This window comes from Meles meles, chromosome 14 (genome assembly GCF_922984935.1).
Source record: "Meles meles chromosome 14, mMelMel3.1 paternal haplotype, whole genome shotgun sequence".
NCBI classification, from domain to species: domain Eukaryota; kingdom Metazoa; phylum Chordata; class Mammalia; order Carnivora; family Mustelidae; genus Meles; species Meles meles.
In genome coordinates this window covers 49188535-49260623 of record NC_060079.1, presented here as the reverse complement: position 1 = coordinate 49260623, position 72089 = coordinate 49188535, and the positions used below count along the sequence as shown (strand labels likewise).

The window sequence follows — 72089 nt, the reverse complement described above, 5'->3', positions numbered from 1 at the left end:
CTGGGATAGATTAGATAGGATTTGATAATGGGCAGTAGAAAGTAGCAGTGAGAAATAGAAAATCTAAGATGCTCTTAGTTTCCAGCACAAGCAAGAGTGGGATAATCACTCTCTTAGTGTAGCCAAAATTAGAAACTGAAGAAAAAGCCTAAGTGAGAGAAAAGTAAGTTTGGTTTTGAATTTGAGTTTGAGGTCCCTATCTAGAAAATTTAAGTAAATAGGAACAGTTAATCCTATATGGCAATGAAATTTGGGATACACATGGGGATTAAAACCACCACTGTGGGAATAGATAATGCCATCCAGGGAGAACTAAGAGTGAAAACAGAACAGGGGAAATTTCCTCTTAAAAGGGAGGGCAGAGGTAGAGAAATAGATCAAGAGATGATAGTCAAGGGAGAAAACAAAACAAAACAAAACCTGCTTTGAAGACAACAAAGAGTAGAAAAGAGATTTCAGAAATAGGGTGAATTAAAAAAAAAAAGAAAGAATAAAAAAGAAACTCAAGCAGCCTCCCCCACAAGCAGCTGTTTACTCCACATGTACTGAAGCCAATAATTTGGAAAATTGAAAAAAAAAAAAGAAAGAAAAAAATAGGGTGAATCAATATTGCTGGATTGTTAAGCCCTTGAGGATAATTAAATAAAATATAATTCTAGCCCTTGGCTGTAGAAATTAGCAAGCAATAAGTAGCATTAGTTAGTAGCACAGTGATGACAGTCACTCAATCTTTATCTGACTCATGGCTTTTAACTACTTTTGTAGTTAAAAAAAATAATTTCTTTTTCAAATAGCCACTTTCTTTTCAAAGCAGACACATGGCTCAAACTGAAACTGTACTTATATTTGCTGGGATTTTTAATTTTTTTTTACATTTTTTAGTATTTATTTAAATTTATTTAAATTATTTAAATGTTGTGGTTTGAGAAAATGCATGGTATGACTTTGGTGTTTTTGAATTTGTTGGGTCTTGTTTTGTGGCCTAATACATTATCTATGTTGGAGAATGTTCCATGTTCACTTGAGAATAATGCATATTCTACTGTTTTAGGGTTGACTATCTTGAATATATCTGTTAGATTCATCTAAACAAATTTGTCATTTAAAGCCGCTCTTTCCTTGTTGATTTTCTGTTTGGATGATCTATCCATTGGTGTAAATGGGGTTTAAAGTGTCCTACTATTAACATATTACTATCAATTACTTCCTTTTTGTTTGTTATTAGCTGCCTTATTTGGGTGCTTTCATGGTGGGTACATAAATATTTACAATTGTTATATATCCTTGTTGGATTGTTTCCTTTATGATTATATAGTATCTTTCCTATATTTTGTTTCAATCTTTGTTTTGAAGTCTATTTTGTTCAATGTAAGTATTGCTACCTTTGCTTTCTTTTCACTTCCCTTTGCATGGTAAATGCTTTTGCATCCCTCACTTTCAATCTGCATGTGCCTTCAGGTCTGAAATGTGCCTCTTATGGGTAGCATATAGATGAGTCTTTCTTTTTAATCCATCTGCCATTCTGTCTTTTGACTGAATCATTTAGTCCACTTACATTCAAAGTAGTTATAGATAGGTGTGTATTTATTGCCAATTTGTTACTTGTTTTACTGTTTATTTCCTAGTTCTTTTTCTTATGCTCTTTTCTGTCATAACATGTTGCCTTTCTTTAGTGACATATTTGCATTCCTTTCACTCTATTTTTTGCTATGTATTACTGTTTTTGATTTGTGGTTACCATTAATATTAAGTTGATGGCAACTTAAGTTTGATTCCATTCTTTATTCCTCTCCCCCAATCCTCAAAGTTCTAGGTATATGGTGTCATACTTTACATCCTTTTATTGTGTGAATCCCTTGGCTGATTTTTATAGATATGCTTATTTTTACTGCTTTTGTGTTTTTGACTTTTCTTATTCCTATTTATGGTTCTTTCTTTCACTCAAAGGGTCACCTTTAACAGTTCTCAAAGAGCTGGTTTAGTGGTCACGAATTCCTTTAACCTTTGTTTGTCTGGGAAACTCTTTACCTCTCCTTCTATTCTGAATGACAGCCTTGCTGGATAGAGCATTCTTGATTGCAGGTTTTTCTTTCAACCCTTTGAATATATCTTGTCACTCCATTCTGGCCTACAGAGTTGCTGCTGAAAAATCAGCTCATAGCCTGGTGGGGTTTCCCTTTGTATGTAAGTGTTTTCTTTTCTTTTGCTGCTTTTAAAATTCTCTCTTTATCACTACTTTGGCCATTTTAATTACTGTGTATCTTGGTGTGGAACTCCTTTGAGTTGTGGGGCTTGTCTCTGCCTTCTGGATCTGGATTTCTGTTTTCTTCCCCTATTGGAGAAGTTTTTGGCTTTTATTTTTTCAAATAAAAATTTTCTTAAATATATTTCACTTTTCCAAGATCCATTGTTTATGCACCACACCCAGTTCTCCATGCAATACATGCCCTCCTTAATACCCACCACCAGGCTCACCCATCCCCCCAAGCCCTTCCCTTCCAAATCCCTCAGTTTGTTTCTCAGAGTCCACAGTCTCTCATGGTTTGTCTTCTCTTCTGATTTCCCCCAATTCACCTTTCCTTTCCTTCTCCTAATGTCCTCCATGTTATTCCTTATGCTATAACTGGTGTAAGGTGGTATCTCAGTGTGGTTTTGATTTAAACTTCCCTGATGGCTAATGGTGAAGAACATTTATTCATGTGTCTGTTAGCCATTTGTATGTCTACTTTGGAGAAGTGTCTGCCTTCTTGTTCATCTCCTCTCCTTCTGAGATCCTATAATGTGATTTCTTATCTATCTATCTATCTATCTATCTATCTATCTATCTATCATCTATCTATCTATTTTTAGAGATACAGTATGGAGGGCAGGGAGGGGCAGAAGGAAAGGGAGAGAGAAAATCTAAAGCAAGCTCTACACCTAGCACAGAGCCCAATGCAGCATGGCTTGATCTCACAACCCTGGGATCATGACTGGAACTGAAATCAAGAGTTTGACACTTAACCAACTGAACAACCCAAGCGCCTGCATAATGTGATTTTTATTATGCTTGATGGTATCATTGAGTTCCCTAAGTCCATTTTCATTTATTACTATTCTTATCTCTCCTGTTCAGCTTGGTTGTTTTCCATTGCTCTGTCTTCCGGTTCACTGATCTATTCTTCTGTTTCCTTTAGTCTATCATTCATTCCATTTTGCCTATTTTTAATTTCATTTATTGAGTTCTTCATCTCTAATTGGTTCTTTTTCATGTTTTCTATGTTTCACTGTGGTCCTCCACTCTTTTCTCAATTCCAGTGAGTATCTTTATGACAATTACTTTAATTTCTCTATTAGGCATATAACTTATTTCTGTTTTGCTTAGGCCTCTTGCTATGATTTTGTCCTATTTTTCATCTGGGACACATCTTTGTGTCTCCTCTTTTTTTTTTTTTTCCTAACTCTCTATGTCTGTTTCTATGTGTTAGGGAAGTCAGCTATGTCTTCTGCTATTGAAAATAGTGGCTTTATGAAGAAGAGATCCTGTAGTGCCATGTCCCTTGTTCATCAGAACCTGGCTATTGAGGAGTGTCTCCTAAGTGTGTTGCATGCACCCTGCTCTTGTAGCTAAGTTGTTTTTCTTTCAGTCTAGTCATTTGACATTGATCTCTTTGCCTCTTGTGGGTAGGGTTTTGTCCCTGGATTATTGTTGGGCCAGTCTGGAGCTGACTTGGGTTTATGTTGAGTCAGACCAGGTATTTGTCAGAAATGTTGTATCACCAAACTGTAGGCAAACACAGAGGTAGAGGGTACAGTACCAGCAAGTACCACATCTGTGAGAGGCGTCTTGTATCTCCTGGAGACTGAGGCAGGCCAGTTTTTGGTGGGGAGGGGGTGAACCACTGAAGCACATGGTGGGGGTGACCTGTGGTCACCAGCAAGCTTTTAACTGACCTTCTATAGTTGCCTTCTGTAGCTGAGGCCTGGTGAGAGGCAGTGTGTCCCCAGGAGAATAGAAGGGTGGAGCATGTACTAACAAGTTAGGTAGCCAGCGTTGTTCCTGTGCTGGTTCCTGTTGGTGTCCATGTGTCTAGGCCTTAGGCTGGTGGAAGGAAATGTTGTCTGCCAGCTCCTTTGTTCTTAGAGAAATCTTTGAATGATCCCTGCATCTTTAGTGCATGCTCTGAGGTCAGTAAACAAATCTCCAATCCATATACCGCCTGGGTTTTTCAAACTGCTGCTTTGGTGCTTTTCATCTACAGGGCTGTTTGTTGTGCTATGTCTTTAAGGGCAGGGTGAGTTTCCTCTCACCTTCCCTGGTGTGATGCTCTCTTTCTCTCCCCTCTCTATGCCAATATGGTTTTTCCCTCCCACAGACAGTCCAGCAGGTTCCCTTAGCTCCTCCTTGTTTCTGCCTTCCTACCCTTTTTGATGTCTCCTCTTCTCTACATTTAGCTATGGAAAGTTTGTTCTTCCAGTCTTAAGGTCATTTTCTGAGTTATTTACACTGATGTGGGGGCTGTTATCTAGGTGTGTCCATGAAGGGAGGTAAGCTTAGGGTCCTTGTACTCCACCATCTTCTTTGGAATTCTGTAACACAACATGTTTTGATGAACTTCAACCTCTGTTAAAGTCTTAGACCAAAACCTAACCAACATTAAGAAAAAAAAATGATAAAGAAGCCTATACCAACATATAATAAACATTTAAAAATAAAATTTTAAGAAAAATATACAAATAACATCATTAAAACATTTATTCTGGTCTACCAGGGAGGTTGGCAGACATCTTTTCAATATCAGTTGGGAGACCTATTTCCCTGCTTTTAGCTGCCAAATTATAGACATTAATAAATGTTTCATGAGGAGGGGAAAAACTCAGTTTCAGATATTTGAAGAGTTCGTTTTTTTTTGGTTTTTTTTTTTTTGTGCCACTAAAATAAGTGACATCAGGTGTCAGTTTATATTTATACCTGAGAATATAGCATCTATGACATAATGATGACTGGCCTTAAAATTATACCATAAGGAAAGTAGCATAGGTTTAGGATTTCATGCACAGGAGTTAATCTCTGTGGATCAGTTAATCTTGTTGGTTCATTTGGTTAGTCTCTTTGGTAGGGTAAATAATTGTTTCAATATTGCCTGTGTTTATAGTATTTAAAGACTTTATGATTTTCACCAGCTTTATATATGAGTTTAACAAATATAAATGTGTTATATCTCAATATTCAATTCAATTGTTAGGTAGTCTTTTATTATTTTCTAAAAATAGAGATCATAATTTTGCCTTCTCTCTTACTGTGAAAAGGTGGTGTCCCCCTTCCTCCTATTTACATGGATATCTTTTCTGGGTATAAGTCACTTGATTCAGAGATCTATGAACCAAAAAGACAATCTGTCCCACTTCCACATAATGTATCATAGTAGAACAGAGAGAAGAATATTCTAATCAGCATTTGTCTCTTTAGTGCCCTTTAATTGAGATGAGTGGCAAACCATTTATATTTTCTTCCATGATACTGAATTTTAATGAGTTCAAGCCAGTTGTTTTTCAGAATGTCCTCTATATCAGCATGCTTGATTCTTTTCTCACACTAAGATTCGAGTTAAACACTTTTGGGAGGGATAAAATATGGGTGATGATTAGCTATAGTTATATTGCCAGATGATAGATGAAAAGTCTTAGGTTGCTGACCACTCTGTAGATTTGCTGCTTTTTGTGTCAGGTGCTGATGCTAATGATACTGCTGATGCTGGAACAATGATCTCTGATGCTGGAATGTGATCATTGGAAATATTTAGTAGGAAGATTTATGACTCTTCTCCCCCCAGCTCCCACCCCCACCCAGGTTCACATCCACTGGCTATTCCATCAAATGCTAATCTAGGCACTTCTATGAAGATACGTTGCAGATGGAGTTGAAATTATTAATTGGCCGTAAAAATAAGTTTACCCTAAACTATTATCCTGATTGTCCTGAATTATTTGAAAGGGCCCCGTTACACAAGCTCATAAAAGGAGAGTAGTGTGAAAGATGTGTTGGAAGAGTGAGGAAGAGGAGAGATGAGGCCGAGGAAAAGTTGGATGTAAAACTTGAGAATAACTAGACTTGCCAGTGCTAATTTTGATGATGGAAAGGCAGGTTGGGGAAGGGCATAGACCAAGGAGTTGAGCCAGCATCTGGAAGCTGAGAATGACCCCTGCTGACAGTCAGTAGGGAAATGGACCACAGCACAACAACTTCTAGGAAATGAGTTCTGCCAATTACGTGAATGAATTTAGAATGGGATTTATCACCAGAGTCTCCAGAAAAGTGGAAGCTTTTCCAGCCCCTGATTTCAGCCTTGTAAAACTCTAAGTAAAAGGTTCAGTTGTGCCACATTATATCTGGATTTTTTATCTATAGAACTCTGACATAATGATTTTTTTTTTCTAAGCCACTGAGTTTGTGCTAAATTTTTAAAGAAGTAATTAAGAACTAATAGAATATAGGAAGTGGCTGTGGCTTCCTCAACAGAACATTTTAGTAACAATTTTATTAGAAGGTAGTCAGGATGGGACATGTATCATGTGACTCTGGGTCACTTCCAATAAGGAATGGTTTAATTACTTGATTGTGGGTGTACCGTCTCTTCCCTTGGCTGTCAGCTGACTTGAAGCCAGGCACACCAAGAGATATTCAACATAACAAATTACCTTACAATTAAAATAATGTACATCAAGTTCTAAACGTATATAGAATTAAGCATCCCTAGCATAGTTGTTTTCTGAATTGTATTGATCAAACACTGTTGCCCATTCTTTTGAGTCTTGTCATATTTTTTTCATATTTTCTTTTTCTAATGAAAATTTTTTTTAATATTTTATTTATTTGACAGAGAGAAATCACAACTAGGCAGAGAAGCAGGCAGAGAGAGAGGAGGAAGCAGGCTCCCCATGGAGCAGAGAGCCCGATGTGGGGCTCGATCCCAGGACCCTGGGATCATGACCTGAGCCGAAGGCAGAGGCTTTAACCCACTGAGCCACCCAGGCGCCCCTTTTTCTAATGAAATTTTTATTGTTTTTGTTTCACATTTATGGGAAGGCAATTATAAAACACTGTCTTAAAAAAGAAAATAGAAAAAAAAGTGAAATAGAGAAAAGAAAGACTATCTTAGACTTCAGGAATACTTCTTTAATGGATCTTGTTGTCAGTGTTTCCTATTTTAATGAACTCCTGTAATACAATAAAAACTGGTCATTCACTTATTCATTCATTTATCAAAGAAATATGCATCGAGTGTCTGCTCTTGCCAGGCATTGTTCCCATTAATACTTTTGTGAAAATATGCAGGTGTTAAATTGATTTCACATGGTGAATATGAAAAATAAGAGTTCACTGTATTAAGGGTTAGCAATGGTATGCTTCTTATGTTTTGAGCAATATTCCCAAGTTAGCATAATCTGTCAGTTTTCTTAAGGTGAGTATTTGTTAAAAGGGTATATACCAGATTGTTATGGGCTTCTTCCCACTTAGACACCACTCTTTGCATTCAGATATGAGAAATCTATTTAATATCCCTGGGTTTCCCAGGACTATTATAAATAAACATCAACCTTGCCTGTGCCTATATCCTCTTGCTGCTATAAACTCACTAATTTCTCTGTCATTCTCTAGGATTCAAGTGTACCCATGTGGAAACATGGGTTATTATATATACATATACTTTCTAGCCCTGTCTGTTAAGAGAGCGTAGCAGCAATGACAGCGCCGTGGCAATGAACAAAATCTGCATTCCAATTTTGCTTTCTAATAAAAAGAACTAGCACTCCTTGCAGAAATGGCTGATTCAAGGGTTGGGATAGGAAATACACAAAAGGATCCATCCACCTGGAAAGTTTGTCTCATGCTTCTAGTGAAATGGATAGCAATTGAAGGAATTTGAACATATCAACAAAATCTGATTTATGTTTGAAAAAAAAATATCACTCTGGCTACTGTAATGGAAATAGGCTTCCAATAGTTAAGAGCAGGAATAAGGACACCAGGCAGGAGACTCGTGTATTAACCTAGATGACAGAAAACGGGGAAACTGTGAGAAGTGGTCAGGTCCTTCATACATACTGAAGATGAAGGCTATCTATACTATCCTGATTAATTAGAAGCAGAAATAAGAGGTACATGTAAGGGTGGTGTGTGTATATGTGTTGAAACAAAGGGGGGGGAGAAAATTAAATCCAACCTTTCATTTCCAAGGAGTTTTGGTCTGAGCTACTGAGTTTAAGTTTTCAAAAGGTGAGATGGAAAGACAGTAGGAGAGAAGAAAATTGGTGGTTAGAGGGGGGGAAAGTCAGGAAATCAGTTATGTACGCATTTATTTAGAGCTATCTATAGGCTTCTAAGTATAGAATTAGGCATTGACAACAAGTCTGTAGCTAAGGGTAGAAATCTGAGCTAACAATACCAATCTGGGGACCATCAGCACATTGTTCATATTTCACCAGAAGACTGGGTCAGATCATCAAGTAAGTGAGTGGATGTCGGAAAAATGTCCCCAGGCTTACTCTTGGGGTGCTGTTACAGTCACCGTATTTTGGGTCTGCCGTTCTAAATACAATTTGACCTTAAGTACTGTTTTTTTTTTTTTTTTTGAAGGCAGAGGCTTTTTATTTTTTATTTATTTTTTCAGCGTAACAGTATTCATTCTTTTTGCACAACACCCAGTGCTCCATGCAAAACGTGCCCTCCCCATCACCCACCACCTGTTCCCCCAACCTCCCACCCCTGACCCTTCAAAACCCTCAGGTTGTTTTTCAGAGTCCATAGTCTCTTATGGTTCGCCTCCCCTCCCCAATGTCCATAGCCCGCTCCCCCTCTCCCAATCCCACCTCCCCCCAGCAACCCCCAGTTTGTTTTGTGAGATTAAGAGTCATTTATGGTTTGTCTCCCTCCCAATCCCATCTTGTTTCATTTATTCTTCTCCTATCCCCCTAACCCCCCATGTTGCTTCTCCATGTCCTCATATCAGGGAGATCATATGATAGTTGTCTTTCTCCGATTGACTTATTTCACTAAGCATGATACGCTCTAGTTCCATCCACGTCGTCGCAAATGGCAAGATTTCATTTCTTTTGATGGCTGCATAGTATTCCATTGTGTATATATACCACATCTTCTTGATCCATTCATCTGTTGATGGACATCTAGGTTCTTTCCATAGTCTGGCTATTGTAGACATTGCTGCTATAAACATTCGGGTACACGTGCCCCTTCGGATCACTATGTTTGTATCTTTAGGGTAAATACCCAGTAGTGCAATTGCTGGGTCATAGGGTAGTTCTATTTTCAACATTTTGAGGAACCTCCATGCTGTTTTCCAGAGTGGTTGGACCAGCTTGCATTCCCACCAACAGTGGAGGAGGGTTCCCCTTTCTCCACATCCTCTCCAGCATCTGTCATTTCCTGACTTGTTAATTTTAGCCATTCTGACTGGTGTGAGGTGATATCTCATTGTGGTTTTGATTTGTATTTCCCTGATGCCGAGTGACGTGGAGCATTCACAATTGTACCCAAAACTATAAGATACCTAGGAATAAACCTAACCAAAGAGACTAAGAATCTATACACAGAAAATTATAAAGTACTCATGAAAGAAATTGAGGAAGACACAAAAAAAATGGAAAAATGTTCCATGCTCCTGGATTGGAAGAATAAATATTGTGAAAATGTCTATGCTACCTAAAGCAATCTACACATTTAATGCAATCCCTATCAAAATACCATCCATTTTTTTCAAAGAAATGGAACAAATAATCCTAAAATTTATATGGAACCAGAAAAGACCTCGAATAGCCAAAGGAATATTGAAGAACAAAGTCAAAGTTGGTGGCATCACAATTCCGGACTTCAAGCTCTATTACAAAGCTGTCATCATCAAGACAGCATGGTACTGGCACAAAAACAGACACATAGACCAGTGGAACAGAATAGAGAGCCCAGAAATCGACCCTCAACTCTATGGTCAACTAATCTTCGACAAAGCAGGAAAGAATGTCCAATGGAAAAAAGACAGCCTCTTCAATAAATGGTGCTGGGAAAGTTAAGTACTGTTTTTGCTAAGTTGAAGCTTAGAAAATGATTATCACTTCCCTAAAAAAAAGTGACTTAGCAGGGAGATTTCAGGCCCTACGAAGATGCCAGTGGGGTTAGATGGTTTTGGGCAAAGGCCTTTAATCACCGTTCCCTGTATATTCTGCAAGCTACTAAAAATAGTCTGGTTATTGCAGAATGTTAATTTGTTACCACAGTGTGTGTAGGGGTTACAGCACACATTTTGTTGTCTTAAAGGTTCCGCTTTGGCCCATGAACCCATAAAATTCTGCATTTTATTTCCTGACAACTCTTCATTTGTCTCAATATGAAAAGCTCCCAACATAGTCCAGCAAAATTGACTTTTCATGAATATGTATTAGGTTTAGACTGCTTTAAGTTCATCTCTCACCTAGTTCTCAAACCCTAGAATTTGAGTAGTTCATTTCCAAATTAAATGATATAAGTAGCCGTATGACTTATTAGAGTAAAACATAGGCTTTGGAACCAAAAGGCTTTGAATCACACTCTACTCATTGCAGTTGATAGTATTGATAGTAATGTTGGTAAGGATATTATCAGAGTTACTAGAGAAAATCTGTTTATGATGCTTAGAAGAATAAGTAGTAGCTAGATTTTGTTATACGTAATTCGCATCATCTCTGTTATTACTGAACTAATGTCATAAATTTAAGAAATTCATCATCTCCTTTTAAAAAATACCTGGCACATGGGAAACACATAACGTGTAGTTCTAATTCTGATTATTATTGGCTTTTCATTTCAAACTCAGGAGAAGCTGCTTATTTCTAAATTTCCTAGGTAAAACAAGTTTCAGAAACTCTTATACTATTATTTATTGCATATTTTTTTATTTCCAGGGATTATAAACAATTTCTAAAAATTCCCCTTCTTTGATGAAATGTTTGGATAGCAAATATCTAACTTTTTAAAAATAATGTTTTTTTTTCTATTAGGGTATTTGTTCTTTTAATTTTCTTATGCTTAGTAATTTACAGATAATTAAGACAGTAATAAGAATATTTTACATATGTATTAATAACTTAGTACTCCTTGTGTAGTTACAATTTCTTTACTCATTCCATTCTTCAAAATTTGACATAAGTTTCTCTGAAAACAAAAGTTGAGACATGGTTATGAAATGGGACAGCTGATTTGAATTTCTGGCAGACACATTCACAAATCCATGTTTAAAAGGTTGCTTTGCAAAACTTACCATTCTACCTTTAGCTGAGATCATCTTTTCTGTAAGTGTGTTTTTTTTTTCTTTTTTTCCCCCCTGTCTCTGGTGTGTGTCTCAAACTTGGAGTATAAGACTAGTACCCAGGGACTATTTCAAATTCATAAAATTTATATAGAAAACAATTTAACATTTTTTAAGCATATTTTGCTGCACTGACAGATACCCATAAATTAAGACATGCTTCCTTTTTCTGCTTAGCACTGTAACCATCTGCTTAAAAAGTGTTGATTAAATATGATATTGCAGGTCCTTCATTAAATGAGATGCCTGAGTTTCATTTTGGGTGAACAATTCTGAATGCCATTCAAAGTGACAGTTCAGGTCTGCTCTTTTTTTTTTCCTCACACCCATTTGTAAAACTTTCATGTTTTTGAGATGCTCTTCAGAGAGAAAAATTCTAAATGGGGTGAAGTTGACTGCTTGCTAGCCCTTACACTGCAGCAGCTGAATAGACAGCCTTCTACAGTCCTCTAACACATGGTCTGTCTGCTTTATAAACCACCAGATTGATTAACGGATCCCATGAAGTCCTAGTAGAATAAGAAACTGCAACTCCTGTGTGTAAATCAGGGCTTGACAAGCCGTAAATGTGAGACATATGGTGTCTGCTTTATAGCACGGGCTTTGGAGTTCAGCAGAACTGGGATCATATCTTGGCCTCATTGCTTCCAGTTTGACCTTGGGAATATTTATGTTCTGGGTCTCATTTTCTCCAATTGAAGAATCAAGTTAATAAAAGCTACCTCACAAATTGTTTGATAGATTAAATAAGCTCATATGTGTGTACGGTGTCTGATACTCATTAGCACCAATCAAAAATAACCATTTTATAAAATGGGTTTGTGTTGCCACAAGTGATAAAGGCATTTGACTTAGCAGCTCAACCCCGTACAATGCCTTAGAAAATCAAAACCAAGCATGATTTTTTTTTTTTTAAAGGAAAACCATCTTTATTAGTGGGGTAAGCCAGTGGTTTGTAAGTTATCTGCCTTAAAACCCAGTGTCTCTGACTTCACCCCTTTCTGCCAGGTGTGCTGTTACGGTACCTTGTCCCAATCCTCAGTGTGTGCCTAAGAATTTTTCTTAGATTTAATTGTCACTGATTTAGGACATGGGTTCCAGTCCTCCTCAGTAGAGCCCTGGCAGTGGGCCAGGCTTAAATACCCCTCTTTTTCTAGCAGATAGTTTCTTTACCATTGTTTGCCCCAGCTGCTGGCTAAATTCTAATTTCCCCTGGCTCTATCCTAATACCCAATAAGCTTAATCTTGCTGTAAAATTAGGATATTCCTGCCATCCTGGCATCCTGGACAAGCTGGGCCATACCCAGAGTACTGCTACTTAGATCTCTGCTCAGTTCTATGGTCAGGTTAGTTCTCTGACTTAACTCTTTGCTTCTCATTCTTAGCTGCTGTCCTTTGACAATGGAAGATGTGATTTATAGCCTGAAAGTCCTTGTGACAAGCAAACAATGCTTGTCTGTCCCCAGCAAAGACCGCTTCTTCCTCACTGTCATGATCCTGTTTTTGTTTGGAGTGAAGTATGCCTAGCTTTGATTGTGAGTTGTTAACCATGGTCCCTCTGACTAGAGACTGTTTTAGGTGCAGGTGTGTAGCCCAGTTTTTGCCACTAAGACAGAAGAGGTAGGCAAATGAGAGACTTTGGGAGAGATTAGTCTTCCTGATTTAAAAAAAGAAGAAAGAAGAAATGTGTATAAGGAGACAACCCTTTGTTCTCTCTATCACACTTTCAGTTTTGAATATTATCCTGGAAGAGGTTCTGAAACATTTTTCAGACATTAGGTGACTGAAATCCCCAAACCCAGGGATGGGATTCAAGGCAGAGATGAAACAAAGAACCTAGGCCAGAGACTAGGTTCTTAAAGGCATCACTGATACATGGAAGAGCCGGACACTGCCCAACTCTGTGGTTTCAGTTAGTATCGTTTACCAAACTCTTAATATGATTTTCAGTTATATTTAGCTGGAATGTCCTAACTGATTCAAGTGATATACATAGTAGTAACTGAGAGTTCATGTTAAAAATTGTTTTAGCATCTAAGTGATCTAAACCTTCTTTGCCAAAGGATCCACTAAATCAGAAATTTCCTACTCTTTCAATGACAACTAAGTGAAAAAGAAGTCAGCTTGAGATTTTATTTTATCTTATTTCATTTCACTTTTCCTCACTTCCTTTATTTCCATAGGGAAAAACGTTGGTTAATTCAACAATCACTTCTCATGTCCTCAGTGTAACAAATAAATTCCCTTTAGGAGCAGGTAATTGACAGGGAAAGATGAAAATTGCTCATAAATAACTATAACACAGAGCAATATATGATGAATAAGAAATGAAAAATAAGATGTGGGTTTATTGAAAGTAGAAAGATTACTTCCGTTAAACCATTTCTAAACTATGTATCCTAAAGAAGGGAAATGGGCATCTTGAAATAATGGAAATAATGAAAGTTTTGAAGTGAGGAAAAAAAAATCTGAGTTTGGCTTTTCCTTACCAGAGGAATTACTCTACACAAGTTAATTAAACTCTGTTTTGAAGTTTACATATTTGTAAGATGAAGATAATACCACCTTATTTAAGGAGTTGTTGCTAATTTGAATCATGCATATGAAACCCCAGGGGCATGGTTATCATTCCATATATTTTAATTATTGCATTCATCTTGGATGTACAGAACAAATGTTCTAGGATAAAAAGGGTCATTATCTTGTATTTGAAGATCGCATTTTCACAAAGTCATTCCATTTTGAAGCTGTAGAGTTAGCTTCATCTATAAAATGAGAAAAGGGGATGTAGGTGCTTTGTTGCTTTGTGAAAAGTAAACTAAATGAGAACCCATAAAATGTGAATCTGGTCTTACTTCTGTACAAACCTGGCCCATGACCGTGGGCATGTCATGTAATTTCTCATACCACACAAAAAACACTTAACTCTTTATGAACTAGAGAGATTCAACCACGTAAACTCTAATTCCCTCTATAACTCTTTGGTTGCTGAAATGACATAGCTTTCAAGAACATAGGATCTGGGACTTGAACTCACATATTCTGATTTTCAGTCCACTATTTTTGAGGGGGAGGACCTCACACTAATTATAGGTGAAACGATAATTAAATGAGATTTAGACCACTTTCCGTATCTCTAATGCAAATTAATTATCCTTCTGCCACCTACAGTTTCAGATTAAAAGAATAATCTACTATCCTATATAAAAAAAATCAACTAAATTGATTAAATAAATTGATGAGGCTAAGAAAAAGGATTAGGCATCCCATCAGAAATGAGAACAGTCTATGACCAGAACTTGGTTTAAAATTCCATTCTCTAATAAAATGAATCAAAATTTCTTGGATGAATAGTTGGATTTAGGGACTAAAAGGGAAAATATAAGATGAGGTTGGAGTACCATGTGTGACAGAAAATAAGGACATGTTTGAAAGACAAAAATGCAGGGGCATGAGAAAGGAGCACAAGAGTAAAACTGAAAGAGATACCAGTGGGCAGAGCTGAAACAATTTGAGCAACACAATAAGTAACATTTATTTGTAATAACATTTATAATGACCTGGATTACAATACAAAGAATAAAATTAACATCTATAAATCCATACTGTTATAAATACATAAATGAATAAATAAATAGAGAAGAGATAAATCTTCCATATAGAAGTACTCCAAGTAATTTATGTTGGCAATTCTCTTCTAGGTAATTAGACAGTGGAGCTAAATCCTGCCTCCCAAACACACATATACAAACACTCCGCTGGCATGGGATGTATGCAGTGACTTTGTTCCAAAGACTAGAATATGCAAACATCCAGGGAATATGAGGATATAGTAGGAGGTACCAATAACTCCCTAGTAGAGAGACCTGCCAAATGCAACCTGGGCTAGGTGACCAAGGTTTACATCAACAGTGATGTCATGTTGATATTATGTATCCTTGATATGATGTGATCAGAAAGGCTGGTCATCTGTATGATGCCTCCCCAAACACAAAAGCCCAGTGTAACTATAAGAATATCATGCAGACCCAAATCAAAGAACATTCTACAAACTACATGAGTAGTATTCCTCAAAACTGTCAAAGTCATGAAACAGAAGGAAAGCCTATTAAATATTTTTAAAATTTAAATTCAATTAGCCAACATATAGTACATCATTAATTTGAGATGTAGAGTTCAGAATTCATCAGTTGCATATAACACCCAATGCTTATCACATCACATGCCCTCTTTGATGCCCATCATCCAGTTACCCCATCCCATCCCCCACCCACCACCCCTTCAGCAACTTTCAGTTTTGTTTCCTATAGTTAAGAGTCTCTCATGGTCCCCGCCCCCATGACTTCCCATTCAGTTTTCCCACCTTTCTCCTATGATCCATTTTTCTGTTTTTTATATTCCTCATATGAGTGAAACCATATGATAGTTTTCTTTCTCTGATTGACTTATTTCGCTCAGCATAGTACCCTCCAGTTCCAATCAAGACTGTGAAACTTTTACACACCCGAAGAGGCTAAGCCATGATGACTAAATGCAATGTGGCTCCCTCTAAAGGATCCTGGCATAGAGAAAGGACATTAATGGACAAACTAGTAAATAAAGTAAAAACCCTAGAGTTTAGTTAATGTGCCAGTGTTGGTTAGTTATGACATCTGTTCCTTGGTAATATAGGCTGATAACAATAGGATAAACTAGGTGAGGGATATATAGTAAATCTTTCTGTAAATTGATGTGTTTTAAAGTAGATGTTTATTAAAGAGGGAGGAAATTTGTAAGTCATCATATTCATTTATAATATTTTAACTTTAAGGAATATAATACTGAAAAAGAATTATATTGCATAGTATATGAGGAAACATGCCCTCTTTTTGTTGTTGTTTTGTATCTGTCCTTTTATCTATTGTCACTTTGCCAAAATAAGTATATTTGAAGGCCACCAATTTTCACACATGTAAAACAGCTTCTTACTCCACCAGAAAGACAGATGAGCTACTTATTCCTACAACTGTCCTCAACATCCCTCTGCTTTTAATAAGTAACTGGCTTAAGGACAATTTTGCTTTTTTCAGTTCCAAATGTTGTGTATGTATATGCGTGTGTGTGTGTGTGTGTGTGTGTGTGTTATGTATATATGTATGTATGTATGTATGTATTGCAATTATCCAAGCATTTTAATTGTCACCATAATTTCCTGGTCACTAGTGTCATACCTTAACAGTTTTCAGCTATAATATATTAATAATTTAAACTATGGCTGAAAGAATTTATGACATGAATTCTTATTAGTGATGTATTTTTCCCATACCAATATAATTAGTTGAATCATTACAAAAAACTGTCAAAAGTTATCTTCTACAAAATGAAAAATTTTCAAAAGGAAATGTAAACAATGCTTCATAACCATGTGTAGAGCTAGGGAATTTAGATTTAAGCCTTAAGGAAATGCCCTTAGGCTCTTCTTCTTGGTTCTGTAGGAACCCCCACATGTAACTTGTCCTAGTGTAATATCGTTTACTTTTCATTCTATCTGTGCAGGGACATGGATTTTATTGTAGGAGAGGGATGTTGTACCCTTGCCCCTTTCTTCGTTCTTTTTTTTTTTTTTAAGATTTATTTATTTGACAGAGAGAGATCACGAATAAGCAGAGAGGCAGGCAGAGAGAGAGAGGAGGAAGCAGGGTCCCCGCTGAACAGAGAGCCCGATGTGGGGCTCGATCCCAGGACCCTGAGATCAAAACCTGAGCTGAAGGCAGAGGCTTAACCCACTGAGCCACCCAGGTGCCCCCTTTCTTCATTCTTTTAGGGCATGAATGAGAGTGATCTTTCATGTGGAGGAGATGGGCAGTCTACGTTTGGGCATTGCTGCTTGAGTTGGCTGCACACCAGTCCTGGGAATGCGAGCTGCCCAGTGGTGTGCACTCACACACAGCTCATGGGAAATGCAGACTTTGTGTTGCCATCTAGTTGAAGGAGGCGCAGCTGCCTCTAAGAGCTGTTGCTATTAGGCAGTGGACAAGCCTGCTGACTTTTCCTCAGCAACCTTGATTTCTTTTCATTTCACCAAATTAATAAATTATTTCAAGGAGCTGTGCTGCCATAGACTTAACAAAACTTATCGAACATGTTGTTTTAGAGCCGGGGTTGAATCTGGCCTCTCCAAGTTACTATTTGTATAAACCCTTTAGAATCCCTGAGGTTTGGATATAGCATATGCATTAGGAGACAATTCATATGTACCTCATATCACTCTCTTGAACGTAAAGTGAGATTGTGCATGTATGCGTATGTGCACATACATTCATAAACACACATTTACAATTTCAGTTTAAATTGAAGTAAAATAGAATCAAGAGTTTGTTGTTGAATTTGTATAGTTTGTTTAAATGACAACTAAGGAAGTAAGGTAGTTACTCATTTTTTGAATAATGGAGATAAAGTGTTTTTCTAAAAGTCGTATTTTCAAGGAAATGAGTGGCATATATAATCTCCATCCACAAACTCAAATGTGGATGATTTCTTCATTTGTTATGATTAAACATAATTCCCACCTCCATCCTATCTATCTCAAATATAATAGAAATCCTTTCTTATTTGTAGGACTTGCTGTTCTGGATCATGTAAAGTAGGAAAATGGAGTGAAATGGAATTGGGGATCAGTGTGATTGTTTGTCAAATTATATGTTATTGTTATGTGTTGACCTAGTCTTTTGGCACATTCAGATCTGAAATGTGGTGCTGTACAATGATTTTGCAACCCAACCTAGGTTTGTCTTCAGGATCTGCATGTTCCCCAATGCTGCTGGCTAGTCTTATTGCTTAGCCATGACACTAATGTACCTCAAAACATCTCTCTACCTTTGTGTTTCTATCAGAGAAATCTCTTTCTAGCTTCTCACCAATAGAATGAAAATATAGGAATACTTCTATTGCTTCTTCAAAGATATTCTTCTATGTCTATAACTGCTTTTGTCCATTCTTTATTTCTTTAAAACCTTCCTAATGCAGGTGACTGGGTGGCTCAGCTGTTTAAGCCTCTAGCTTTGGCTCAGGTCCTGACCTCAGGGTCCTGGGATTGAGCCCCTCTCAGTGGGAAGTCAGCTTCTCCCTCTGCCTCTGCCCCTCCCCTGCCCATGATCTCCTCTTTCTCTCTCTCTAAAATAAATAAACAAACAAGCAAAATATTCCTAGTGAATGATAAAAACTCAGTGCTTTCAAAGACAACAGTTAGAAACAATTGAGTATAATTCTTCAATGTGCTATAAGTCTTTCAGGTAACACCATGAAACTATTACCTGCTTGAGAGCTTGAGAGCTGACAAAGAATTAGAAAACATGCTTCTAGGGAATTGAAAAAGAAAAACAAACATAAGTTAATATCTTAGATGCACATTTTACTTATTCACACGTGTAAAACCTTGAAGCAGTCGTGGAACCAGGAGCCTTGAGATGGCTTGCTGGTGCTTAGAGTGTTAAAGGATACTTGAAGGTAACTGGATAGCACATTTGAGGACCATAGAGAAATGCTGGAATTTCTCATATATGTGTAGATAGCTCAAATATATTTATTTTATATAATAATGCTTTGATTGTTGGCAGAAATTTCTAGATAAACATGTCATTTTAGGTAAAAGCAAATGCTTCTCACTAGCTATAACTAATGCCAAATATCAAATTGAAACTAAATTTAGAGGAATAACCAACTTTTTATTTTGTAATCTGGCAGAAGTACAATAAAATCGACCAACATAAAAGAAGAAGGTTGAAGTTCCTGACAGGGATTATAATTAAGCAGCAACATATTATTTTGGTGAAGGAAGAAAATAAACATATGAAGCCTCTGTATATCAAGAATAATGCATATCTGAGGAACAAGATAAATCTGCACTATAAATTACTGGCAAAGGAAGAAGCCTGATAATGACAATTAAACTTAGGAAGTTAAAATGTGCATAAAGCAGAATAAAGTGAATAGTGACTAACAATGGGAACCAGAATATGTTGGCAATGAGTGAATGTCCTCTGTGGAAAATATTAGGAGGTTATTTCCTTGAAATGGAAATGTGAAAATTAGAAATTAAATTGCTTGACCCAAATTGTCGGCTTCCCCAGTTAGGATGTGGGCAGTGAAAGAGACATTGCATTTGACATTTCAGAGGTCTTAGTGTCTCTAAAGACAGCGATTGTGGTGCAGGTTTTAAAAAGGAAGGAGTATTAATTAGAGTGTGGTGAAAAGGAAGAACTCATGCACAGAGCCATGGTAGGAGACAGGGAGGCGAGGCAGAGTGCTCAAACTTCTTGGTGAGGCTGGTCGGGAAGGGAAGAAGAACCAGGGCATCTGCTTGAGGACAATGCCCTCAAGGGCTTAAAACTCTTTTTTTTTTTTAAGATTTTATTGATTTATTAGAGAGAGAGAGAGCACGAGCAAGCACTTGCACCAGTGTGGGGAAGGGCCAGCAACGGGAGAAAGCAGACTGTGCTGAGCATGGAGCCTGCATGCTTGGCTTGATTCCATGACCCTGAGATCATGACCCTGGGGGCAAATCAAGAGTCAGACTCTCAAACTACTGAGCTGTCCTGGTGCCCCAAGGATTAAAACTCTTTAAAGGGATAAAGAGTCGTTCATTTAGACACTTTTAAACATGGCTGTCAGATGAGACAATCTCCAATGCCAACTAAAGATGCAAATTAAAAATCAGTCAACAGTGATGTGAGTAAAGCCCTAGCAGAGGTGGAATGAGAGAGGGAAGAGAAGTTGGCTTTGAAAGGGTCAATGTAATGATGACAACTCAAAAGATTTAAAATGACTAGAATATTAACATGGAGAACTTCAGTCTTTGTGACCTCTATTTTCTCTTGGAATTGACTGTGTGGGTGTATGTCATCACTTGCAACAATCTGGCTATGTTCTTTCAGGAAAACAATATGTAAATATTGGCAAATGTTGGAGATTCAGTCTTTGCAAGGCTTCTCAGGGTCCTGATAGTCAGAAATCTTCGTTCCTTTAGACAAATATTGAAATAATTCCAGGATATTTTTTGCATAGCAAGTTAAAATGAAAGTATGCTGAATAAAAATAGAATTTTCTATGATTCATATACCACTGCAGCGTACGAACTTGTATTTCAACAAAATGGCTAATATGTGTAGGAGGAATAGGGGGCAGAGGTGATATGAAATCTGAAAGTTACAATAGTTGGATTCATTTTCCAAACAACACTGAACAAAAATATTGCAAATGGAAAAGAATTATAGTAAGAAACATAACTAGTTAGCTTCAGATGATCAAAAAATTGTAGTTTCACTGTAGAAACAGGCCATCTCCTATAAAATGTCAAAATGGCCAAATATATGGAAAGATAATAGCCAAGCTTATGAAATTTGATTTCTTATTTCAAGATGGAGCACTGGGTGTGATGCCAAAACAATGAACACTGTTATGCTGTAAATAAGCAAATAAAAAAAAAGAGTGATTATACCAAGTTAATATTTAATGTTTACTTTCAAATCAAAGAAACTGCAAAGATATGAATTTCAAACTATTATAATCAAAGTAGGAAGGTTATCCCCAGCCTTTAGCTATGAATTTAGAAAGTCAGATTGAATTTGTGTTAGAATTTAAAATCATATGCATGTTACATGCTATAGTTTTTACTGTATTTCTACAGTAAAATAAATAAAATTAAATAAAATAATTAAGTTAAAAATAAAAAATAAAATAATTAAGTTCAAGCAAGTAAGTTTTAATATGAAAATGGGTAGTAGACATTTTTGCAGCTTACCACTTCCAGGAACATGCAGGGATTGACTTTACCTCATATCATCAAAGTTAGGTGTGGCTATATAATTTACTTGACCTATGAAGGGAGGTTGCATACCTGCCCCTTCTTCCTGGAGGCATGGTTCTCCACTCCTTCCTTCTAGCAGGAGTCCTGGATTGGATCCATGGAGGACAGCTGCCTGGGAGAGTCACCAGACCTCTGGTGGAATTTATTTGAGGAAAAAATAAACATTTGATGTGATATGCTGATGTGATTTAGGAATTTTTTTTTTGTTACTATAGCATATACTAGCATATCTTAACTTATACAAGATATATTAACTATTTCTTTAAACATTTTGATGTCGAATTTATGTAGTTGCATAAATGAGAATATGTGCTTCAACTAGATTAATGGGATCTCTAAGCATGATATTCATGTAGAGTGATGGAGGTTTACTTCTACCAAATTAATATATGACTATATTCAAATTAAAATAGGCTTAAATAAATTACACTATGTCTGTCATTCTAGTATCTACAGTTTGTACAGTAAGAATGTCCATCTCCTAGTAGGCAAATCATTGTAGGTTTCTTGTTTCTTCTTTGAAGGTTAGGAACAGAGTTTATCGTCTGAATCATTTATCAGTTTATTGAATCATACTTCTGTAAACATTTTTAAATGTCTAAACTTTGGCAGGAGTTTACATACATTCCTTTGAATCTCAAATAACAATTACTGATCTCAAGAAAACCTAGTAAACTTAGTTTACTAAATTAACTTTATCCGACAAATAGGAAAGCAAAAGAAAATTCAGATTGCAATGGTTAATTGTATTGCCACCTAATTATTTTGCTATGGAAGGAGGTTCCTACTAACAGCCAGGTAGTACTAAACTAAATATTGAAAAAAGCTGGCTCGAGGACAAAACTAAGACCATGTCCTTTCATACATTATATATCCTTTGACACCTAGATTTTCCCTGCCATCTCCCTCCATCTAAACTTCATTTTAAGCAGTGACACTACATTTCCATGGTCATTGTATCTTTACCGCATACAGGCAACCTTTTTAAACCAATGAGATGGCAAACGTATCATGTATTTCTCCTATTCTGTGTCATTAACTTTGGTGAGTCTTTTGATGCTTGTGTTTCACAGAGCCTAGCAAATATCTACTTACTCCTTAAGAATTTCAAATAGAAAATATGAGTCCCCAAAGTATTAAATAAAGAAATGAGTTAAATTCAATCACTAACTTCAAGGACAGCAGAGTCTACTTGGGGTAGGAGAGTCAGGCAAACAGATGACAACATGACATGCAAAGCCCCATTATGAAGATATGTAATCAGTGATGACTGAGCACAAAGAAAGAACATCTTAGTCTGGGCAGTGAATAAAAGTTTCCCAGATGGGATAGCATTCAGTCTTGAAAACCAAATAGATATCAATCAGATAAAAGATAGAAGAAAGGCATGCAATTTGGAGAACAGTATTATGCAAAAGTCTTTAACATCAAAGAGTAGAGTATTTAGGGACTCTAAAAAGGAATACAACAGGATACATGCATGGAGATAAGGTCATGGCAGGAGGAAAGCTGAAGAGGAAGATAAACTTTAGATCATGACCGATGTTGTGTATCATGAAAAGCTCCTCAGATTTTTAGTCCATGTAATATATATTGTGTTTGCATATAACTGTTATAAAACTAAAAATTCTCAAAATTATTTGTTGAATTAAATTTGTATATATCTACATCCATAGACTGAATTAAATTTAATATTCACTCCTTATAACATAGTTTCAATCAGGTATCTCTTAACTTTTTCTTGAAAAGAAAAGTAGTCTGGTTCAGCATGTTTGAATAGTTGAGAACTTTCCAATCAATTTCACCTTACCCATGGAAAATCCATTATATAATATAAGGTTGGCAGTATCTTTAACATTTACCTTAGTTACCATAGGTGAAAGTGAAAATCAGTGTGCTAATAGAGAGCTACTTGGAGATTTTCTGTCAACCATGAAATATGATTATTTGGAAAGTCAGGGAGATAAATACAAAATATCAGTTCCTTAACGGAAATAGCTGAGCAAAGTTTAAATTCATGAGCTCCCATGGATATTATGTTGCTTGGAAGTATTTATGTGAATATTATGGTGTCCAAGTTTCATGATAAGTGGTTACTAAAAAGCTGAGTTGCACCTCTAGCCAGTTTTTGGTGTGTAACTACATTAATCTTGAATGTGGGACTATATTAATCCTTCTTGCACTCTTCTCAGCAAAAAGAAGACATGTGTCATCCTCAAAACAAGCCTCTAAACAGGTCGGCAGGAATTTGAAAGCATATTGACATAAATGAAGAAGAGCAAGAGAAAAACGAGCATCTGTAGAGCACAAAGATTTATTGTAGCAGGAGGAGAAGTTAAGGCAGCTAGAGAAATGAGTTGCTGTTGCCTGTTTGCACAAGTAAAACACTGTCCTACATAATTCATTTTGTAGAGTTGATATAAGGTTAGAGATTAGTACCTCATGTCAAGACCAACTGTATAAGGGAGTCTTTATCTTTACAATAAATTCGCTGTACTCAGTTTTAAAAGCTGGGTAAACTTTAATGAAATACATAAATCTTAAGAGCATGTCATATCAATATTTTTCAAAAAAACCAATCTTGGAATATGAAAAACACATATTGAATAAACTTGAAAACAACCACCAACTAGTAAAGCTAATGCTTAGATATTGTAATAATGAACGTTAGAGCCGTTTGGGACAGTCTATACATGGTATTGTGTGATATTATTGCAGAATATTTGTCCGCCTGATCCGTGGAACATGGATAACTTTGATTTTCATTTCCTTTACTTTCAAAAATTCAACTTTTGAGGGCGCCTGGGTGACTCGGTGGGTTAAAGCCTCTGCCTTCGGCTTGGGTCATGATACCGGGGTCCTGGGATCCAGTCCCGTGTCGGGCTCTCTGCTCGGCGGGTAGCCTGCTTCCCTTCCTCTCTCTTTGCCTGCCTCTGCCTACTTGTGATCTCTGTCAAATAAATAAATGAAATCTTTAAAAAAAATTCAACTTTTGAGATATTAGAGATGTCATTGAAATTTAGGTCTGCATTACTGGATGCTATATTGTACTAAGAATTAATATGGCAAAGCTTAAGTTACAGGCTTGTTTTCTGAGCTACAGAATGATTTCCATAAATCATTCCACGAAGATTACTGACTACTATGTGGAAAACACTTCTCTGATTTGGAGATGTACAATTTTAGAAAACAGAGTTATGGGGTGCCTGGGTGGCTTAGTGGGTTAAGCCTCTGCCTTCGGCTCAGGTCATGATCTCAGGGTTCTGGGATTGAGCCCAGCATTGGGCTCTCTGCTCAGCAGGGAGCCTGCTTCCCCCACCTCTCTGCCTGCCTCTCTGCCCACTTGTGATCTTTCTCTCTCTGTTAAATAAATTAAAAAAAATAAAATAAAATATTAAAATCTTAAAAAAAAAAGAAAACAGTCACTATTCTTATAGCGTATCTATTATATTAGAGGATGGCCAACCTTAGCTTGTTGTTCAGATCCTACCAATCCTGCCATTTAAAGCGCTTTTCTTCTCTTATCTATGTATCAAGTAAGAAAAACAAACCTGAAGTAAGATATATAAAAGACTTATAAGGGTTATAAACATATTACATATTTTGCTACTACTATTTTTATAAAATTAAAAAAGCACCAATAAAATATGTTTCTGTTATTAACATTTTTAAAATGACTCTTTTTTTTTTCTTTACCAGTCAGAATGAGTTGTTTTCCTACTTGGGTTATATTTAGTCTTATGTTTCCCACTGACTATTTAATTCCTTAGTCAGGTATTTGATTTATATGAAATTGTTGTTTATGTCTCTAATGCCCTCATGTTATTAGGGATGAATGACTTGAAATAGCAAACAAATTAGGAAGATTTCTCAAGAGATATTTAACTCTGGCAAAAACAAAATAATTAAAAATATTAAGGCAATCTATAAACTAAAAATATTAAGATGATTCTGAAAATTTGTTTCGCTACCAAGCCAAATTAGATTTACCTTTTCATCCTGTAAATATTAAAAAAAAAGAAAAAAGAAAATCAGAAGAGCCATTGCTTACCACACATTATAATGTTCACCAGACTGGAAATGCCTTGAATTCTGAAGTTAATTACAGTAGGATGTCAGCGTGGATAGGTTTATATTATGATTTTATCCATATCCACCACTGAGGATATCACTCTTTTCAGTACGATGCTAATTATATAGCAACAAAATTATCACACACCACAGTCAGTATGCATAACAGATTTTTTAAATCTCCCAGATTTTTTTGTTCCCACCTCAATATGTATGTGCATTATAAATCTTATGTAATGAATGCAATAACCTTATGAGATAGGTTTTGTTATCCTCCTGTTACAGTAGAGGAAGTTGATGTACCAAGAGGTTAGTAATCATCTTGTTCTCACTTTCTGTTTCTCTGCAAAATCTCTCCCTCAACCTAGTGTCTTAAAACAACCTTTTATTTTCCTCATGAATTTGTGGATCAGGAGATTAGAACGGTCTTGAGAGGGCAGTTCTCTCATGGATACAGGATGGGCAAGTAACTAGGGCTGGAGAAACCACCCCAAACCCAAAGTGGCTTCTTCACTTACATGTCTATTGCCTTGCTGCTGCCTTCTCTCTTTCTCTTTCTATGGCATATCTGCCTCCAGGCCTTTCTATGTGACTTGAACTTGTTGGAGCGTGGTGATCTCATTAATAGGAGTGTAGAGTGAGAAGCCAGTGAAGCCCACATGTACCACCAATCAAGGAAAGTGTCAGATAATATAAGAAAATAGAAGTCTTTATAACTTACCTAAGTTTGTTACTTTTTACTCCTGTTTTTCTATAGTGACTAACAAAATAAATTTCAAAATCAAAATTTCAAATAGAAACTTATTTTAAGGCTATAAAAGTAGAGGCGTACTAAGAGAAACTATGCCTCATTCTGTAAACTTTTCTGAGGGGGAATATAAATAGCAATAGGCTTAAGGGAAAGGGGAAAAAAGCTATATTCATAGGATCTGTGGGGAGGTAGAAAAAGTTAGAAAATGAGAATGCCCAGCAGTCTTTCTGGGAACTTAGCTTTTGGGGTTTTATTGCAGATTTCCCATACATGCAAAAGAAAATTTGAATCAATATTAATATTAGGAAACATTTAGAAGGCCTTTCCTTAGGGTATCCTGTACCCTGTACTACAGGCATACCTCATAGATACTGCAGACCATGCAATAAAATGAATATTGTAATGAAGTGAGTCCAATGAATTTTTTGGTTTTTCCAGTGCATATAGAAGTTATTTTAATGCTGTATTATAGTCCATAAAGTTTGCAGTAGAATTATGTCTAAAAATATAGACATACCTTAATTAAAAATGCTTTATTAGATGGGTACTTGGGTGGCTCAGTCGGTTAAGTGGATGCCTTCGCCACAGGTCACGATCCCAGGGTCCTGGGATGGAGGGCCGTGTCGTGCTACCTGCTCCCTCTGCCTACCTCTTTGCCTACTTGTGCTCTCTACCTCTCTGTCAAATAAATAAACAAAATATTTTTAAATGTTTTATTACAAAAAAATGCTAACCATTATCTGAGCTTTCAATGAACTATAATCACTCATCACCAGGACAAATACAATAATGATGATGATGATGATTGAAATATTGCACAAATTACCAAACTGTGACACAGAGACGTGAAGTGAGCAAACGCTGTTGGAAAACTGTCACCAGTAAATTTACTCAAAACAAGGTTGCCACAAACCTTTACTTTGTAAGAAACAGTATCTGTGAAGCACAATAAAATGGTGAGCAATAAAAGGAGGTATGCTTATATTTTTAAGGAAAAAGAAAGATCATATAATACACATGGAAGTACTTCTCTTACCTATGTTTATACTTTCAATTTCAGTATTTTTAACAGTGTTATTAGTTTCAGGTGTACAGTATAATGATTCGGCAATTCTCTACATTATTCAGTGCTCATCATGATAAGTGTACTCTTTAATCCCCTTACCTATTTCCCACCTCTCCTCTGAGAACCGTCAGTTTGCTCTCTGTAGTTAAAAGTCTGTCTCTTGGTTTGTCTCATTTTTCCTTTGTTCAGTTGTTTTGTTTTGTTTCTTAAATCCCACACATGAGTAAAATCATATGGTATTTGTCTTTCTCAGACTAACTGACTTCACTTAGCATTATACCCTCTAGATCCATCTTTGTTGTTGCAAGTGGCAAGATTTCATTCTTTTTTTATGGCTGAGTAATATTTATTGTGTTTATTAATTAATGATATAATTGTAATATTATTATCGTCTTCATCCACTCATCTATCAATGGACAGTTGGGCTGCTTCCATAATTTGGCTGTTGTAAATATTGCTGCAATAAACATAGGGGTGTATGTATCTTTTTGAATTAGTGTTTTCATATTCTTTGTGTAAATAGCCAGATGTGGAATTATTGGATCAGATGGTAATTCTATTTTTAACTGTTTGAGGAACCTCCATACTGTTGTACACAGTGACTGCACTAGTTTGCACTCCCACCAACACAGCACGAAGGTTCCTTGTTCTCCACATCCTCGCCAACACTTATTGTTTCTTGTGTTTTTGTTTTAACCATTATGACAGGTGTGAGATGATATCCCATTGTGGTTTTGATTGCATTCTCCCTGATGATGAGTGATGTTAAGCATCTTTTCATATGTCCGTTGGCCATCTGCATATTTTCTTTGGAAGAATCGCTGTTCGTCTGTTCTGCCTATTTAATTTGGATTATTTATTGTTTTAATGTTGAGTTGTGTGCATTCTTAATATGTTTTAGATACTAACCCTTTATCAGACATGTCATTTCCAAACATCTCCTCCCATTGAGGAGACTGTCTTTTAGTTTTGTTGATTTTTTTCCTTTGCTTTGCAGAAGCTTTTTATTTTTATTAGCCTATTCATTCACATGAATGAATGTTGTACTTTGTCAGAAGCTTTTCCTGTATTTTTTGAAATGGTCATATGATTTTTATCCTTTCTCTCATTAATGTGATGTATCACATTGACCGATTTGCGAATACTGAACCACACTTGCATCCTGCTTGATTGAGATGAATGATTTTATTCAACTATTGTTAGAATCAGATTTGTAGCAACATGGATGAACCTAGAAGACATGCTAAGTGAAATAAGCCAGACACAGAAAGAAAAATACTACATGATATCACTTATACGTAGAGTCTAAAAAAGATCAAATTCTAAAAATACCAATATCTAAAACAGTAATAGAGAGCAGAATGTTGATTACCAGTGGCTATATTAATTAGCTTGAATGTGATAATTATTTCACAATGCATACATGTAGAAAACCATCATGTTGTACACTTCACATATACATATATATGTATATATACATATTTATTACTTGTTAATCATATTTCAGTAAAACTAGAAACCCAAAGAATTATATGATAATTATAGTTGTTCACATGATTATAAAACACACTGAATAAAAATTATAATTCTTCTGGTAGGTGTGTAGTAATGTTTTATTGTGATTTTAATGTGCATTTCCCTTTTGAGTAATAATGAGGCCATTTTTGTAATTTAGACATTTGATTTTCCTGTTTTACAAAATGTGCACTTAAGCCTTTAACCATTTTTCCCTTTAATTATTGATATTTATTTATTTATTTTGACGTGAACATAACCTCAAGATTTCATTGCCTTCATAATATAACAACATGTGAAGCTTAGAACTGGATCATTCGCCCATCCTCTTCTTATCTCCTCCCAGCTGGGCTCAACACATTCAAGCCTCAGCACAATCTTCTTCGTGTCTTAACCTTTTTCCAAAAGATCGGCTTAGTCTGCCCACCATAGCCACTCTGCTTCCTGTCAGAACACCACTTTCCCTGGGCGTGAATAGAATCTTTGCCTTTCTTGTATTCTGTCATTTTGTGTGGTTGGTGCTTGCCACACTTCCTGTGGATAGTCTGGCAGTTTTCAGGAACATTCACATGTTTGCAAGAAAGCTTTCTGTGCGGGAAGCTAATTAGTGATATTTAGATATTTCTTTTTGATACCGGTCACTTGTTACATGTATTATAAGCATCTGATCCCATCATGTGGCTTGTCTTCTTATTCTTTTATTGAGGTACTTGAATAAAATAATTTGTGAAGTTGGATCTGGTTCAATTTATAATTTTTTTCCCTTATGCTTAGTGCTTTTTGAAAAATCTTTGTCTACACAGGGGTCATGAAGATACTTTATTTCACTCCTAGAAGCTTTAATTTTTGCCTCTCTCATTTAGAGTTCTACTTCATTTGGAATATATGTTTTTGTATGGTAGAAGGCAGGATTTAGGATTCATTCGGTTACATATGGTTAGCTAGCTGACTCAACACATTTATTCAACAGACTGTTCTCTTACTTCACTGCAGAGCCGCATTTGTCAATGCCCTTTGGTGGATATACACGGGTCTGTTTTTGGACTTATATTCTATTCTATTGATCTGTTTCCTAATGCTTGTGGTAAGGCATACTGTCTTTATTACTATATTTTAAAATAAGTTTTGATAACTGTTAGTTAAGTTCCCTAATTTTTTTTTCTTCCTTGGTATTGTCTTGGCTATTTTTGGTTCTTTACATTCTCATATAAATATAAGAAACTACCTAGCAATTTTTATACAAGATTAATAATAATACTAGTATTATTACTAAAATAGTAATTATACAGTCATTCCCCTATTGATAGATGTGAGGATGATTTTATTTTTCTTACCAAAAGAAACAAAACCTTTTGCATGTTAAACATTACTATTTTTGATCAGTTTCTTAAGGCATATATCCAGAAATGCAGTTATCTAGTCAAAAGAATGAGTATTTTGATATGATGTGTTTCATATATTTTGTTATCTGCTATCAAATAGCTTTCACTCACAGCACCAATAGCAGGATGCAAGACAATAGTTATTTCTGTATTCACACCATCTGTATGTAACACTATAATAAGTTTAACACTTAATATACAAACACATAATACATCCTTGGCTATGCCTTATTTTACTTATGTTTATTTTGAACATATAAATATATTTGTGTTTACCAGTTTATTTATTTTCTTATAAATCAAACAAGAGTCAGAGAGGAACCCTGACTAAATTTGTGCTTGTTGGCAATGTCACTGGTATTTAGGAAAAATAACTATTGGCTGAAGAGTAAGCTTTATGTGTTGCATTTTGTGTGGGTAGCTGCTTATGTACACTGAAGGAAATAAGTCTACTTCAGATCTTTTGAGTTTGAGAAGCTTCCAGAAAAAAAAAAATTAAAGAAGTTATAATAGGGCTTCCTTCAGCTGTTCAACTTCTCTCTAGAGCTTGGATCCCACTATTTGCCTTAGAAGTGATGATTCTGACCTCGACATCTAGAGAGTCAAGGGGACCTATGGGAACATGAGTTGAGTAGTATTTACAGTGGTAAATCTTCCTCAGTACTAAGTGCAGTGTTCCATTTTTCTCAGTAGGGATGGTGTCATCAATGAACATTTTCAATGTGGGGTAGCACAGAGACTTCTATTTCCCTGAACCACAGCATAACCCAGGAAAGCCCCTGCCTAAGTGTAATAGATTTTGTTTCTTAATGTCATCTCAAGAGGGGCGAGTGCTAATGACCCACTTGTGCCCTCTCTATGACAATAGCTCTTTACATTATATTTTATATTCTTTTGGATAATAAGCACTGTGTCTATTATCGCTTCATGCAAGTTATTCACAAGCAGGTACTCTTATGTATACTCTCCCCTGTGTCTAGATATGGTTAGGAAAACTCATGAGTGCCCTGTAATTTTGGAACTCAGAACTGCTCTCTGATGAAAACAGAACTGAAATTCTAGCAGCTCATCTCTTTGCCTTGTAAATGCATGTCATTTTTTTTTTCTTAAGAGAAATAGGTGACTCTTTCTTGATTACTGAGTAATATGTCCTTTGTAAAAACTTGTGCAACACTGAAAGTACAACAGTGAAAGTTCAAAGTCACCATTTATCTGGAGATAAGTGCTATTAACATTGCAGAGTAAATCCTTCCAAGTGTTTTTAGCTAAACAGACAGATGCATACATACACTTACAGTATACTAGTCTTTTGTAATCTATATTTTTCACTTAGTAAAATGTTGGGTCTAAATGTTGTGATTTCTCCACGTTGATAAATATCAACCTGCATCTCTGTTTTTACAAGTAATTTTATAGAATTCCCTGTATGGATATATCACAGTTTATGTAACCAGCCATCTACTGAGGAAGATTTGGTTGGGCTAACTTATATCCTAATATACTAACATAGTTGAGCAAAGGCAGCAGATGGCTAGAGGAAAGGACACACATCCTCCAGAGTGTTGGGAGTGTTGGACACACACACAGCAGTCGCACAGGCCCGATTCTCCTAGATCTTCACGGGGCTTTAGAAAATAGATATGGCCAGCAGAGCTATCTATCTCACTTTGCATTTGAACAGTCACTCCCACTGTTTCTTTTCTTTTCTTTAAGATTTTATGTATTTATTTCTCAGAGAGAGAGAGAGCGAGAGCGGGCACACACAATCAAGGGGAGCAGCAGGCAGAGGGAGAAGCAGGGTCCCCACTGAGCAGGGAGCCTGATGAAGACTCCATCCCAGGATCCGAAGATCAGGACATGAGCCTAAGGCAAATGCTTACCCGACTTTGCCACCCAGGCCTCCTGCTCCCACCATTTCCATCTCTCAGGGACAGCACTCATAAAGAACAGCTCTCTAAGAAAGCTGAGTGAAACCTACTCACTCCCCTCTCTCTTGTTGTCACTTCCACAATAAAACCACTGTAACTATAATCCATGCCATCTGGCTGGGCTTGTATCTTACAGAAACCAAGGAAACATCACAAAAGGACCTGGAGGCGTCATCTGCTTTTCATCAAATATTCTTATTGCTTTTTCATTAAATATTCTTATAATTTTTGGAAGATTTTTCTCCCTATCCTATTCTTGTAAAAATATTTTAAAAACTTTCTGCTCTTCACCTTAAACATGTCTACATTTTATTTTTAAATTTTGTTTTATTTTGGAAAAGTTTAGATTTAGAAAAAAGTTGCAAAGATAGTAGAGAGTTACCATATACCTTTAATACTGTTAGATTTCCCTCTAATACTATCATCTTATATAACTACAGCACATTTGTCAAATGTACTAAGAATCTAACATTGATACATTACTGTTTTTGGATTTCAGCATTTTTTTGTTAATTTCATTTTTCTATTCTAATTCCTTCAAATATTTTAAAGAGTGCTTTCTTATTTTTTTCAGATTTCCCTGTTTTTCCTGGTGAGAGTTTTTTTTTTTTTTAAGATTTTATTTATTTATTTGACAGAGAAATCACAAGTAGCCAGTGAGGCAGGCAGAGAGAGGCGGCGGTGGGATGGGGCGGGGAAGCAGGCTCCCCGCTAAGCTGAGAGCCCGATGCAGGGCTTGATCCCAGGACCCTGGGATCATGACCTGAGCTGAAGGCAGAGACTTCAACCCACTGAGCCACCCAGGCGTCCCCTGGTGAAGGTTTTTATGTGTCAAATCTATTTCAGTGCATGTGTGCATAACACACATACACACACACACCTCACGCAGTTCTGATTCAGTGGGTCCATACAGTTATTTTTGATCCATTTAACATGTCATTGCTCTTCATAAAATAATCATTTTGAAAGTCTATTCCTATCTTTTGTCATAACAGATTTCTCAGCTCCATTAAACTGTAATAAAACATGGTTCTACCTGTTTGAATAGCTATTGTGCTTTAAAGCTTATTAAGATATAGTTTCTTTCCCTGATATTTGATAAAATTCTGTATATGGACACCATCGCTGCTATTTCCAGTATGTCTCCTTTCTCTATTTTGATTCCTTACTTTCTTCTTCACACAAATAATAGAGCTTTCTCAGGGTTGCCTCAGTCAGTTGTAAGCTGGACCCTCGAGGGCAAGGAGATACAACTCGGTGAGGCAGAGAGATGTGAAGAAGTAGGTAACACTCCCAAATTGGAATCTGCTATAGTCCAAATTTTAATAGTGCTTAAATTATAATTCGGAATCAAATTAACATAACAGATTACAGTAAAATATTATTACAATATTAGAACAGACCGCAGTCTTAAGGATTGGCATGTCTACGTGCCAATAATTGAATTATGCTAATGTCTGATCCAGGAGCCAGGTGGCAATATGGGTTGGTAAAGAGTATTTCTACAAGTTTATGAAAGCTTGAGAACATATAAAGCAAAGATGATGTCAAACACATAAAAAACAGATAACATAACTAAAAATGAAACAGGACAATTTGCAAGTTAATAGAGGCCTCCTCCCAAAAATGTATGTGAAAGATATGAAAATGCCCCGAAGCATTTAGCAAGAATGTAACATTTTCCTAAATTAAACAGATCCAACACTAAGTTTGTAATTGTCAGGCAGCACAGCACATAATGCAACTGCAGACATTTGGGAAACATAGAGGGTACTAGTGACAATTTTACTTTTTACTGGGGTTGCACCAGCTCCAGAAAGAGTAAGCAGCCTCAGATGTTTGGGAATTGTTCTCCAATTTCCGCTCACATGGGGTCAATATTTAGTTTTTTTTTAAGATTTTATTTATTTATTTGACAGAGATCACAAGTAGGCAGAGAGGCATGCAGAGAGGAAGGGAAGCAGGCTCCCTGCTGTGCAGAGAGCCAGAGGCAGGGCTCTATTCCAGAACTCTGAGATCATGACCTGAGTTGAAGCCAGAGGCTTAACCAACCAAGCCACCCAGGCGCCCCAATATTTAGATGTTTGAAGTTGATTTGAGGCAAGTGGACGATTTACTTCTTGCTAAACTAGGGTATGGGGGAAATTTATTCAGGGTTCCTAGTCACGATATTCAGCACAGAGGTAGGAATCCCACCTCTTGCATGTACCCTCCCCTCACACACAAATAGTAGTAGCAGAGCTACACACAAGTGGAGTCTCCATCACTCTTGCAAACAATGCATCCTACAAGGTAACATTAGGCCCTCTTCTCAGGAAAGCTCACTTTTTCCTAGAATGTCCCATTTATGCCCTCTCCAGGTACATGAGCCCTTCTCTTGCTTGGACCAGGTACCGTTTCCCACCAAAACCAGAGAAAGATGAGATGGGGAGTCTCATTGGTAATGAAGCAATGTTTGTTTCCAGTATTGCAAACAAAAGCTGCTAATGCCATCTCGAGGCAAGAAAACTAATATTTTGGGTTCAAAATGATAAATTCATGTTTTGGTAGGACAGGAGGAAAACCTCTGATTTATAGGAGATTTTCCTGCACTGGCAGGGAAAAAAGAGAGAGAGAGAGAGAGAGAAACAAGAGGCCAAGACCAAAAAGCATTTGCAAATGGACTTGTTGAGAACACTGTATTAAGATAAGGATATTCTGAAGAGATAGGAGATTATGCTCAGAAAAGTAAAAAGTGTGACCCAGTTCAGTATCAAAACTCTGCAAGCCAGGGACTCATGGCTCTTAACTGTTCTATCGCAGCAAAAATATGTGGAAATGAATTTCAATAGTGCAACAGAGGAAAAGACTCTAATGTAAAGACTTTTGAGGAGTAGGGGAAGGTCTCTAGGATTTTTTTTTTCTTCCAGCTAGAGCTGGGTGATGCATAAAATGCCTCTTTCTGAAGAAGAGCCCAGGGAAGGCATCTGCAGAGATTTGATAGAACTTGTTCTCATTTGAACATCACCCAAGACTGTTCCTGAATTTTCATCAGTATCTATGCTGATAAAAAGGGAGAAAAATATAGCAATAGGTTCATAACATATTATTTTAAATATTCCCATTGAATAATTTGAGAAGAATGGGAATTCTTTATAATTATTTTATCAATACTGATGCACAAAAAGCCAATCTAAACTGATGAACCATAAACAAATGTAAGATAGAAACTATTGAATAAATATTTATTGATAGGATATCTATTGAGGAAGTGTTGGCAGGATGAAAATCTACAAAATATAGAAGTGTACAAAACATGCAAAACCTCTGTATTTAGGAATTACACAGTCCATAGAGGGGAGGTGTTGGACAATGATTTCATGATATTTTATGAGATTAAATAGTGTAGCAGTGCTCAGTGAGAAGCAAGCATGTGGCAGAGGGAAAAAGGAGTCATTCTCAGTTCAGGGTTTGATTATAGTGAGAAGAGACTGCCAGGTGATGTAAATTGCTACAAGTGTATAATTTATAATTTGTGTACCTATACACAACTTAATGAAAATAATTGTATTTAATCCAACCTGGGTAATTCATTTTTAAATCATCTCTAATAAAATTTTTAATGTCTTCAGAGAGTAAAATTTCTAGGTAATATGATGATACAGCAAACAGACATGCTTACCTGTATTTGATGTGTATATTATAGCGCTAGGGAAGGTGGAATCTTCATTACGTCCTATAGCATAATGTTGCGATCATCCTTGGTCACTTCTGGATGAATCTTCTTTTTCATAATAAATTGAAACTTGTCAATAAATATTGAACCATAAAAATAAAGTCACTATAAATCTAAAATTTAAATTTCAAAATGCTCCTAAGCCTTTGTATCATAAGGCAGTTTATGCATACACATATTGGAAAGATGTACACTTTCTCCAAATATCTTATTACTTAAGTTGTCAATTCTGAATAAATTATGCTAAACATGACCTATTTGTGTAAAAAGAGATATGGCTTAGTGTATGATGTGAATAAGTTAACATCTGCAAATGAAATTTAGTGATCTGTGGATAATTGGAATTCATTGTTTAATGGTTATGTGTTCTAAGTTCTCATTCCCTCAATTACCTAGACTTTGCCATTTGTTCAGCAACTTGATGGTTAAGAAAGTTCTTTGCTTCTGTGAAAAACACACAGTCAGCATCTCTTCTTTCCAGAATGACCATTGCTAAGGCAAAGGGGATGCCCATCATCCTTTGTTTCATACTTTTCTCTTCAATATTATTTATTCAGGAACTACTCACTGAGTATCTGCTTTGATCCAAACTCTGTCTTCTCTATTTCTGGTGGAATGACAAATGAAGTATGTTCCTAAATCCTTGAAAAATTCACAGAAGTAGGACTGTCAGGAAAGTCAATAAATAAAAATAGAAAAATTGAAATGTGAGCAATGTCATACGCAATTGTTTGGGTGCCAAAGTGGAAAAGACTAGCATTATATAAAGGAACAAGACAACTGTCACCAAAAAAAACCCCCAATATTCGACTTGAGTTTCAAAGGATGAGTAGAAGCTCACTGGAGAATATGTGTGAGAGTAGGAAACTACAATAATCCTGGCAGAAAAAAAAAAAAAAGGTATAAAAATAGAAGATATGTCTACAATTGAGGATATAAGAAGGACAGTAGCAGGAAAGTGAAAATGTAAGAGATTTCCTAGGGCCCTGATTGTAACAGTATCAAGATTGGAAATTTTATCATCTAGTATCTGTCACTGAGATATACACAAATTGGTTTCTCAATATAGCATCTCTTAAAACAATCATTTATTTCTCTAGATGTTTCAAGAACTCAGACTGAATTGGGCTTTCTTGTTTTTATTTGTGATTTTATTGGGGTGTTCTAGTCCTTATTCATTAATTTGTACCACTGATCATTCCCTTATTTTTCCTTTAATATTTGTGACTCTCTCTCAGCCCCCCTTACCCTCAAACCTGCTAATAATTTATGCCTGCATTTCTTACTAATGTATGTAATCATTACATTTCTCATCTATATTCCTTTATTTCAACTTCTTAATTTCTTTATTTTTGTACCTGCACATGATCTCCTTTAGCAGACTCATTCATTCCAGAGGCTTCAAATATTGATAAATTCTTTTCTTTTTTTTTTTTTTTTTTTTTTTTTTTTTTTTCCCCCTTTTATTAATTTTTTCAGCGTAACAGTATTCATTCTTTTTGCACCACACCCAGTGCTCCATGCAAAACGTGCCCTCCCCATCACCCACCACCTGTTCCCCCAACCTCCCACCCCTGACCCTTCAAAACCCTCAGGTTGTTTTTCAGAGTCCATAGTCTCTTATGGTTCGCCTCCCCTCCCCAATGTCCATAGCCCGCTCCCCCTCTCCCAATCCCACCTCCCCCCAGCAACCCCCAGTTTGTTTTGTGAGATTAAGAGTCATTTATGGTTTGTCTCCCTCCCAATCCCATATAAATTCTTTTCTTGACCAAACCTTGTTCGGCTCTTTGGACTCTCTTCTTGCCCAGCCTGAACGCTGTTCTTGGCCTGCTGCCCTGTCCTTGTCCTGCTGTGGCCAGCCTTATAAAGAATCCCGTTAAGTAAGTTTAGGAAGAATCCCCTATTCTCAGGATCTGATCAAATTCTTCATCTCCTACCCTTGATATCAAAGTCCCTGGCCTGCCTCTAGCAAGAATCATGTTATCTAGTTAGCAGGAATCCTTTCCTCCTTGATAACTAATCAAGTTTCTCCTCCTAATTTTCTATCCACTGACCTCCTCAGTTTGCCCTCTGGCTGTAAATATCCAGCTTTCTTTGCTATATTAAGAAGCAAACTCAATCTTTATTGCAATAGTCTCCTTTATTGCAATAGTCTTAAATAAAGATTTGTTTTTAACAACTGTCAGAATTTTTTTTTTTTTTTAATACAGTCTGACCTCTGTGTGAAGAGCTACCAGATCACTATCTCAGGACTGCATTATTATCTGCTTTCTTTCTGATGCATAGTATCTAAGCCAGTCACCAAATGTTTCATAGTATAAGCCTGGATCTCTCAGATGGGTTCTGTAATTGTTAGAGATAACTTCCTTTTCATATTCTAGGCTGGGTATTTCAGAATCATTCTGGGAATCATAATTTCACTGCCCTCTCCCCTCATACTTCAGTCCAGAGTTATGGACATCCTTCATAACTCAAGTCCTCTGCATTCATTTAATCTTATCTTTCTGTCTTCTGCTTTTGTCAGTCCATGTTGGAATCCTTCATTGGCTTATTAATTGATCAGTCATTTCCTACTCTTTCTCCCTTTTTTTTTTAATTTTATTTATTTATTGGATAGACAGAGATTGCAACTAGTCAGAGAGGCAGGCAGGGAGAGAGAGGAGGAAGCAGGCTCCCTGCTGAGCAGAGAGCCCGATGTGGGGCTCCATCCCAGGACCCCGGGATCATGACCTGAGCTGAAGGCAGAGGCTTTAACCCACTGAGCCACCCAGGCGCCCCCTCTTTCTCCCTTTTAATCCTCCTGTAAAGTACCATCAATTCATTTGGCACAAAACTTTAATCCAATTACATCATGCTCAAATATTTCTTTTGCTGCCCAGTGCCTACAAATCTGTTTCTCAAAGATGGTATCATATGATCTCCCTGATATGAGGACATGGAGAAGCAACATGGGGGGGTAGGGGGATAGGAGAAGAATAAATGAAACAAGATGGGATTGGGAGGGAGACAAACCATAAATGACTCTTAATCTCACAAAACAAACTGGGGGTTGCTGGGGGGAGGTGGGATTGGGAGAGGGGGAGCGGGCTATGGACATTGGGGAGGGGAGGCGAACCATAAGAGACTATGGACTCTGAAAAACAACCTGAGGGTTTTGAAGGGTCAGGGGTGGGAGGTTGGGGGGAACAGGTGGTGGGTGATGGGGAGGGCACGTTTTGCATGGAGCACTGGGTGTTGTGCAAAAAGAATGAATACTGTTACGCTGAAAAAATAAAAAAAATAAAAAAAAAAAAAAAGATGGTATGTAAGCTTCAGGTGATACCGGAAGTAACAACATAGGTAATGAGCACATATTTTTAGACATATTACTAAAATACATCATGTTAATTTTCATTTGTGTATTATAACAATTATAATAACAAGATAAAATAATGTTAGTTTTTGTGCGCACCATTATGCTTTTTTAGTAATTCACCAACTTATTCTAGTAGTTGACAGTTCTTTAGTATAAAGCGGAAATTATAATATAGTATGTGAGAAGTAAATCCCTGGCTCAGAACAGAAGTTCTGCTTTCTTCATCTATGTACCCTTTGCCAAATTACATAATATCTTATGCTTTAAATTTCCAATTTGTAGGATGAAAATGGAATGTACCTGAGATGGTTGTTATTAAGCATGATTGAGATGATTTGTGTTGAAGACTGACTAGCAACTTAGTGTTTGGTAAAAAGTAGTGTAGTTATCAATATTGTTATTAATAATAATCTGCAATTTTGAATTCAAATTTACATTGTGACCTGTTTTTTTTAAATTTTCTTTCTCTTGTTGAACCATCTTTAACCAGTACTAAAAAAATAGAAATTTAAAATTCTAATGTTAAAAGAAGTGATGGAAAATAATACATTTTAGCATATAGAGAAAGCATTTGCCACAGAATCACACATGAATTTAAGAGAAGTATTTAATGATACTACCATAATTGTCAATCATGTTAAGACTAGGACAGTAAATTTGGGACTATCCTTCAGCTTGGTAAAGAGATAGATAGTTCCTACACACAACTTCTATTTCCTCATGAAACTTGTTGGTTTCGTAGAGAAAAATTCTCACTTGTCTATTAAGTTGGAGGAAAAACTTCATCATTCAAGATGAAATATTCAGCCTCTGATGTAGTGCACATAATTAGGGCTGGTTTTGCAAATTAGCAGAAGTCATCTGAACTAACTAAATTTCTTCTCACAAAGCAAATTCATGTCAAGAATATATATAGGAGGAGGAATAAATGTGATGATTGCACAACTCAAATTAGGTAGTTAATGCTTCAATAAGAGTGAGTTGCATGCATTATGTTATCTGAAATATATGCTTATAAATTGTATGAAAAATCATAGAAAATATTTTAAACATTATGAAAATCTTTTAAATTACCTTTTTCTAAAACTATAATTCACAGCTGATCAAAGTAGAAGAATCCTTTTCTAATATTTTGTGACTGTTTCCAAGTAATTTAATATGTCTGTGGAAGCGTAGATTCTGGACACTCCTAATGGCTGTAACAAAACACATGTTTGTTGAAAAATAATTTATATAATGAGGGGGAGATTTTCTGGACTCAAACTCTATCAGACAAGTTGATTAAGTATTTTTAATGTTTTATTTTGAAATAATTTTACTTTCAGAAGAGATATAGAGACAGTACAGAGTTCCAATATGCTTTTCACCCAGCTTCCACTAGTATTAACATGTTAGAACCATGTAAAAATATCAAAGCTAAGGAATTAACATCAATATAGTACTGTTAACTAAACTACAGACTTTCTTGGATTTCCTCAGTTGTTCTACTGACTATCCAATTTAGGGCAACAATTTGCATTTAGTTTTATTCTCCTTAAGTTTTTTCCACTCTGTATCAGTTGAACAGCACATTCTTCATTTCCTCTTACTTCTCCAGACTTACTGTTTTTTTCTTAATTTGCATGCAGGAAAACCCATTCTTTAAAGTACTAAGCTATAGGAAAAAAAATGTATTAAGCTATAAGGATTATGATGAATAATACATACAGTGCTCTCTCTACCACTACAATACACATGCAGAGTTATTCTGTTGCCCCCTGTATCCCCTAATACTGTCCTGCTCTCAACTGACCTGTTTTCTGTTCCTTTGTGTTCCCTTCTCTAGATTGTCATATGAATGGAGCCATGCATCAGGTAGCATTTAGATTTGGCTGGTTTCACTTAACCCAGTGCATTTAAGATTCACCCATGTTGGGTACCTGGGTGGCTCAGTGGGTTAAGCCTCTGCCTTTGGCTCAGGTCATGATCTCAGGGTCCTGGGATCAAGTCCCGCATCGGGCTCTCTGCTCTGCACTGAGCCTGCTTCCTCCTCTCTCTCTCTCTCTCTCTCTCTCTGCCTGCCTCTCTGCCTACTTGTGATCTCTGTCTGTCAAATAAATAAATAAAATCTTAGAAAAAAAAAAAAAAGATTCACCCATGTTGTTGCCGAATCAGCAGTTTGTCCCTTTTTACTGCTGAGTAATATTCCATTGTGTGAGTATACTAGGGTTCATTTATCCCCTCATTTTAAAAAACATCTGGCTTGTTTCTAGTTTGAGGTTAGTCATGAGTAAATATATATATTTTTTTAATCCGTAGACTTCATGATGAGAAAACAAGCATTTTAACTAAAAATATCCCAAGAATCTTCACATTTGACCAGAGAAGTTCTACTAAAGGCTACAAGTGTATTTAAATAGTCTCAATATCAATCGTAATGAGGGAAATTCAAAACCACAATGAGATACTACCACATATCTCCTTACTATGAATTAAAAAAAAAACTGACTTTCTTAAGTGAATGAATACAATTTACTTCTGTATATTGGTCATAAATATTGCAACCTTCTTAAACTTTCTTAAGCAAATAGGCCTCCTTCAAGGAAAAACTGGGTTTTCAGTTTGTTGCCGTTATGCTGAGCTCTGAGTGCATAACCATGTTAAATCCAAGTAAGTGCATCAAGAACTGTTTCTTAGTTTATTATAGCTTTGTGGACCTTGTGTATGTGAGGCAAATAATTGGCTTTTGGAGCTGTATGTTTTGGGGGTCTATGTCTCAGGATGAAGTCTTAAAAGTTAGGGAGCCAGATATGGGTTCCAACCCCTTTGCTTCACAGGGGGAAGCAGAGACTTTTGAGTTCCCTATTGATTGTATGGCACTGTACTGCAGTAGGGTTTATGATGAGTGTGTGTCTCAGCCTTTCCTACCTATTTTGATGTTGGTATTTTCTCAGTTGCATAATATGTAGGAGTCACTGAGCTGGTTTCTGGATTTCTTTCAGAGGGAATTGCTCCATGTGTAGTTGTTCATTTGATGTGTTGTGGGAGGAGATGGGTTCAGGAGCCTTCTATGTTGTAATCTTGAACTGAAACCTCAAAAATTATTTTAATGGGAGTTTAGAGAGTTGACCTTTGGTCCTGGTTCAACTATTACAGCATGATTGTAACCCTATCACTAAATTTCTCAGCCCATTTTCTTATCCATAAAATGGGATTCATGGAACCATAAAATGTCTAATGCTAAAAATTCTGTGATTTTGAATTATAGAGTTTGAATCTAAGGGAAAAAACATTGTGGGATAAAGGTATCTATCACTGTGAATAGGAGTTAGCTAAAATAATAAAATTGGAGAAACATAAAGTGTAAACATAAGAAAAGCACAATTATTCATTTTTTTTAAAGATTTTATTTATTTATTTGACAGAGAGAAATCACAAGAGAGACAGGCAGAGAGAGAGGAAAGGAAGCAGGCTCTCCATTGAGCAGAGAGCCCGATGTGGGACTCGATCCCAGGACCCTGAGATCATGACCTGAGCCGAAGGCAGCGGCTTAACCCACTGAGCCACCCAGGCGCCCCAATTATCCATTTTTTAAGGTTAAAGTAGCCTTGGGGCACACAGGTGGCTCAGTCAGTTAGATGTCTGCCTTCGGCTTATGTCATGATCTCAGGTCCTGGGATTGAGCCCCCAGTTTGGCTCCCTGCTCAGCAGGGGGTCTGCTTCTCCCTCTCCATTTGCCCCTCTCCCCCATTTGTGTTCTCTTCTTTCTGTCTCTCAAGTAAATAAATAAAATCTTAAAAGAACAATACATTTAAAGTAGCCTTTAGAAACTATCAATAGAATGTGTACAGATCGATCTTCGAATTAAATAAGAAACTGCATTGATAAGAGGACTTCTATTAAAAATTGTGTGTTGTGATCAAAATTAGATGATTTTTTAATTCAATTAACTCAATAGAAGTAATAAAAGTAAGAGGTTACTACACAAATTATAAAAAGAGGCTGTTATACAGACTTGCATTAAAAAGTTTTGATCAGGGCGCCTGGGTAGCTCAGTGGGTTAGATCCTCTGCCTTCGGCTCAGGTCGTGGTCTTGGGGTCCTGGGATCGAGCCCCATGTCCGGCTCTCTGCTCAGCAGGGAGCCTGCTTCCTACTCTCTCTCTCTCTCTGCCTGCCTCTCTGCCTGCTTGTGATTTCCGTCTGTCAAATAAATAAATGAAATCTTAAAAAAAAAATGTTTTTTGATCAAATCAAAGTAAAATTGACCAAGAACAAAACATAAGAATGCCCAATTGGCACACAATGCACTAGATTTCAAGAAATTTAACTGTGAGGGGATGGTATGCTAGATGTGAAACATGGGGCGTATATGTCCCATTAGTGTGGTTGGAGCTACTCCAATATTTATTGATTGTGATCAGATCATCCTACAAGTTACTTAGAACCATATCCTGGCTATAAAGTTTTGGTATTACTGAACTCTCAACAGATCTGCAATGGAAATTTTCTCACCTTTGTTGACTAAAGAGCTGGACTTGAAATGAATATAATTACATTCAAATTTAAATTGTGCTACTTTTAGAGATACTGTTTTAATTAGTATCCTGCTCATTTGTGTGCTTGTTGTGTTACTTAAGTTTTTTGATCATGTAGGAGAATAGCATTTTAGCTCCTGTTCTTAATTTGAAATACTGAAGATAATTTGATTATAAGTTTGAAATACTGTGGCAGTGTTTAAGAACATTTGGTTTGTTGGATTATGTGTTTGATTAATTGTGCATTAATTATAAACAGGTAGTAATAATCATTCTCATTCTTGAATAGGGACAGGCACTAAAATACCATAATAATTAAATGCCGTAATAATTGCCAATACAGCCAACATAGAAACAATACCATATACAGGCTGGATGACTTCAGAAGGATTATAGTGCATATGAAAACCATATAAAAAGAGCATTCATTATAAGAAAGAAAGACCTATTTGAGATTCCCCCGTAAATAAATGTGAAGAGGATAAAGAATGTTTTTAACTACTTTTAAAATCATGTATATAATTTTATTTCTAAGAATAAATAAAAGATGATATCAAATATCAATGCATATAACATTTAAATAATTATTATTAATGTCTCCTTAAGAAATTTATGACAGGGGCACCTGGGTGGCTCAGTGGGTTAAAGCCTCTGCCTTCGGCTCAGGTCATGATCCCAGGGTCCTGGGATCGAGCCCCACATCAGGCTCTCTGCTCAGCAGGGAGCCTGCTTCCTCCACTCTCTCTGCCTGCTTCTCTGCCTGTTTGTGGTCTCTGTCTGTGAAATAAACAAATACAATCTTAAAAAAAAAAGAAATTGATGACAAAGTTGGTTGAGGAGGTCATTTAGACATTGTTTGAGAGGACATTTGGTAGAAAGAAGATATATTTTAATTGAATTTTTCCTAATTAGTTTTTAGTCTTTATCTTTCAGTGATGACCAAAGGTTGATTTTCACATGTAGTTTGTAAACTGGCATACTTTTAAAAACAGAAAGAAGTTATTGTTGATGGTGATGATGATGATGATGATGATGACGATGATAATCATGTTGATCTGTACTATTACTAGTTTAGGTCTTAGACTTTTCCGACTTAAGATTAAAGACACCCTTCCTCTAAGATACATATCCATGTTGGCAGGATTAGCTTTGTTTAGCTAAAGGCAAATAGCCAACCCTAAACATAAGCAGGATGAACTGAGGAATTACAAATCATCGTTCTCAGGAACTGAGATGTTTGTAATGGACCACATGCATAGTAGGTATACAATAAATATTAAGAGGATTTTTCTTGGTACCACCAGCCATCTTTTGTTGTCATTAACTGGTAATTCCCCCCCTCCCCACCCCGGGGCAATTTTCTTTCATAATTGTCTTTCAAAGACCTCCTTTCTTTCATACCTTCTTTCCTCTCTTATATAGCTGCCTATGTTATTTTGGTAAATGTCAGCAAAAGTTTCTTGTAAAGTATATAAAAGTGTGTACGCATGTGTGCATGCACACACACACACGTGAAGGCCTGCAGGTTTGTGTATGAGAGATTTATTTGTCTGGTTTTGGATCTTATTCTTGGGGTTGATGGGCCTCAAGGAAACCTGCTCAGATGTCAGATGTATCTTTGAGACATATCCTTGAAAGTGGGTATATGACCTGCGTAAGCAAATATGTTGTTTCTTTTCTTCTTGAGTGTCACAAAGCTTCTCCTACTCAAGTGTTCTCTTTCCATCTCATCTCTCATTCTTATCTTTTCTTGCTTCAGCACACATGATTCTGTCTCCATCCTTGATTTCTCAGTTCACTGTATATCAACAATCTCAGGTTCTGCCTATGTCCAATCCTTTGCAATTGTCTTGGAATGTGAGTGTTAATGCATGCATAAAAAGCATGCATTGGTGACTAGTAACAATGAAATAGTATAAGATCTTACCAATATTGTGAAATCTTCCATTATTTGCAGAAACAGAATAAAGGGGGAAGGAAGGGGGGGTGACACTGGTGACTAAGAAAAATTATTTTAATTTCATTACAACCTTAAACCCTTTTCAGGATTTTTAGTCTAGGACTTTACTAATCTTGATGATTTGCACTTACAGACAAATTATAATAGCAAGGAGGGAGATGACTGGTAATTGGACTGGGAGTAGGGACACAATCCAAAAATTCCCATAATCACTGTGAGATTTCTAATGATTCACTTAAAAATTGATGTGCAGTTTATAGTCAACTCTCTTCTATGTATAGCATTATTTGTTATGATGACATTCCTTTAAAATTGTTCCTTTAAAATTGCTCATTCCTTTAAAATTTAAAATTGCCATTCCAGAAAAATCCTGCCAAGTTATTCTTCCATATTTATGTACTCATCAACAAATCCCTCCAGCCTGATGGAGGATTCACCTCCCAGTTTGAGAAACATGGGCTTATTCCTATTAATACTTTAAGCCATACTCATAAAGATGGTACTTTAAGTTTTAACCCAAGTGTATGAACACCCAAATGATAAAACTGTAGTCCTCTTGGCAGGGAGACCCTACCAATGCACCCATTTATAAAGCAAGTGTTCTCATTATTTTATCCACTTTTTTCTAAACAACTGAATACCTTAAATCCATCATCAGGTATCCAAATAGTGCTAAGTATGCAATTGTGTGTGCAAGGCTCTCCAGAATGGTTAAAAACTACATTGCCAGGAAAAAAAAAAAAAACGTAAGTAATAAGACATTTCAAAAAGCAGCTCTGAGACCAGAAGGAAGTAAACAAATCATTCAGTAGCAATGTCTAATATTCTACAGGAAAATATGCATCTGTTAAAGAAAATTAGAGTTAAGTTTTAATATACAACCTTAAGTGAATATTAAATGGTATGTGCTAAAAGAAGGTAAAACCTGAATTAAAAATATATACTTTCCTTCCTTTTAGGTCAACAACTTAAATAGAAGTAGTATTACAAAACTAGTATACAACACTTTTGTTCATATGTTCATGTTTGAGTATGAGCCCTTTAAAATACAAAATGAGAGGAAATAAGATGCAGCATGTTTTTAGCTGACTTGGATAAAGTTTAGCTGACCAGGATAAAGTTTAAATGAAGCATAGATGCTATTGAAAATGCATATCTGAAGCTTAGATGGTTCACATTTCAAAGGTGCATAATCCAACCAGATAGTGGCAAAGAGGTAGAAAAATTGAGCTTGTTACACTTACCATTCGCCAACCTGTGTATAGAACTTTGCTATTTTGTGTTATCTATGTATCTATCTATATCTAGATGTCTATATCTGTATCTATATAATATTCTTTGAAGCTAAGGATACATAACATTAAGTTTAGTATTAACAGAAGAAAAATTGCTTTCCCCAACACACTCATAAGGACAATGGAAATCAGTCCCAAAAATGAATTACCCTGTGCTTATAGCTGGTCACCATCTCTACGCCACCAGCACTCTCTGCTTTGTTTGTCACCCACAAATGTTCTATTGATTTAGATATAAATAAGAAATTTGCAACTGTATCTTCTCTTTTGAGTTACACAATTATTTACAGGCACGGAGGAGAAAGAAATTTGCGGATCTACAAGTTTATTCACGTGATCAGTGAATCAACCAGAGGGAACAATGCAAGTTCCCATCCTACCCCGTAGGATATGGAAACCTGATGCAGTATCTGGAGAGATTTGCATGTAGATCTTTGCTCTCTAGTCCTCAGTTCATTTTATTAATATGCGATTGAGGTGATGTTGGGTTGAGTACCACAACCTCATACTAAAACACAAAAAGGACAGGATATGCTCCTTTAATTCACAAGCGAAACAAAGGATGGGGGTTTTGTCCATTTGCCTTATGACATTCAAGGTGCCTACCTGGGAAGCAAAATAGACTGGTCTAGTTCTGGTGGTAATACTGAAAAATATTTACAAGCTGATATTTTGTTAGAAGTTTGCATTCATACTTTAGTCTTTTTAACAAGTGACCAGTGGGAATGAAAAAATGAAAATAAATCACAAAGTATATACCTTTGAGGAAATGAACCATGATCTTCCTGGCCTTTCCTTCCTGAAAGTAGTTTAAAGAATGTAACTTTAAAACTTCCCAGAGAAGTCATACCCAATAATCATTGAGATAAGATTTATTTATTACATTTTAATTTTTAAATTAATAAATATAAAACTAGCTCCTGATGCTTTCTGATTATCAGATTTTACATTGACAAATCACACCTACTCTTTCCATATTATGTCAAAAATGCGTATATCAGCATGTTGATGTACCTGCTATGCAGCAGTTTGTCCACAGGAAAATATGTCATCATCTTTGCAAATCACAGATTAGGACCTTTCTTTTTTTTTTTTTAGATTTTATTTATTTATTTGACAGAGATCACAAGTAGGCAGAGAGTCAAGCAGAGAGAGATGGGGAAGCAGGCTTCCTGCTGAGGGCTCCATCCCAGGACCCTGAGATGACCTGAGCCAAAGGCAGAGGCTTAACCCACTGAGCCACCCAGGTGCCCCCAGGAACTTTCATTTTTGATATACAAAATGAGAAGAAATCTTAAATACATTATACTCTATCAAGAATCATACTTATTATTTAGGTAGTAATTTCTGAAGGAGAATAATAAAAATATATAGAATTGTATTTTTCCAAGGAAGAAAATATGGGTTTTTTTTTCCCAATCGATTCTGTTGATGAGATTGTATGACAACTGCAGTTATTTGTGATACTTGCCAAAATGGAAGCTGAAGATCCTCTGCGTGTTTAAAGTATAAGAACTCAGAGGGTATTTGGCAATCATTTGTTGCTGGATAAATGTTCTCTTACACAGTAACCCTATTCCTGGTATTCCTGATTGACATAATTTAAATCTTTATGTTTCTTAATAAAAGAAAGAACAGTTTATTTGTATACTTTAAAAAATTCTGCAAATCAGTTAGACGGTTATCTGTCAGATTATCTAGCAAAAATTTTAGTGCAGAGACTTTGTGCCTAGAGTATATAGATGTGATGAAATTTACTGCTTGCAAAGAGTCAGAGGCCACCAGAAGCACTGACCTCGGATCTGTTAGGAATTCACCCCAGTTCTTTTTGAAAAGACTGAAAAATTTCTGAAGTGGTTTCTGCCTTGAAGATATCAAACTTACTTTCCAAACTGTTTAATATTTGATAATCACACGAACTGCTCTTTTCCCAAAACTTCATATGCAAAAGAAAGAATACCTGGACATTTTATTGAATGTTTAATTTTTCAAAGCATATAGAATATAGTGTTGCCTGGGTGACTCAGTCAGTTAAGTGTCTGACTTGATTTCAGCTCAGGTCATGATCTCAGGATCTTGAGTCTGAGCCCTGAGTCAGATTCCATGCTGAGCGTGGAGCCTGCTTAAGATTCTCTCTCTCCCTTTCTTCCTCTGCCCCTCGCCTACCCCTTGCTCACAGTCTCTCTCTCTTAAAAAATAAAAAAAAAAAGTAGGATATAATTGAATACGATTTATTAATTCTGATTGATATTTTTTCAGTGTGACATTCACAATAAATGGTGCTAAGTGCCAGTGCTACAAAAATGAAAATACACATACATATGTAGATGGATATAGAGATACATACCTCTGTATTTAAGACACATAGTTTACTTGGGATGGATTTATAAACATAATTTTAGTAGAATATGTATGGAGTAATACAGAGGACTCAGAAAAGTGACGATCTAATGACCCGGGTTAATTATATTACACAAAAACACGCATATGACACGTTACGCACACACCTTACACCCATTCATTCATTCATTCATTCAATAATACAATCATACGTTGATAAAATATTTGAACAATGTTCTGACTTCTCTGGTTAACCTTATAAATAGCATTAAAATTCCTGCCACTTGAGTTGCAGGAAAAGAAATCCAACACAAGTCTGAGTGAAGATTCGTATTTCTGTTTTAAAGGCAGGAAAGCAAGCTGCACTGCCTTACCCGAGAGCAGGTGACTTGTTCTGGGAATCCTTTCTTTACTAGTTTCAGATTGATGTTGGCACAAACTTTCACTAGACATCTTTAGAATCTCTTCTACCTCTTGGGTAATTTGCAGATGTCTTTTAAAACAGTAATGATAAAAGGGGGTGTATTTTACAATTGGCTGCAGTGCCTTGGAATCCCCAGAAGTGGCTATCCGTGCTTTTTTATAAGCAGTGGAGCCTTTGTTAAACAATGCCTGTAGATTTCAGGGTCCTCCTGACTCAGTAACTTCTTCCATATTGTTATTATAATCAAAAATCCAGATTCGTAAACCCAAAGGCATAATAGGTAGTCTCTTCACAATAATGTTGAAAATGTCTGCAGAGGTTGAGTGAGGTCATTTTCTTGGGATCCCTAATCCATATGAGTCACAACTAGCCTCAAGTGTAGATTTAGTTTATGGCAAGTTTTACTCAGTAAGGATTGTTATAACTCATACCCTTTAAAATCTCTGTAACTGTTACATTACCTGGATACTAGGATGGTGGAAAACAGTTTACAGCATTTTCCTTCTAGCAAAACCAGCAGAGGACAAAACACTTCCTTTTGTCACTGTGATTTTATTAAGAACTCTGCAAGGGTGCTTGTAATGTTAGAAATGGCACTTCTCATGGCATTTATTTTCTTGAACAATACGAGATGAATATAAATTTTGGAACTAAATCTCTCAAAAACATTCTTTCTTAGTAAGTACACATTGCATTTTTTTTCATTTATATTGCAAGTGTACAGTTATCGGTCTAAAAGAACAATGTAGGAGATTGCAATGGACTAGAAGAGATTTATAGGATGAGCTCACTTTAAAAGGACTAGGGTTTATGAGTTTTCTTGAGAGATGGAGTGCTTCCCTTATTTACTCCAAGGGACAAAAACAATCAAATACTCTATGTTACTAGACCAAGATCACCAATGGGAAAACAGTAGCTGTAGTAAAGATGCACTTTACTGCATCAAATAAAATGTCCATATATAATGAAAAAATTATGTCTTAGGAAATGAAATTAGAAGCCCCAAGGGACTCAGAAATAAATACAGTAGAAATTGAATATTGCATTACATAGACCTTTAATTAGCCTTTGTTCACCAAAAAGTATCTTGCAATAGCAGCTTTATTAAAACACATTAAAATAAAATTGTGTTCTAAACATAAAATATAATAATAAATACTACATGTGACTGTATCTCAAAATAACACATTTTACTGACCAAGAAATAATTTATGACCTTTCCCCCCTTTTTTTGGACCTTTTTTTCCCTTAAAGAAAATAAAATATATGCATCCCTGAGTGGCATAAAGCAAATAGCCCATATAAATAAATATATTTCATATGTACTTTTAGCCTCTTATGAAAGTCAGTTCTGGCCCACAGGAAATATATGTACTGTTAATATTGCTGTATGTGTGAGTTAGTGGAACAAATGCTGTGTAATGGTTTATAAAACTAAATTCTAGTTCTGATATTTATCACTTACTGGCCATCTAAGGCCACTGCTCATTGATTTAACCTCTAAGGGAATTATTTTCCTTATCTATTAGAAAATGGCCTAATAATAGCCACTTACCTGAAAATGTACTGATGTGAATGCCTGGAAAAAAGAAAACTCTATAAAAATTCGCTACTGACTGTGTTGACAAAAAGTATTTTATATTTTTTCAAATATATTTATAATTAAAATTTAGTTTATTTCTCCCTATTCTTTCCTCCATAACACAGACAATAACACCATAAAATTGCATTATTGCTGTAGATTTATTTTATAAAGCAAATTGAAAATACTGCAAGCTGTATTATAGGTGGGGAAAATAAAGCAGTGACTAGTGACAATCATCCAGGTGATTCATATTAAAAAAAAAAAAAGGGGCGCCTGGGTGGCTCAGTGGTTTAAGCCTCTGCCTTCGGCTCAGGTCATGATCCCAGGGTCCTGGGATCGAGTCCCGCATCGGGCTCTCTGCTTGGCGGGGAGCCTGCTTCCTCCTCTCTCTCTCTCTGCTTGCCTCTCTGCCTACTTGTGATCTCTCTCTGTCAAATAAATAAATAAAATCTTAAAAAAAAAAAAACAAACAAAAAACACTTTTGAGTTCCTTAAAGAACTATGAAATAAATGGATTATTTTTTACTAAGAATTCTCTATTAATCACCTCCTATTATCCATATCTGTTTTTACATATTTATATAGAAATATATAGATGTAGAATACGGCTTTCAAAAGTTATGGTGGGAGGTCTGTCTTCATCTTGTATAACTAGTCAGCCATTATAGGCTTCCAGTCTTCCAAATTTTTGTCGAGTGCAATACCTACCATCGCCCCTCCTCCAAATTCACTGTGGCTCTGATTTTTGGCCCAAGGTTCTCTTACATCAACTGCTGAAATAAATTTCTAACTTGACTTCCAGACTCTGGCCTGGCTTTCTTCTTATTTACCCTTAGAGTTTGTGTTAAGCATGATTACTTAAAATGTGTGCTTACCATAAATTAAAAAAAAAAGAAATGCATGTACTTTACTTTCACTATATGACTTCAAAAAATTTGGAACTTAACATATTTCTGTGCTCCACATACTAACCAGTACTAGGTACTGAAGACTGTCTAGTATTTGGCAACTTGATGAATATAAAAACGATATCCTTTTATGATTTTAATACAAAGAGACCAATAATTAGAAGTGAAAAGAATTCCAATTTGGAAACAAAATAATTTTTTAAATGTAAATCATCTAAAAAATACTTGTTTTACGAATCTCTTCTGAGGACACTGAGGAAAATTTTTAATGGCTCTAAATCAGTTCCCTTAAAAATGTACTTTTCCAGCCTCAGGTACAAATTTTTTTATTTGTATCCGGAGTGCAAGTTGTATGAATTGTTCCTTCAACATGCATGCTTGCCTGAATTAATGTTCTTTACAGGAACAACCTTTTCCATTTCACTACCTGGTGAAATCCAGCACATCATTCACGACCAAGTTCATTGTAACATTCCCTTCTGAGTTCTTGCTAACTGTCAATAACCCTCTTCCTGTGGCAGATTTTATTGTTCTGTAGCTGATATTAAGCAGCACCTCATTCAGAACTAGTTGGTATATAATTCTATCACACTGAAATACAGGAGATGAACATCATTTCCATTTTCAATTTGTGAGTTTTTTTTTTAAATTAGGAACAATGTGCTGCATATTCATCTGTGTGTTTTTAACCCTTAGCCCAGTGCCAAGGATAGTGGGTGCTCAGGACCTTCTGGACTGGATTCCTTTTCATGTCGGTCTTTCTTAATGAATCAATATGTAGTTGGGCAAAATGGGCCCTGGATAAACCTGTAAACCATGCTTAGTTTTCAGTAACCACGGGTCTGCTTAAAAGTATAAAGGTTAAAAATTGCTTGTGTAGTATTACTTTAATTTTTCTATTAAGTGCAGTTTCTATAATGTGATAAACCAAGGGGTATTCTAAAGACAAATCCCTAAAGTTATCAGATAATTTAAAAACTATCAAGCATACTTTGCAAAAATGTATTGGCTACATATTTCTAGTTAAATAGTTGGTATGACTATATACAGAAGTATGCTTATATTGATCTAACGCTGTTTTACATAGAGATGCATTTTATTTTTCACCAAATCTAAGACCCAGTATATTCTAGGAAGCTCCATTGTTGATCTATAACTAGGAAAGGTAAAAAGAAAAAAAGTGGATACACTGTTTTTTTTTTAATACTTATCAAATAAGTTATGCTATGCTTACTTAAATATAGACTTGGCTCACTTGAATGCAAACACAAGACCAGGAAAATACAAGCATAATAAATTAGATAAGGTATTTCTAAAATCTTCTCACATCTAGAATCAAATGCTTCTGAAATACTTTGCTACTCAGAGTTCTTGATGTCACTTTTTCTTCCATATAAGACTGTACCATCAAAGACATAGGTGTTGGAATACTTTAAAGGAATTGTAAAGAACTAGTAGCCATCAGTTCCAAGTTCTTAAGCACATTTGCAGTTACATACACCAAGAGAATTTTTGATCCCTGAGAATATTTCTAGATATATTTCTAAACCATAACCTCTCTTCCCTCCTTTTCATATTACTTGTCTCCCTGGGGTGGGTGCTCTGCTATTGTCTTTAGGATTTTGTTCAAAGATACTCATACTCATTCTATAAGTCTTGATGCTGGTAATTTTCAGAGTTTGTATGATCATTGATAGCTACTCTATGACTGCTGCCTTAGATAGCTACTCTATGACTTAGATAGCTCTCTATGACTCTATGACTGCTGCTGTACTTAAAAGTACCCACTGCAAGATACTGTTGACTATGAGATGTATCTTAGTTTGTGATCTTAAAATATGAAAAAATATTTGACATAAAATCAGAGGAATATAGCATAATATTTATCGGCATCAATCTACAAGATTTCACTTTCACAATGTATACATATATCCTCATGTTGTACACTTTAAATATCTTATAATTTTATTTGGCATTTATGCCTCACTGAAGCTAAAAAATCCTCAGGATTTTATGTTTTACAATGGTTTAGGTATCTTTTAAAACGTTCTTTTTTTCCATTTTTAAACAACTGAAAGGTATGAAGCATATACACAAATCTTACTTTTACAACAAAGCTTTATTTTTTCTTACACGAATTAACTATAACTATATTCTTGTTCTAAATTGTTTATTTTTTTATTTTATTTTTTTGTAAATTTTTTTTTAAGATTTTATTTATTTGACAGACAGAGGTAACAAGTAGGCAGAGAGGCAGGCAGAGAGAGGGAAGGAAGCATGCTCCCTGCTGAGCAGAGAGCTCGATGCGGGGCTCTATCCCAGGACCCTGAGACCACGACCTGAGCTGAAGGCAGGGGCTTTAACCCACTGAGCCACCCAGGCGCCCCTCTAAATTGTTTTTTAGTTCAGTTATTGCCACTGAAAGTTGAAAGTTTGAAAGTTGAGAATCATTTCTTTAAAAGGAAATGCAGATTTCATTTCACAAAGATAAGCTATCCCCTTATTCAAAAAAATAAGTTCTTAGGATCTACTTCCCTGTAAATGGAATTGTTGAAACCTAAGATGTACATTTAAGTAACTTCACCGGAAGGACATTTCTAAGAATTAGTCAAAATCAGAGCCCTCGAAGTACAATGAAATCCCTAAAGTAAGCCATGTGTTAGTTATTTGAAGGTATCTGTAGATGGCGTCCAGGACTTCAGAGGTCGGTGCATTCACAATAAAAACAGATATATAGTCCTAAAATGCCACTATAATTTTCATGATAAAAATATGATATGTTTTCTTAGGACATTTTGCAACTCTTTCATTATTAAAACAATTCAGTGTCCAGATGTGATAAACCTGTAAATCAAAGAGTAGTTCATTATAAGGCAGCCGAGGCAGCTAAAACCTAGAGCCCTGTAGACCGTGTCACTAGCTTGTACTTCTCTGCATAGCAAAGCCTTTGTTTCCAGGTCCAGTAAGCTTACTACATCTTTTTATTTTTCCACCTTAAGTGGGCATGATTCTCAACTATGTTACATGTATAATATCCTTTAATTTTTGGAAAAGTCAAATCTGTATCTTCTTTGAGCTCCTTTTTGTTGAGGTAGTGGCTAGAGGAGTGAGGAGTGGGGATCTTACATCTAGTCCAAGCCCTTAGCTCATAGAAGTAAACTCCAGAGCCTCATTTACATCTCCTGGCTTTTTGTAGTCCATGCCTCTCCTTGCTGCTTCTCTAACATATCTTTGGGATATAGTGACCTCTCTGCTGCTTTAATGTCATCCTGAGGTGTTGAAATCTATTGTATCCTATGCCTGGATAAAAAATCTAAATTTCTTTTTTTGGGGGGAGGTAGGAAGTAGAGGTTGGCATGCTGCTTTTATATCGTTTTGCCCCCCCAAACCAGAATGAGAACATCTAATGGATCCTATGATCTTGCTGTTCTCATCCCCTTTCATCTCTCCCGAAACTAATTATCTATCATTATCTCCTTAAAGATCTTCCAGGCTCATTTCTCATTTCTGCCTTCCCTTTATTTCTGCCCCCATCTCCTTTCTTCCCTGCTCTTCATCTTCCTCTCTCCCTTGCTCCCTCCCTTCTTCTCTTTTAATTTTTTGATGGACATACTTCTTCCTAAGAAAAATAATATACAGCCTATGAGCAAATGGAATGAGGGGGGTGAGAAGAATAGGAAACTTTGAGAAAAATGAGCCCTGGTTGGTTTCATCCAATTATTAGCCTACCATATCTGCCGGGGGTATTACATAACCCAGAATTAGAGTCTGAGTGAGAAGATTTGGGGATGATTCATAAAATAATGAAATTTATTTAAATGGACAAAGCTAAGAATTTCACTTTTGTTCTTTAATCTTAGGGAAAGACTTATGTCCATGGACCTAAGAAAGTTGTGTTTGGGAATAGAAGATGTGAAAAACAAAGGGAGGAAAAAATATAAATAAGTGGACAGGTTAGAAAATTGAGGAGAAGAGTTGAAAGAGTATTAAATAGAATATGGACATTATGTGGCTGAGGAATTTGTTATATCTGCAGAACTTCAGCCATACTTTCTTCTAAGCCCCAGACCAACTGTGAATCTAAGCCATAAATCCTTGTCTTTAACTCCTCAAGTATATTCTCCAGGTGGCCTGAACTCTAACCAGTAAATGTATTATTCAGTGTGTTTTGCCATGTGGAGAGTAGAATTTGAAAAGTTCACCTTTTTCATTCTGATTGTTCTATGTGGACTCTTCTTCCTTTGAATCCATTGAGACAATGCCATGTAAATGTCATTCCAGACATTTTAAAAACAAATAATGGTAACTCAAGTTCATCTAGAAGACAGAAGCCAAAAGACAGGCATTGTGGAATTTAGGGGAATAAAATGGAGATAGCTACATGAGTACTCTGCCTTCAAAATTATGGTGGAATATATATATTTAGTCAGTTTAGTAATTCATTAAATATATATTATAACCATGTGCTTAATATGTTTTCAGGTGCTAAAACTTGGAAACTTGATCCTGGAAGTCAGAATAATCTGGGTCAAAATATTAGAAGCTATGTAAATGCATGTAAGTGACTCCTCACCTATGACAATGAAATCTCCCACCTTAGAGTTACTTTGAAGATTAAAATAATACACTTAATGCTTAGCAGAGTGCCTGGTTTATAAGAGATGCCTTGCAATAATTAAGTTCCATCTGTCATATCATGACAGATGAAAGACACTCATTCATTCATTGGGGATATATGAATGACCAGAGAGATCAGAAATGGCTCCATAAAATAAACAGCTGAATCTCTTTTTTTAAAATATTTTTTAAATAAACTGAATTTTATATTTATAAAATAGCTTTTTGGTTATTAGAAAATGATATTTGCCCAGTGTAAAAAGTCAAATATTCATACAAAGTAATAATAATAGTAAAAGAGTCAAGTGTTCATATAAAGTAATAATAATAGTAAGAGCTAATATTGATTGAGGGTAAATTAAGTGCTTGCTTTCATGTCTAATCTTTGCTGCAGTGCCATGTTTTAAAATTGATGCTGTTATTGTATCTTTTAGATGCTATACACACATGTGTATATATACACACATATACATAAAAAACTCACGTTTTATATGTATATATATGTATATAACCACACACAAAAACATTTTCTTTAAAGGTTTAAAGGTTTCTTTTAAGGTTTAAAATATTGAATCTTCTCAAATGTATTTGTTGTATTTTTATCCATAATTTATCCATAATTTCTTTAGTATCATTCAACAGAGTTTTGTCTTTCTGAAATAGAAATCTTATAATAACATCTTTTTTAGAAGAAGACCTTACTTACAAGTTTTATTACTGGGTATCTTTACATCATGCCAGGATGGATGGTAGATTTGGAAATAGAATATTCTAAACTAAAAAAACAAACAGAACCATGTGCAAGTTCATAGAAAGAAAAACATTATGTTATGATCTAGGACCTTTAAATTGATTACCATGGTTGCTAGACTGGCCAGTTGAAGGGGACATTTATTTTTTCCTTTATAGGGATGTGATACTATGATTTATAATAGATAATATTTGGCCTCTGTCCCTCTTCTGGCAAAAAACCCTCCTAAAACCCTTATAATTTCCTAAGTGAGAGAGCTTAAAAGTGTCTTTTTAATTATGTGAATGAGGTAACATTGGGAACACACCTGAATATGGGGGTTGGTGGCCAGGGGACCAACCATGTGAATGGAAGCTTGGAATTTTCACTAGTACCACCTTCCTGCCTCTCTAGGAAGGGTGGGGGTGCTACAGCTTGACTCAATCACCAGTGGCCCGTGATTTAATCAATTGTGCCATATAATATAGCCTCCATAAAACCCCAAAGGAATGGGGTTTTGAGAAGTTCATGCTTAGTGAATACTTGTGGGAGTGGCAAGAGAATTGCATGCTTGGAGAGGTCACCATAGCTCCAGGCCATTTTCCTATACTTGCTCTATCATCCCTCTCTTTTACGTGGCTATTTCTGATTTATGCCTTTTTATTATAAACTGATGATATTTAATAAGTAAATGTTTCTCTGAGTTCTGTGACCCATTCTAGCAAATTAATCAAACCTGAGGTGGAAGTTGTTGGAAAATAGCTAGTCAGTGAGAAGTATAGGTAATGATCTGGACTTGGAACTGGCAGCTGAAGTAGAGTGGGGCCAGTCTTGTAGGATTGAGCCCTTAATCTGTGATATCTGACATTATCACTAGGGTAGATAATGACAGAACTAATTTGAACTTCAGGGCATTCAGCTGGTGTCTGGAGAATTGTTTGGTGGTATGAAGGAACACCACACACCCACATATACCCACATGCACACACACATATACACATTAGAACTGGATACAGAACCCAAATCGGGAACTTTAGGGGTTTTTTGTTTTTGTTTTTGTTTTGTTTTTGTTTCTAATTGCCCATCAGAATGATCGGATTGCTCATGTAATCCTAGATTGCTGTAATAATTAGGCTGATTCCATTTTTGATGTTTAAATGTTGACAGCTTTTCAATTCCCATCCTTCCCTCTTCCCAGACTGCCCCACATCTCAGCAACCAAAAAGGCCCTCACATCTCTAGCTCCTGCAAAAGGGTGGGAATATCAAAAATAATCTGTAACCTGAGGTATAAAAAACCCACTCTGGCTTCATCCCTCATCACAGTAGCACCAAACTACTCCAACCTTTGCTCCCTTCTTCCACATCCCTGCTTGAGTTCTTTCCTAGCTGGGACTTCTTGCTGGTTGTGAGTACTAGATAAATGTATTTTATTCATAGTCATTGGGCTTTGTGTTGTGACATCTGTCGCAGCATCCAAGTACATTCCTGTCTGAGCAGTCATTTCTGCCTCTAGGTGAACTGATCAAACAGTTGCTGGTGTTAGACGAGGCAGTTAGGCTTTCACAGGATGCCTGGAAACCAGCAAAGAGGGAGTCAAGGCCTGTTATCAGGAAAGTCAGCAACTGTCCTGGCAGTGTGCAACAAACAGGCCACAGGAAGCCAGCTCAAACCACCCAGGTCGGAGACAAAGAAGGTTAGAGGCCCTGACCAAGTAAGGAAGAAAAGGTGTGAAACCCAGCACAGAAAGAAATACCCACCTCAAGTAATAAATATCCCACCCCTTAGTTAACAACCATCAATAAAAGATAGAGAAACGCCAGGTGCAACTCTCCTTTGAACTCTCCCGCTCTCACAGCTCCAGAGTGTACTTTCTCTGTAATAAACCCTTCCCATGCACGGCTCAACCACTGTCTAGTCTTTCCTTGAATTTTTGTCTTGTGATGAGATTAAGAGCCTTTGGCGCTGACCCAAGGATGGCTGGGTGAGGCCTCAGGGCCAGAGGTCACCCCATTCCTCCAGCAACACTTACAACACAAAAGGGGTAGTTGTTTCCTTTACCTCTGGATCCTGCTTTCATATGACAGAGTAGTAGCCAGTGGGGTATGAGGCAAACTGATACATTACACATCCAAATCGAGCCCATTCTTGGAAGCTCTGTCTGTGGAGCACTCTTCCCATGTTTACTGGCTGGATGCTCATAGCACAGGTGTGCAGATGTGTTGATAACAGAGCTTCTGTAAACCTGGTTCTCTAAAATATGGTATTGAGCACAGTCCACTTCCTGCCTCTGCCACCAATCCTTGGACTCTATCAATGTAAGCCTCTAAGAGTTTGGAGTTTATTTATTACAAAAGCTAGTGTTATGTTAAATAGTACAGACTGTCCCCAGCTGATGATCATTCAACTTATGATGTTTTTGACTTTATGATGTGGCAAATCTGATACTTATCAGTAGAAACCATACTTCAAATTTTGAATATTGGTCTTTTCCTAGGCTACTGATAGGTGGTAACTTCCTCTCTCCTGATGCTGGGTGGGGGCAGCAGCCACTGCTCGAGGTTGGTCATGTGATCACCAGGGTGAAGAACTGATATGGTTACAATCATTCTGTGTTTCAGTACAGTATTCAATAAATTACATGAGATATCTAACACTTTATTATAAAATAGGCTTTCTGTTAGATGATTTGCTCAACTGTAGGCTAATGTGAGCATGTTTAAGGTAGGCTAAGGTAAGTTATGGTATATGGTAAGTTAGGAATATTAAATGCATTTTTGACTTATATTTTCTACTTATGATGTAATCCTGCCTTAACTCAAAGAAAATCTCTATACTGTTTATTCTATGTAGTGATATGAATTATCATAATTTATCTAAGACAGTTATTTTACATCTACATTTTACTGGGAACTTTCCAACATTAACGACAGAGCCCAAGGTCCCCAACTCAAGAAAAGACTTGCAAGTAAGAAATATCAAATCAGGTTAAGCTATTTTAACTATTTGAAAGGATGTTTTTAGCACAAAATTATTTATGGATTATAGTCAAATTTATTTTTACTTGAATTATTTAAATCTTTAAAATAATTAGACAGATACATTAATTGACTTTGAGTATTTAAACCTATATTGAGAATACCAAGTGTCCTAAGCATGCCATCACAAATTATAGTCATGATGATTTCCAACCCCCCCAGCCATTGTATTGATGGAAAAGTACAGAAAGAGTGACAACTGACAAGGAGATTGAGATCTTTCAAGAAGCAAACATTAATGACCATCTGTTCCTTTGGGATTAATTATTTTTCTATAAATGTTTAATAGATTAAACAAAAGTATTCTTTATCAGAGCACATGCACATAACAGGAAGAATGATAGTAAGAATAGGAAGAGTAACAATAGGAAAAATAGTAACCAGGAGAGAATAATCTGTTTTACTGTATCTTGCTTAAATGCAAACAACCAAGGTAATTAAATTAATAATGCGTGAAAGTATACTTTAACAGAATTTTGTTTTGCTTTGTTTTCTGTTTAAAGATCTATCCTGATGACTTTCTAATGTTTGTTTCCTGTTACATGACTTTGGGGTTATTTCCTGAAATGAGAGAGAACAAATCGTAAAGACTTGATACTGAATACTTACTTGCTTATTCTCATATCACTAATTGTAATAGAACCTCATTTTTTTAAAAAGGGAATTTGAAAAAAGTTCAAATAAAGGGAGAAGAATGTAGTGGTGAGGTTTGAACTGGCACAAAATGTCTAAAGAGCTTGTGTTTGACTTGCCAAAAACTTCCTCTATGTCTTACAAATTGTACTTTCAGTTCCTGTGTTCCTTTTCTTTGTAGAGAACCTCTTCCAATTCTAAAGTTCTGTGATCCCTCAGATAATCTTTATTAACAGAAATAAATGAATAAATGTAGAAAAGTTTTACTGTTTTTCTAAGGTTCACTTTCAGCTCTTTCTCTCTTTAATATCCTAAGAATGGTGAAATGAAGAATAATATTAAATGAGAATTGTAAAAATGATAGATTACACAATGAAGCTGAAATTTTAAGAAATCATTTAAAAAGAAACTAGATGCAGGCTTTTAAAGATAAGCACTTAAGATTCTTATTGTGTATGACTATGTATGAAATCTGAGCATTATTTTAGCACATCTTTTGTGCTAAAAGACTTCAATGTGCAATGATGGCTCCTGATAATAAATTCTGGGATAAATATAATTCTGGATACTTATAATTTTATCTTGCCAAAGTCAACAAAAGTGGGAGAAATATTAGTAAGGCATTTTCTAATTGTTTTCTGAAAATCCCTTACTCAAAAATAAAACACTGCTAGAGGAATTTGAAAATAAAAAGTTTTCTTTTAAATTTAAAATGTAAGAATATATCTAAACCAAGAAAAATATGATAAACAAAGTTATTTTGACCCATTTTCAGTCCAAACCTATTTCTAATCCAAAGACTTCTTATTTTTTCAAGGTTAGCATAAATATGCATGAAATATGTAAAAGATCTTCATATTTCACAGATTTTGACCTTTTTGAGTTTGCCTCATGCATTTATTCCCACATCTTGCCATTTAAGTTCATTTTCTCTTATCTTCAGTCCACATATTTACTGGCCATTCAAATTAGTTACCAACCTCTCCATCAGAAGGTATTTATGTCTTTTTCTATAACTGACTTTGTAACTTCTTTTTCCCTTCTAGTATAAATTGTTAGTGATTCTTTGAGGATGCTTTTCTGTCTGGAGCATACAGAAAACAATGTGTTAATGCTCCAAACCACGGAATATAGAACAGACTTTCCTATACTCCAATATTATCCTGAAGTTGTGGTTGTCATATTGTTTTGTTTTTATTTTGCTTTTGGCTTTTTGTTTGTTGATTTAACCAAGTCAAATCAGGAAAAAAAAAATCCCTTTTAATTTTGGCCCTGTCACTTACCATTTTACAAAGTCAAGGAATTAAGGTTTTGAGAATTTCACAAAACCTTTCCTTATAAAAGCATTAACAAATGAAATAATCACAGCATAAGGTGTAATAGAACTCTGCTAAAAAATGTAGGTAGCTATTATTATTTGTCATACTCTTATCCAATGATGTTATCATTAGAATTATTTCTCAATTAACAAGTTATATTACTAGGATTAATAACAACAACAACAAAAAAACCTTAAAAGTCTGTAACATTGTAGTTTTAGAATGTACTTGGGAGCAGAAAACTGAAAATTTCACATGGGTGGTTAATGAATCCAACCATGGAAAACTCAGACAAAACTGGATACTCTGAAAGGAGACAGATGTCTTTAATCTTACAGAATAAATATGTGTTTTTATGGTTTTGCTGGTAAACCTAAACATTATATTTCTGTGATATTCCTATTAATTTCATCCTCTTCCAAATAACAATACCACTATCATGTTCAACTGGTCAAGAGCCACATCAGTTTGAAGATACATCCTTACTAAAGTGCCAAAAGGGATACTTTCTTATTAATAAGCAGTAAATATGATTTTGTCACTCAAAAGAAGGACAGGAAGGAAGGAAGAAGGATGAGAATGGGAAACTAACATGTGGTGAATATTTTATCTGTTTTGCTAGGCACTTCCACTTATATTACATCATCCTCTCAGTAACCCTATTTCCCATGGTAATAATATATACTATAATATAATATAATAATAAACCCGTGAAGCTTCAGAATAGCATTCCAGATAGTGAAATCACAAGGGTGTCTTGCCTCATAAAACTGGTTTCTGATAGAGCCAAGTTCCCCTGCCTGTAAAGGCAATGCCATTTCCCCACATCATGTTGATAGGGAGACCTTGTCCTATCAGTCTTATTTCTGGAAATAAGTCTAAAGTAAATAATCAGTTATTATAGGAGTAACTCTTTCAGTGAAAATACTGTGGATGAAATTATCTTAATGTAATATGTTTATCTCTGTGTGGATAGTATTTCCTCACACCGTTTTTAAATGATTTAGTAAATAATTTTTAAAACTCATAGAAGACCCAAATATATGATTTTCAAATTATAGTAACATGCTTCACTCATGTTTTACGATACTTCACATGGACAGTATCATTTAGAAATTATTTAAATAGTAGATTTCTTGAAAGACTGAGGAATTTTTGATAGTTTGTAAGAAAGAACACTAGATGAAGGTGGTAAAATACATACTATGTAAGTAGTCACCATGTTATACTATTTTTCAGGCGTTTAAAAATCCTGGAAAATGTGAATTATTTTTTTCCTTTATTTTGAAAAATCATAAAAAAAAACTATTCTTTTCTGCAAGGGAGAATTGCGTGAGGTGGGCCTTGCTTTGTTCTAACTCTATTACTTTCAAATTCCATATTAATCATTAGTAATATATTCCTGAATGCCATTTTTCTGTATTCTCATATACAGTATTTTTTGGTCCACCATGAACTATGTTATTAAATTTAAGATATTTAAGGGACACCTGGTGGCTCAGTCAGTTAAGCACCTGCCTTCAGCTCTGGTCATGATCCAAGAGTCTTGGGATGGTGTCCTGCATGAGGCTCCCTGCTCAGCAGGGAGCTTGCTTCTGCCTCTGCCTACCAGTCTCCCTGACTGTGTTCTCTCTCTCTCTCTCTCTCTCTCTCTGACAATTAAATAAATGAAATCTTTGAAAAAAAAATTCAGATATTTAAGGATAAAACAGTATGTTTGTGTGTGTTTTCAGTCTATGTGTATGCATTAATGCATGATCAGACTGATGATAGGAGACAACAATAAATTAATATTGAATTACTCCATTCATCTAACAAATTTTAATTTAGCTCTATAATATGCCATTTACTAGATTCATTAATTCATTCATACTAGAGGTCAGAATGGTGAATTAGATATTGGAGTCCTTGCTATATGAAGCTTAAAATCTAGCCTGGAAGGTGGTTGTGAAAGAAAAGCTGCACCAATACAAATAAAATCACAAATTTGATGTATTGTAAATACCATAAAGAAAAGGTGACTAATAGTTTGCTCAAGATAGACCTGGTTTATTTCTCTTGTGTTCTCTTGTGTGTGTGTATGTGTGTGTGTGTGTTTATGAAAGAGTAATTCCTTTCATTTTAAAAATGTCTTGGTTTGAAGGAAGATGTATAATAGTCACGGTAATTAATGTTGAAACATCCTTTTACTAGTGGGATGAGTCTTAATCATGATATATTTTTGTTGATACAGCATTATCTTCTGTTCGCTAGTATTTTTTTTTAATTTTTGCATAAGTGGTATGATTGCCAGGAATTATTGTGTGTGTGTGTGTGTGTGTGTGTGTGTGTGTGTGTGTGTGTAGTTTTTATAAGGTATCAGCATTGTTGGACTTGCTTTCTCTATGCCTTTTCATATCTTTCTGATTCTTTGGATTTTAAACTTGACAATATTTATCTATAAAATTATTTGGGGGATGCTCTTCAATAACATTACCTCTTTGTTTTCTATGGAAATACCTCTTAGAGTTTCCTTGCTGGGTTAATAGTTGGTAAATTATAGTTTCCTTGAGAGTTATTAATTGCATTCAGATTTTCAAAAATATTTAAGTAAAGGTATAAAACTAATGTCCTAAGAGTTTAAAAAAATTTTTTTTATGATGGTTATTTTATTCTTCCACTTCATGAAAATTTTGGAAAAATTTTGTGTTTTTCTGTTTTTGTTTAAATTAGGCTAGCTGGTGCTTTGCATATGGTTTATTATTTTTTCTGAGTGCTTTGTTTTCTATTCACAAAATATATATTTTATACTTATGATATATGTTATATTTTTCTATATTATGTGGGGATTTTTTTCCAAACACCACTGTGTAACCTGATTGTTAACTTTTAAATATGTAGAAATTTGAAGGTGTCATGAATCAAGTCATTGACTTCCCCTCTACAAAGCAACAACTGCTTACTTCACTCTTTAGAAGTTCGCTTTTCCAGGTGACATTGAAAATGTAACAAGACTTCACTTTGATAAATTTAAGTACCAAGAAAATCCATAATGTAATTTAGCAGCAGTGCTCAATATATGGGAAATAGTATTTCCAAACCAGACACTAAAAGTAAAACTTGCTTTGGAAATGCTAAGTCACATTTAAGCCTAAAAGATATGGTGAAATGCGATCCACTGTATCATGATTTTCTATTTAAAATTTAGTCATGCTTATTCCTCCACAGTCTTTCATAATACATGAAATTAACCAGTATAGTAAAATGGAAGTCAATTTTGATGATCCATTCTTCTTAGTCATCAATACTCATTCTATGATTACAAACTTCCACTTTTCTCCTCTCATTAAATTTGAAGTAAATACACATGCCTTTCCTCCAATGTCACTTCCTTGGTATAAGTCACCATAATTTCTGGCCTGAATAGTTGCAGTAGACTCTTAGTTTTTATTCCCGAATTCACATTTGTACTTCTCAAAACATTCTTGGACAATAGCCAGTATAATCTTTATAAATACAAGTCTGATAATATCACTCCAAATAAAAATATTTCCGTGGTAAAACTCATAGTAGATCACATAGGAGAAAACCTAGAAGTCGTTGGATGAGACTGACATTTTACACAACACAAAAGTCATGATTTATGACAGACATAACTAACAAGCTGGGCTTCTTTAATTTAAAACTTCTATAAGAGACAATGTCAAGAGAATGAGAGGAAAAGCCACAGACTAGGAAAAAAAATATATTAGTAAACTATATGTCCAGTAAAGACCTGTCACTCAAAATATACAAAGAATTCTTAAAATTCCACAATAAGAAAACAAACAACGTGATTTGAAAGTAGGTCAAAGTCTGTCCTTGCAGATGCAAGTAACGGTTCTTTATGTTTTCAGTTACATACATTCTGAAAAAGGTAAAACTGTGAAGATCACAAAAGGTCAGTGATTGCTGATGGTTGGGGATGGGGTTGGGGAGCGAAATAGAGCACAGGATTTTTAAGGCAGTGAAAACACCCTGTGTGATTTCCATAATAATCAATACATATTATTATATATTTGTCCAAACCCATGTACAATACCAGTAGTGAACAGTAATGTAAACTGTAGATCTGGATAATTATGATGGGTCAGTGTACGTTCATCAGTTATAACAAATACACCACTGTGATGAGGGATGTTAATTATTGGGGAAGCTGCATGTGTGAGGAAAGGTTATTATGGGAAATCTCTGTACCTTCCTCCCAATCTTGCTATAAATCTAAAGCTGCTCTTCAAAACTGGTAAACAATAAAGAATCTCAGTGGCTTTACATTCTCTTAGATACAAATCTGAAATAATCATCGTGGAATGCAAGGCCTCGTGATGAACAGAATTCCACCTGTATATCTAATTTCACCTTATTCCACCTTTGATCTCTCTTGCTTTGGTCATTTTATCAAGTTTCACATATGCCAAACTCTTTTTCCATTTGAAAATTGTGTGCATTTGGTTCATTTTGCCTAGAATAGTCCTATCTTTATCTCTTTCCCCTTTACTAGATATCAGTCTTTGTGTAATTTTTCTCAGAGAGGTACATTATAAACATTGAATCTGTAGTTGAATCTCTTCTTTCATATGATTTACTATGAATTGTAATTACATATTTTGTGATATATTTATGTCTTCACTGTAGTATTAGTCCCAGTTGTCAAGAACTGTGTCTGTCCACCAATGCATAACTAGCATACTTAGCATAATGAGTAGCCCATAGTCACTCAGAAATGTTAGTTTTGACTGACTGATTTTACTGTTAAGTAAATTTCTTTTGCATCATTATATTATCTTGTCCTTATAGTAATCATAGGTGACAGGTTATTATTCATATGTTGCAGATAAGAAAGCAGAATATTAAAAAGCAAAAAAAAAAGAATATTAAAAAGCATTCTAATTCTAAAGTAATATAAATCCAGAAAGTAAAACATGTTCAAATTCCCATTCCCATTCCCATTTACTTAATATTTGTTTATTTTTATTCTTCTGAAGATGTATTAAATTGGGCAAATCAAGAAATCCATGGTGTTCAGTGGTTGAGTTATCCAAAAATGATTATGTTAAGCAGTATGAAGATTCCTCAAAACGTTAAAAAATTGAAATATCATACTATTCAGTAATTCCATTACTGGGTATTTACCCAAAGAAACAAGAACACTAATTTGAAAAAAAATAAACGGACTCCTGTGTCTATGGCAGTATTATTTATACTAGCTGAGCTATGGAAGCCACTTAAGTGTGCACTGACAGAAGAATGAACCAAAAAAAACGTAGTATGTATACACAATGAAATATTACTCAACCCTAGAAAAGAATGAGAGACTGTGGACTCTGAGAAACAAACTGAGGGTTTGGGAGGGGAGGAGGGTGAGGGGTTGGGTGAGCTTGGTGGTAGGTTTTAAGGAGGGCACATATTGCATAGAGCACTGAATGTGGTGCATAAAAAATGAATCTTGGAACACCAAAAAAAAAAAAAATAAATTAAATTAAAAAAAAAAGAATAAGATCTTGCCATTTGTGACAATATGGATGGACCTGGATAGTATGATGTTAAGTGAAGTATAACAGACAGGAAAATACAAATATGGTATGATTTCATTTGTATGTGGAATCTAAAAAACAAAACAAGTGAACCAATAAAAAACACCCATAACAAGCAGAGAACAAAAGTGGTTGCCGGAGGGGAAGGGGGGTGAGAGGATGGGTAAAATGGATGAAGGGGAGTGAGGGGTACAAGCCTCTACTTATGGAATGAATAAGTCATGGGGATAAAATGTATTACAGCATTAGAATTATAGTGAGTGATTATATAGAGACAAGTGGTAGCTACAGTTGTGAGCACAGCATAATATACAGTTGTCAGATCCCTATGTTGTACACCTGAAACTAATATCACATTGTGAGTCAACTGTATTTTAATTTAAAAAATATATATTTTAGGAACAAATCCTAATTTTTGTCATAAGTGGCAAAAATACTAACTTGAAAACTTCTCAGTTTTAATTGCTATGTATTTCTTATACTGTTAGCTATTTCATAACTATATTGATACAAATTTTTGAAAGTATATAAAATATTTAAGTGTAGATAGCTGGGCAAAGAAAGTAAAACTTTGGAAAAAAGGATAATAATAGGATATTTATAAGATAAATATCAAGTTATACACAAAATGCATACTCGAAGTAATCTGAAGATTAAAACAGAATTCACAAGAAATACAAAACTGGTCTATGAGAGAAATGGCTCTCATGGGTCACCACAAGGAAGACAATATACCAATTAATGGGTAACATCTTCGATAACAGTTCTACAGTGAAAATAATAATGAGTTTCATGGTGATAAATACTCATCATCCCTCAATATAGGCTGATGGATAAGAGTAAAAATTAAGTTTCTGTGGAACAAAATGATACAGCCTCAATAACCCTCTGTACAGAGCCATCATTGGTATTTTAGTTCAATTATCTTATCTGAACAGACACAAAATGGCAAGTTAAATGCATACAACTTTACAGTGATCCTTCTAGCTATCTTATCCCAAGCAACTAGTCTCTTTTTTTCCTGAGAGAAAAAAGTCTCACGTATCAGATTTAAATAGTTACCTTTAGTCTTGGAACACTGAAAAAATAAAATAAAATTTAAAAAAATATTAAAATTCTGAAAAAAAGTTACCTTTGATTTCAACTTAATGATTTTGTTTCCTTTATATACTATAACAAGTGCATGAACAGCTAGCAATAAATAGATCAGAATTGCCCTGAGGTGGTCCATATGACAAATACAAGATTACTTCGGACTCATTCAACACACAGCTCCTTTCTCAGTTTTAAAATGTTCAAAGGACTCCTCAGTTGTGGTTTTCACCACTGGATATAGCCTGACATGTTTAACTTACTTCCAAAGCTACAATTCTAAAAGAATATTTGATACACTATTACTTTCATCTAACATTATCCTTATGTAGAGATGACCCTGTAGTTTTTAGATAAGAAAGTTTTATTATACTGCAAGGTCAAAAGTACAGTATTTAACTTAAAGTGATGTAGTCTTACCTTTTTTCTGAATTTGCAAAATTTGTTAGGAGAGCTCCACAATATATAGCAGCTAAATTCATAGGCTCAATTTAAAGTCAGATACAGTTTTATTAAATGACTAACTTGAGAAAACCTGACTAGAGTAGAGAATTTAATAGTTAAGATTAGATGATATCATGTGTTAACTGAAAAAGCTATAAATTAAATGACTCAGCAGCTTCATTATTCTTTGTATCAAAGGCTCAGAGGCTAATGATCTCATGTATCTAGAAGGAAACAGGCAGGGAAAGAAAGAACAGTTCTTTACAATGTTGTCACCCAGAAGCAGTGTTATATATTCATTAAGTAGTTATTTATTGATGAGAAATGTTAAAAACTCTAGTCTAATTTATGTACATTGTCTCAAAGTCAGATTGATAAAAGGTCTGGTTTTATGAATTACTTCCTCAAGTCAGATTGCTGAAACTTGAGGTGTTTAGTTTGAATTATATCAAAACATCCCTATAACTATCATAATACAGAGTGAAAGCTATTTCTGGTAAAAGTTATATTTTTTAGAACATTTGGCTAGAACTTGTCATGGTGGATTGAATGTATTTTAAATTGAATGTTATGTAAGCCTTTAATAAAGATGTGAATGCAAATCATTTAGGAACAAGGAAACTAAGCTAAAGTTAATTTTAGCTTTCCTCCATCATTTTAAATTATTGTTTCCTAGAGTGAGAGCTATCAAACCAGAAAGGCGTTTGCAATGTTTTGTGCAAATGACAAATAGCAATGTTTCCAAATGTGTTTGCAGACAACTGCAAACAACAAAGACAACTTCCTGTAATCCTAAAACCAACGAAGAAGAAGGAAAAAAACAGAACAAAACTATTTTCAGCCACATGTGGGTAGAAATAGATGTTTTTCTGTCACAGAAGAAAAAATAAATGATTGACAATAGATTCAATTTATGAACATATGCATGGAAAATGTGTGATAACTCAGTAATTAAATTGTAGACAATAGCACATTCCCAAGTGTAAGGTAACGCATGTTATCAACAGCTTGGTGAAATCATCCAGCTTGACACATCATCCAGAAGATGATAAAAGTGGGAAGGATAAATTAATTTTTCCAGCTACACACACAGAGGATAAGGAGCAAAATAAGGGAATTTTATTATTTAATAATTACTGGTATTTTTCATTTTTAATTAAACAATTTACTTACCTGTTCTTCTTTCTAAGAATAATAAATAAATTAAAACAGGATATCAGTTTTTTTTTTTCTGGTTATCTATATTGGCAGAACACTTCCATGGCTGGAATATTAATTTATTTCATTAGCCAAGATGACTTGAAAGAGGCTTCACAGTGGACTTAAACTTGTTTTGACTATTGAGTCTACCATTTATTATCAGAGAAAATTAAAGCAAGTTACTTAACTCTCTCCTGAGCTCCATCTATAGTTTTCTTATCATAATGTGAAGATATCAGGATTATTCTGAGAATAAGATATCACGTATAAAAAACTTTATTGCATACTAGTTACTCATTGTTAAATTAATCTTCTTCCATTTCTATATACACAAATATTCCAGTGACAGAATTATGCAAAAAGATTTGTTATAAAAATAAGACTCATTTTTGTTTATTCTGTCTACTGTGAGCTAGTTTTTGTGTATATTACTAGGTCTCTGATAAAATCAAACAAAACAAAAGAAACAAACAACAATAAAAAGAAAAACCCCAGTGATAGTTCTTATTTGGACATCATTCATACACGTGTTATCTGCACATGAATAGCTCCTGTCCTAGTATTCCCTTCGTAGCTTTCACACATACACTTAACCAGCTGATTGATATATATATATATATACACATACACACATATATTTGTGTATATATATTAGAAAGCTGGTGGTCTTTGATATATACAAACTACAGGTTGAATTTCTGTGTTACCAGTTTCTCCTGTGCAAATATTTTAACATAATTTTGCTTACCACATATTCCTTTGAACTTTGTCTTTATTTATAGAAAATGTCCTTTTTTCGCCCATATTATTAAATGAAGTCCACTTCTTGTTAACTGGACACATCACACATAATTCTGTTGACAGTGAATCCCTTTATCACATTAATCTATGCTGACTTTATTTACCTCCTCTCTTTTTTGTCAACTCCAAACTCATCAGTAAACCCTATATTGTACCTTTGAAATATACAGTCTTCACTTTCACCCCTCCTCCCTAGTTAACACTTCTGTTCAAATCATCATCAGCTCTGTCTTACAATAGCCTCCTAGTCACATTCCTTGCTACAAGTTCCTTGCACTTCTAAGGTCTGTCCTCTGCACAATGGCCCAAGCCATCCTTATAAAAATGTAACACACTATGCCACTTCTCTACATAAACTATTTCAATGGCTTCTCTCTCTCTCTCTCTCTCTTTTTTCCCTGAATTAAAGTCAAACTCTTTACCCGTTGCTGAAGTAAATGGGCCCAACTTTTGGACAAATTCTTTTGGTTCTAATGTTCCCTTTGATGAAATGAGACAATTTATGCAGTTTTGCTTTTAACAAAACCATAAAGACAATCCAATGATATTAATGAGAGGTAACAAAACAAATAAAATTAATAGTTAATTCTAAAGCATATATTCAATACATCAGTATAAAACAATAATGCCAAATATAAGTCACATCATGTCATTCTTCAAACTGCTAATTTTTT

The 72089-nt window shown here is 35.5% G+C and overlaps 1 long non-coding RNA gene across 1 annotated transcript; it reads right to left on the bottom strand.

Moving 5' to 3' along the window:
* Positions 1–35591: 35591 nt before the first annotated feature.
* Positions 35592–69481, bottom strand: LOC123925083. The gene is made up of 3 exons (XR_006814913.1): positions 69391–69481; positions 40038–40159; positions 35592–35656 (listed from the first exon to the last, which is right to left on the bottom strand). It is a non-coding gene; the product is annotated as an uncharacterized LOC123925083 (long non-coding RNA).
* Between the last annotated feature and the right edge of the window lie 2608 nt (positions 69482–72089).